The sequence below is a fragment of the Pseudophryne corroboree genome, unplaced genomic scaffold, assembly GCF_028390025.1.
Source record: "Pseudophryne corroboree isolate aPseCor3 unplaced genomic scaffold, aPseCor3.hap2 scaffold_429, whole genome shotgun sequence".
Lineage (NCBI taxonomy): Eukaryota > Metazoa > Chordata > Amphibia > Anura > Myobatrachidae > Pseudophryne > Pseudophryne corroboree.
In genome coordinates this window covers 480,240-550,210 of record NW_026970061.1, presented here as the reverse complement: position 1 = coordinate 550,210, position 69,971 = coordinate 480,240, and the positions used below count along the sequence as shown (strand labels likewise).

The following is a 69,971-nucleotide window of genomic DNA, read 5'->3' as shown; positions in this document are numbered from 1 at the left end:
GTAGGCAGATTGAAACTATCCTCTGCTATATGCATTTTTTTTGTTAATTAAAGTAATCCAAAACTGGGATTGATATTTTTGCTCTTTTATTTTTACTTAAAGTACAATAACTTTTACCATTTTAATTTGTTTTAATAGTATATTGACAGTATTGTTTTCTTTCAAAAATCCAATTAATTTTCTTTACCCGATTATTAAAATGGTAATTGACAAAAACAAACTACATTGTCACCAGAAGAGCAATACAAAATGTACAAGTGATATATTAAAATCATCTTTCCAGCTTGAATTTCAATGATGCATTGGGGCAACGATTTTGTGAGAAACATCTTCACCCTTAAATAAAGATTTTCTTAATTCCTTACCTGTGTGCTAATTAGATATCACCTTGTTTTCACATTAAACAGACTTCCACATGAGAAAACAGCAAAGATGCAGTGGCGTTAATGTTTCCTGGTGTCAACCTGTATTATTTCCATAGATATTGAAATGAGGATGCATCTTGCTGCCTTTCCAATGAAGCAAGTTTAATTTAGTAATAGGTGAAAAACCATCCCTACAAAGATGTTAATCAGATACTTGGCTTTGTGGACACTTTTCAGAGAACAAATTTGTTATCATAAAAATAAAGCCAGAAAATGAAGAGCTGTTTAATCACTCAATTGGATTTTTCTGCCAGCATTTTTCTTTTTCTCTGCAACCCACTGCTAAATTGTGCTTCCTAGCTGATTTTTTATAAAATCACTTAATCAAATCTAACTCTGATTACATCAGAGAAGGCCAGGTACCCTACACCATAAGAGGGGGTTTGCAATTTTGACTTGTCTACTTAAATATCACCAAAATCTGATCACAAGGTCAATTACGTCCCTGGGTGGGATTGAACCACCAACCTTTTGACTAATAGCTGAACACACTAACCGATTGCGCCACAGAGACACTTTGCAAAAAGTACATACTGACAAAGACTAATAAGCATTCATCTAGAACGTTTCCTAGAAAAACTTTAAAAAGTCAATAATCTGGAGAGTTTTTGTAAGATGTTTCTTCCAGCAACCAATGAAGAAACACATTGGTACTTTCGCATGATGAGTGAGTGCTTCAGGATCTCTTGCACTTACATGTGCAGCAGAGTACTGCAATGGAAGCATGCTGGGCCCATAACCCAGAGGTAGGCAGATTGAAACTATCCTTTGCTATATGCATTTTTTTTTTGTTCATTAAAGTAATCCAAAACTGGGATTGATATTTTAGCTTTTATTTTTACTTAAAGTACAATAACTTTTACCATTTTAATTTGTTTTAATAGTATATTGACAGTATTGTTTTCTTTCAAAAATCCACTTAATTTTCTTTACCCTATTATTAAAATGGTAATTGACAAAAACAAACTACATTGTCACCAGAAGAGCAATACAAAATGTACAAGTGATATATTAAAATCATCTTTCCAGCTTGAATTTCAATGATGCATTGGGGCAACGATTTTGTGAGAAACATCTTCACCCTTAAATAAAGATTTTCTTAATTCCTTACCTGTGTGCTAATTAGATATCACCTTGTTTTCACATTAAACAGACTTCCACATGAGAAAGCAGCAAGGATGCAGTGGCGTTAATGTTTCCTGGTGTCAACCTGTATTATTTCAGTAGATATTGAAATGAGGATGCATCTTGCTGCCTTTCCAATGAAGCAAGTTTAATTTAGTAATAGGTGAAAAACCATCCCTACAAATATGTTAATCAGATACTTGGCTTTGTGGACACTTTTCAGAGAACAAATTAGTTAGCATAAAAATAAAGCCAGAAAATGAAGAGCTGTTTAATCACTCAATTGGATTTTTCTGCCAGCATATTTCTTTTTCTCTGCAACCCACTGCTAAATTGTGCTTCCTAGCTGTTTTTATAAAATCACTGAATCAAATCTAACTCTGATTACATCAGAGAAGGCCAGGTACCCTACACCATAACAGGGGGTTTGAAATTTTGACTTGTCTACTTAAAGATCACCAAAATCTGATAACAAGGTCAATTAAGTCCCTGGGTGGGATTGAACCACCAACCTTTTGGTTAATAGCCTTACACACTAACTGATTGCGCCACAGCGACACTTTGCAAAAGTACATACTGACAAAGGCTAATAAGCATTCATCTAGAACGATTCCTAGAAACATTTTAAAAAGTCAATAATGTGGAGAGTTTTTGTAAGATGTTTCTTCCATCAACCAATGAAGAAACACATTGGTACTTTCCCATGATGAGTGAGTGCTTCAGGATCTCTTGCACTTACATGTGCAGCAGAGTACTGTAATGGAAGCATGCTGGGTCCATAACCCAGAGGTAGGCAGATTGAAACTATCCTCTGCTATATGCATTTTTTTTTGTTAATTAAATTAATCCAAAACTGGGATTGATATTTTTGCTCTTTTATTTTTACTTAAAGTACAATAACTTTTACCATTTTAATTTGTTTTAATAGTATATTGACAGTATTGTTTTCTTTCAAAAATCCAATTAATTTTCTTTACCCGATTATTAAAATGGTAATTGACAAAAACAAACTACATTGTCACCAGAAGAGCAATACAAAATGTACAAGTGATATATTAAAATCATCTTTCCAGCTTGAATTTCAATGATGCATTGGGGCAACGATTTTGTGAGAAACATCTTCACCCTTAAATAAAGATTTTCTTAATTCCTTACCTGTGTGCTAATTAGATATCACCTTGTTTTCACATTAAACAGACTTCCACATGAGAAAACAACAAAGATGCAGTGGCGTTAATGTTTCCTGGTGTCAACCTGTATTATTTCCGTAGATATTGAAATGAGGATGCATCTTGCTGCCTTTCCAATGAAGCAAGTTTAATTTAGTAATAGGTGAAAAAACATCCCTACAAAGATGTTAATCAGATACTTGGCTTTGTGGACACTTTTCAGAGAACAAATTTGTTATCATAAAAATAAACCCAGAAAATGAAGAGCTGTTTAATCACTCAATTGGATTTTTCTGCCAGCATTTTTCTTTTTCTCTGCAACCCACTGCTAAATTGTGCTTCCTAGCTGTTTTTTTTATAAAATCACTTAATCAAATCTAACTCTGATTACATCAGAGAAGGCCAGGTACCCTACACCATAAGAGGGGGTTTGCAATTTTGACTTGTCTACTTAAAGATCACCAAAATCTGATTACAAGGTCAATTACGTCCCTGGGTGGGATTGAACCACCAACCTTTTGATTAATAGCTGAACACACTAACCGATTGCGCCACAGAGACACTTTGCAAAAAGTACATACTGACAAAGATTAATAAGCATTCATCTAGAACGTTTCCTAGAAAAACTTTAAAAAGTCAATAATCTGGAGAGTTTTTGTAAGATGTTTCTTCCAGCAACCAATGAAGAAACACATTGGTACTTTCGCATGATGAGTGAGTGCTTCAGGATCTCTTGCACTTACATGTGCAGCAGAGTACTGCAATGGAAGCATGCTGGGCCCATAACCCAGAGGTAGGCAGATTGAAACTATCCTTTGCTATATGCATTTTTTTTTTGTTCATTAAAGTAATCCAAAACTGGGATTGATATTTTAGCTTTTATTTTTACTTAAAGTACAATAACTTTTACCATTTTAATTTGTTTTAGTGCAAATGGCATATCAGCAGTCAGCACTAACTGGTGACATGCCATTTGTACAAGTAAGCCATGTGTGACTAATATATAAACATGCTTTATTAAATAACACCTCAAACTATCATACCCAGGATTCAAACCTATAACCTGTTGAATTCTAATCAAACACCCTACCCATGGAGCTACTTGATCCTGCATCTTTTCTAACCTCCAAAAACAGATTCAGTTGCATTTTCCAGCGTGTTTTGTTTGCGCCTTTGCAAATGTCTTACATCGACAAACTTATTTAGTACTATTTTGCAAATAGGGTTACATTGTCGCAACATTGTGTTCCCTAATTGCTTGATTTTTTAAATGCAACAATTGATAAAGACACCTGATAATTGCTCTGTGGAGTCTTATTTTGTGTTTTGTGTTTAGTCTTTAGATCTGAATTTGAATGTACTTGTGAACTAACTTAATTTCCTACTTCTAAATTCATTCCTAAATTCACTACTTACATGAATCCTGTAGTTGGGCATTTTGGGACTTCGATTGTGGGCATTGTTTTGTGTCCAGACCAGCAGCAGGTGGTGTGCATTTGCTGGAAAGGCATCGAAGACCTCCGATATGCTGCATCTCCTGATGTGTGTCTCCCTCAAGTGGCTGTCAGCAAATGCCTGCTAGACACCCCATTCCAAGCTGATTGTGACATCATGGAACATGCATCATAGAACAGGCATGCTAAAACATGGGTCTTCAACCTGCGACCCTCCAGCTGCTGTGGAACTACACATCCCAGCATGCCCTGCCTCAGTTTTAGCATACCTTAATAGCAAAACTGTGGCAGGGCATGCTGGGATGTGTAGTTTCACAGCAGCTGGAGGGCCACAGGATAAAGACCCATGTGCTAGAGCCAAGCCGCAGGTACATTGAATGCTAGCAAGCTGAATATTTAAATCCTTTTTGTTCCGCAGCATTCCAATGCGGAAGATTCCATGGAACCAGAGATCCTTCCATTGAGAAGGACATGCTGCCTGGATGACTACACTGTGCAAATTAAATCACGGAGCCAGTTGGCTTGTGGGTGGCTCTGGTGACTGGGTGGTTGGGTGGGTGGTGTGTCGGAAGTGGAGCGCATGCAAATGATTGTGTATCATCCAGCTAGTGAGAGAGAAAACTCATGCAGGAGTGTTCCTGCTTGTCAGTGGGTTATGCACCTTGCCAGACGTTAAATCTACATAGAGCAGCTGGAGGGGACAAGAGCAGGTTTGCAAAATATAGATAGAAGAGCATATATGCTGGCGCATTCTCCATGATTGTGTCAGCTTATGTTTTGGTGCACTGCACTTTCCTCCACTAAGTTTTAGCCATTTTTGTTAAGCTCAAGTGTAGTTGCTTCTCGGCCTTTTGGCTGTGATCTTGTATCGTGGTTGAAGGGTCTGCTGGAGGGAGGGATTGTTTTCTTCATTGGCGAAAGACCAAAGATATTCCAGGATGGAAGGCTTGGGAACACTATCTGTTTTTCAGTTGTGGAAGAGCACAGAGGTCGGATTGGACTACATTCTATAGTAAAGGATATCTTTCTATTTATTGACCCTCCCCTTATATGTGTCTGTGTTACAATAAAGCTTCGGTTTTGTGAATCCCTCACCCTCTTACACTCCACACCCATAGCCTTATTAACTGTTGTATTATTGTATACTTTAAATGTATAGTGCAGTTCATGATTTATAGTGTAGACTGGCCTGTGCTGTAGTTCTTGAACTGTACTATACCGTCAGCATTTGTATTGTGTTTTGGCTGTGCTGCAACACTGTATTTATGTGTGCAATGTTTATGTATGTTTTTTTTTTATGTCAATAAAGACTGCTTTTTCAAGCCAATATCTGAAAACAATCAATGTTTATCTTTGATGGCAATAAAAGTGGTATGATATTTGATGCTTTTGAAATCCAATATCTGATATGTCCCCTATCTGGGAACCATATATTAAATGGCTTTTCAGAAAAGGGAGATGGGAGAAGAGCTTTCATTACTTGTAGGACCGATGCACATAAAGAAGCAAAAAAACATACATAAACATTACACACATAAGTACCGCGTTGCGGCACAGCCAAAACACAATAGAAATGCTGATGGTATAGTACAGTTCAAGAACTACAGCACAGGCCAGCCTACACTATAAATCATGAACTGCACTATACATTTAAACTGTACAATAATACAACAGTTAATAAGGCTATGGGTGTGGAGTGTAAGAGGGTGAGGGAATCACAAGCCCGAAGCTTTATTGAAAGACTGACACATATAAGGGGAGGTTTAATAAATAGAAAGACATCCTTTACTATAGAATGTAGTCCAATCCGACCTCTGTGCTCTTCCACAACTGAAAAACAGATAGTGTTCCCAAGCCTTCCATCCTGGAATATCTTTGGTCTTTCGCCAATGAAGAAAGCAATCCCTCCCTCCAGCAGACCCTTCAACCACAATACAAGATCACAGCCAAAAGGCCGAGAAGCAACTACACTTGAGCTTAACAAAAATGGCTAAAACTTAGTGGAGGAAAGTGCAGTGCACCAAAACATAAGCTGACACAATCATGGAGAATGCGCCAGCATATATGCTCTTCTATCTATATTTTGCAAACATGCTCTTGTCCCCTCCAGCTGCTCTATGTAGATTTAACGTCTGGCAAGGTGCATAACCCACTGACAAGCAGGCACACTCCTGCATGAGTTTTCACTCTCACTAGCTGGATGATACACAATCATTTGCATGTGCTCCACCTCCGACACACCACCCACCCAACCACCCAGTCACCAGAGCCACCCACAAACCAACTGGCTCCGTGATTTAATTTGCACAGTGTAGTCATCCAGGCAGCATGTCCTTCTCAATGGAAGGATCTCTGGTTCCATGGAATCTTCCGCATTGGAATGCTGCGGAACAAAAAGGATTTAAATATTCAGCTTGCTAGCATTCAATGTACCTGCGGCTTGGCTCTAGCACATGGGTCTTCATCCTGTGGCCCTCCAGCTGCTGTGAAACTACACATCCCAGCACGCCCTGCCACAGTTTTGCTATAAGGTATGCTAAAACTGAGGCAGGGCATGCTGGGATGTGTAGTTCCACAGCAGCTGGAGGGTCGCAGGTTGAAGACCCATGTTTTAGCATGCCTGTTCTATGATGCATGTTCCGTGATGTCACAATCAGCTTGGAATGGGGTGTCTAGCATGCATTTGCTGACAGCCACTTGAGGCAGACACACATCAGGAGATGCAGCATATCGGAGGTCTTCGATGCCTTTCCAGCAAATGCACACCACCAGCTGCTGGTCTGGACACAAAACAATGCCCACAATTGAAGGCTCAAAATGCCCAACTACAGGATTAATGTAAGTAGTGAATTTAGGAATGAGTTTAGAAGTAGGAAATTAAGTTAGTTCACAAGTACATTCAAATTCAGATCTAAAGACTAGGTAGGCCTCACGTCCTGGCAGCACCCAGCATTTAAAAATGCCTTGATTATAGGTAGGGAATTAAATGTAGATAAGAAGTAGACACAAAAGAAGACTCCACAGAGCAATTATCAGGTGTCTTTATCAATTTTTGCATTTAAAAAAATCAAGCAATTAGGGAACACAATGTTGCGACAATGTAACCCTATTTGCAAAATAGTACTAAATAAGTTTGTCGATGTAAGACATTTGCAAAGGCGCAAACAAAACACGCTGGAAAATGCAACTGAATCTGTTTTTGGAGGTTAGAATAGATGCAGGATCAAGTAGCTCAATGGGTAGGGTGTTTGATTAGAATTTAACAGGTTATAGGTTTGAATCCTGGGTATGATAGTTTGAGGTGTTATTTAATAAAGTATGTTTATATATTAGTCACACATGGCTTACTTGTACAAATGGCATGTCACCAGTTAGTGCTGACTGCTGATATGCCATTTACACAAACATGCCATGTGTGACTGTATATGCATTTAAGGAGGGCACCCCTGCAATACCACAAACCATTGAGTGTCAAGTATACTAGATTTATCTTCATATCTCATGTGCTTTCTCTGAGACCAATCTTGTTATGCCCCTTCCCCACAAGGCATGCGCCTTTTGTCCATATTGCAAAAATGGGGGGGAGGGCATATAATTCTCTGTCACAGGGCACCAAAAAGTCTAGTTATGGCTCTGGTATGCATTATGTAATCTGGCAGACCATCTCTCCAACACTGGCTGGTTGGAATAGAAATCCGGTTATCTATGTGAGCAAATGACCATCAACGATTTACTCTCAAACACTAAAAAATGGACAAAAATGGTCCCCTAAACAAATTGGTTAAATTTTGGGTTTAACCAATTTGTGTAATGACCATTTTTGACCACTTTTCTAGTGTTTGGGAGCAAATGGTTAATTGACATTTGCTCCTATACATTACCAGATTTTCATTCCATCCATCCAGACTGGATAGATAGCCTGACAGATAATTGTGTAGTGTACGCCCTGGATAACTGTTAGTCATGCTTTATTTTATGGCGGCACATAAATGGGTGGACAGATCCAGGGCAAGCACTGCCCACTCATGCATAGTTGTCAACTGATGTGAAGTTCCAGGGGGCAATCTCAGTTATAAAGAGAAGTATCTGGAAATTGTCCCTAGTTAAAAAAAAAAAAAAAAATTTTATCAACTCCATTTATTTAGTATGATATCCCAGGTGATAGGATGCCGGCAGTCAGAACAACATACTTTATTAAATAACACATCTCAAACTACCATACCCAGGATTCAAACCTATAACCTGTTGAATTCTAATCAAACACCCTACCTATTGAGCTATTTGATCCTGCATAAAAATTGTGAACATTATATGAAGCTATTGGTACTTTGCAAAAAAAAAGAATCAGCATTACAACGCAGCAGATCCATGCAGTTTGCAGCCACACACTACATGTATCTGCTCAGCCACAATGCTGATTATTTCTTCACAAAGTACAAGGTGAGCTCCAAACAGAATTCTCTAGCTTAGAATTATACCTTTCTTTGCCAAACCTAGAAGTCGGGCCCCCCACCCTGGGATCCCCCAGAGGGAGGCCTGCACCGTCATGCGGCAGGCTTGTCCGTTTTGGAAGCAGGCTGATGGGCAGCCCAGGATTGCTTCAGTCTGGGCTTGGCAGGTCTGGAAACATGAGCTTGCTTTGGGTATGCCTGACCTTGGGTACGCTTTACCTGGAGGATGAAAGGGCCAAGAAAAGTACTTTTAGCCTTCTGCGTGGTAGGAGTCATACTAGGTAGGCAAGCTGTTTTAGCAGTAGCCAGATCAGCTACAATCTTATTGAGGTCTTCTCCAAAAGGAGATTCAACTGAGGCAGCACAAGGGAACTCTCATCTGGGGACAACAACTGCAGGGAGAACACATATTTTCAGATGAACATGGTAGGGCAGAAGGCTGCCTAATACTGAAGCACCCCCAAACAACAAATCAAATGCAACTTACTTGACAGAGATGTGCCTGAGCAACGGCCCTCCCCAGCCCTATCCCAAATCATACTTATTTTGCATAGGAGATACCATGGTCATGAAGATTGTTCTCCCAGGGTTAGGTTCATTCATTGCATTCTGGGTATGCTGACCCCTGTGATTTCCCCAAATGTGGGAAACTCGACTGCATTATTTGTGGTAGTGGGGGACTGTGTTTGTGCTTTCCTCTGGTCAGCTCTGGTAAAAGTCAGATTTCTTTGTCTCAGATCTTCCTCTAGCCTTGTTCTTCTTTCGAGAGTTCCCTTGTGCTGCCTCAGTTGGATCTCCTTCACTTGACAGGGGGGTGCCCGAGCAGCGACCCTCCCCAGCTCTAGCCCAACTCCTACTTACCTGCCAGGTGAGATACTATGATCATGAAGTTGCTTCTCCCAGGGCAAGGCTCACCCATTGCACTCTGGGTGTGCTGCCCCTGCGATTTCCCCAAATGTGGGAAACTTGACTGCATAATTTGAGTTTTCCCTGGTCGGCTCTCATGTAATTCAGATCTCTTTGTCTCAGGTCTCTCTCCAGCCTAGTTTGCTGTCTGGTTCCACTTCTTTTTTCTTGAGCCCCTCCCTTCTATACCCTTGTGCACTATCCTGACTTCTCCTCCCGTCTGCTTACTTTGTGCCTCCCAATGCACAATGCAAACTACAGGTAGTGCTGCAGGGCCCACACCCTTTTACTTGCTTTACAGAGCAGCTCTGGAGCTGTTACAGTGCCCAGCTGCTGCAAGAAATCAGCTTGAATGCTTCAGGGGCTGGGGAATGGCCAACATGAGCCCCACACCGAAGGAGGGTGGGGGTGCTTAATGCGAACTAGGGGTCATCCAAGCACCACAAAAGGCCTCCATGCCCTGCACGCTCCTTTTCTCTTTTCATATGCAGACGAGGGTTGAAGCCAACTTTGACCCACTGCTTGGATGACATCACCATATTCAAATCCATCTGCTGCAGGCCATCCCCCAGGAATGCTTGCACTAGTTGTTGCATTTGGTTTGTTGTTTGGGGGTGCTTCAGTATTAGGCAGCCTTCTGCCACCCCATGTTCATCTGAAAATATGTGTTCTCCCTGCAGTTGTTGTCCCCAGATGAGAGTTCCCTTGTGCTGCCTCAGTTGAATCTCCTTTACTTGACAGAGATGTGCCTGAGCAACGGCCCTCCCCAGCCCTATCCCAAATCATACTTATTTTGCATAGGAGATACTATTGTCATGAAGATTGTTCTCCCAGATTTAATTAAGTGATTTTATAAAAAACAGCTAGGAAGCACAATTTAGCAGTGGGTTGCAGAGAAAAAAATAACATTTTAAACCTACCGGTAAATTTTTTCTCTCGTAGTCCGTAGAGGATGATGGGGACTCCGTAAGGACCATGGGGGATAGACGGGCTCCGCAGCAGACATGGGCACTTTAAGAAAGACTTTAGATCTGGGTGTGCACTGGCTCCTCCCTCTATGCCCCTCCTCCATACCTCAGTTAGAGAAACTGTGCCCAGAGGAGACGGACAGTACGAGGAAAGGATTTTTGTTAATCCAAGGTCAAGATTCATACCAGCCACACCAATCACACCGTATAACTTGTGATATACTACCCAGTTAACAGTATGAAAACAACATAGCATCAGTCCAAGACCGATGAAAACTAACATATAACCCTTATGTAAGCAATAACTATATACAAGTCTTGCAGAAGTAGTCCGCACTTGGGACGGGCACCCAGCATCCTCTACGGACTACGAGAAAAAGATTTACCGGTAGGTTTAAAATCTTATTTTCTCTTACGTCCTAAAAGATGCTGGGGACTCCGTAAGGACCATGGGGATTATACCAAAGCTCCCAAACGGGCTCCTGCGGATGACTCTGCAGCACCGATTGAGCAAACAGGAGGTCCTCCTCAGCCAGGGTATCAAACTTATAGAACTTTGCAAAGGTGTTTGAACCCGACCAAGTAGCAGCTCGGCACAGCTGTAGTGCCGAGACCCCCGGGCAGCTGCCCAAGAAGAGCCCACCTTCCTAGTGGAATGGGCCTTGACTGAATTAGGCAACGGCAATCCCGCCATAGAATGCGCCTGCTGAATCGTGTTACAGATCCAGAGAGCAATAGTCTGATTTGAAGCAGGGGTGCCAATCTTGTTGGCTGCATACAGGACAAACAGTGCTTCTGTTTTTCTGACTCTAGCCGTTCTGGCCACGTAAATTTTCAAAGCCCTGACCACATCAAGGGACTCGGAATCCTCCAAGTCACGCGTAGCCACAGGCACCACAATAGGTTGGTTCATATGAAAGGATGAGTCCACTTTTAGCAGGAATTGAGGACGGGTCTGCAATTCCGCTCTATCCATATGGAAAACCAGATAGGGGATTTTATGTGATAAAGCTGCTAATTCCGACACTCGCCTAGCGGAAGCCAAGGCTAATAACATGACCACCTTCCAAGTGAGATATTTAAACTCCACCATTTTAAGTGGTTCAAACCATAACCTTAACACCACGTTAAGGTCCCAAGGGACCACCGGAGGTACAAAAGGAGGCTGAATATGCAGTACTCCCTTCACAAAAGTTTGTACTTACTTCAGGAAGAGAGGCCAATTCCTTTTGAAAGAAAATGGATAAGGCCAAAATCTGAACCTTAATAGAGCCTAATTTTAGGCCCAAATTCACTCCAGTTTGTAGGAAGTGAAGGAAGTGGCCCAGGTGGAATTCTTACGTATGAGCATTCCTGGCCTCACACAAAGAAACATATTTTCGCCATATACAGTGATAATGTTTAGATGTCACGTCCTTCCTAGCCTTTATTAGCGTAGGAATGACCTCATCTGGAATACCCTTTTCCGCTAGGATCCGGCGTTCAACCGCCATGCCGTCAAACGCAGCCGCGGTAAGTCTTGGAACAGACAGGGCCCCTGTTGCAACAGGTCCTGTCTTAGAGGAAGTGGCCACGGATCTTCTGTGAGCATTTCCTGCAGATCTGGATACCAGGTCCTTCGCGGCCAATCTGGAACAATGAGAATTGTTCTTACTCCTCTTTTTCTTACTATTATCAACACCTTGGGTATGAGAGGTAGAGGAGGAAATACATAGACCGACCGGAACACCCACGGTGTCACTAGGGCGTCTACAGCTACTGCCCGAGGGTCTCTTGACCTGTTGCAATACCTCTGTAGCTTTTTGTTGAGGCGGGACGCCATCATGTCTATCTGGAACAGTCCCCACCGACTTGCAATCTGTGCGAAGACTTCCTGATGGAGTCCCCACTCTCCTGGATGTAGGTCGTGTCTGCTGAGGAAGTCTGCATCCCAGTTGTCCACTCCCGGAATGAACACTGCTGACAGTGCGCTTTGATAAAGCTAAATATTTATCTTATTTAAAACCCTTTGTGAGGTCTAAGAACACTGTACGCTATTTGCGTATGGAATACCGTAAGGGTACGCTCGTTGCGTAACAATCGCTTAGCCGTGGTCGAGACGCTCAAGCGTCACGTTCGCTCACGGCCAAGAGATCACAGGCAGGCACGCTATTGGCTGCTGACTAACGTAATGGTTCGCTATAGCGTAACGGACGCTGTATCGGGAGCGGGCTGCTCGAGCGATACAGACGCTCACGAGAATACGCTGTTGGTATCGGGCACACTTATAGGTGAGCGACTACCGTAATGCTACGCTATCAGCGTAGCGGACGCTCGAGACCACGAGGAGATCACGAGCGGCGCCGACGCTCACAATGTTAAACCTTTATGTCTAAACCACAAACAATGTAATTTGCTGTAAAACCTTAGTGTAGAGATAGGGTGTAAATGCAACACTGTATAACCTTATTAACTCAAAAGCTGTTCGAGCGTCACCGACGCTCTGAGAATACTTAACACTATAAGAAATACACAAATACCGTGCTTAGGGTCCAACGCCTAATATATATATTATGAATGTTATACTTGCAAAAGAATTAATACAATACAAGTCATACACTACAATATAACATAGACTAACTAACCAGGTAACTACACAGTAAATACAATACAAGTACGTTTAAGAGAAAATGAGAGAAAGAGAAGAGAGAGAGAGAAAGATATGGCCCATAATAACAAGAAAAGACAATATGATTACGGAGAAAACTTACGCACAAAGGAAACGATCGCATGCGCCTCTGGACATCCAGCTCCCGATTTTCAGCAATGATAACCGATGAAGAGTGAGTGCTGGATGTGATCGGCCTGTCTATTTATGCCCCACACACAATACAATTCAATGGTCCCTACAATCTCATTGTTCATTGGACACAGGAATTCGTCTTCGCATTATAACAAAAGGTCATAGGTTGATTCATACAGGTGGGCTGTGACTATTTCCAACAGCTCAGGTGGGAGGGAAACTGGGTTTCCCGCCGCATGGATAAGTAAGTGCAAATACAGTAAATGTTCATAAACTTCTTATGTCCATAACTATTCGCACGAGCGATTGATCCGCTTCAAACCAACACCGGAATATTGCTAATTAAATACTCTTCCGATGGATACTAAACACCACTGTATTACTCCTGTCTGACCCTTCGTATCAAACAATGAGGGATCTCTCTGTCCAGGAACATACTACATTAACTAAACTTTCAGAATCTATCAAAGGGACCATAATCTACAAAATGCATTATATGGTGAAAATATGTAACGAAAGAGTCGCCCGCTAGACGCACACAATCTCTACCGTAAATGTGCATACCGTGCGCCTGCGGGTGCCCGCAACAGCGAGTATGCGCACGCACGGTAGAGCGCACGCATGCGCAGCAGGGACACATATGAGGTGCAAATATGGCAGTGTGCATCGTGATATTTTTCTGACTTTGACAGTCCACCCTTTGGCAGTCAACAATAACTGCCACTTCCTAAAACATTTCAAAAAGAGAAAAATATATGTCAGGGGTTAATACATTTACATGGTTGGGTAGGGGAGGAGAGGAGAAGGTAGGAAAAGGGTATGACCTAGTGAGATAGCAGAAGCATGTGTGTATGAATCCATGTTTGGGGGGTCATGTATCATCGTGCCGTACGTGTTTTAAATCAAGCTTTGAGGTATTGCGAAGTATACATTTGAATTCCTTCTTATCCCGTGGTACGGGTCTGTGGATGGGCTGTCAAACTTTACCGAGCTTTTTTCGGATTTTGGTTGTAACAAAAATGGGGAGCACATTTTAGTTGATGATACATGAATGGGGGAATATGTGATTGCTGATATCTGTGCCTGTATTCCCTATACTATGTGTGTAATTACCTGAAGGTTGTAGAGATGAAGAAAATACATAGTTACGGTAAATGCAGTGGTATTCTATGTCAGGTTAATGAACATTCGTCGATTGAGGTCTTGTTTGGTGTCTGTTGAATGCAGTCTTCTTTGTGCTTTTGCCCATAAGGTGCGAGCAAAAAGCTTTGTCAATGTCCATAGATTTACAAAAGTGTTGGGCTAGAGTAATTTTAAAATTTCTAGGGAAACTGGGGATCTATGGCATAGTTCATCAAAAATCTGTGTATAAGGTTGTCAAAACTTCTTCTTTAATCCATCTGTTGTCTGTATATCGGCTCATCAAATTCCTCGTCCAAGTGGGTCTTTTTACCTCAGAGGAAAACGGAAAAACAGGTGAAAGAAACGGACCGTAGAAATCGCATTACAATTTCCTCACTCCTTAAACTCATCACCCTGGTACTTCGTTTGCACTTCGTTAAAGCCTGACCGCATCTAAATATCAAGCCAATCGTTATGATAACACCTAAGATACATAGGAGAAACTTCCCTACATCCATTATAACTCCTTGAGCCCATTCTCCTAAACCGGAGAACCAATTTCGCGGGTTCAACCATGACACCCAACTAGTCAGCTCATTACTCACAGCAGCAAGGGTGAGATTGTGTCTCCTGCGAAATTCCCACTTCAATTGGAGAATATCGTCCATCTTTTGGTCTATGACCTCGACCGGGTCCTCGGTACTATTCGTTATATATGTGCAGCATTTCACGCCGTACTGCGTTGCCAGTGTGACACAATATCCACCTGTTACTGCTGTGAGATAATTGAGAATCATTCTATGCTGAACTAGTTCTGTTTTATAAGCTTGAAGTTCTCTTCCAGTATACCTAAACGTGTCATCATACATTTCTGTGATATTGTCTAACAAATTTGCGAGCGCAGATATGTATTTATAATTCAACACTCCTCTGGCGGTGCGAGTGAGGTCTAACGCAAGTAGAAACTGAATCCCGGTGGATTCATGGATCATGTCAGAGGCCGGGTGCTCTGTTCTTTCTATCAGGTGCCGTTTAACTACGTGCTCGTAATGGGTGTGAGTATAAGGAGTTTGGGCAACACGGTGTATGTCTTTCATTTTGGCATGTGATACAGTCATTACCTCAGGCAATACTTTTCCAATATAACACAATCCTTCAGAGTTTGGGGCAAGCCACTTATACGCCTTCCTCCCGCATATGAAATATGCATCATCGGGGAGAACATATGGGACGGAGTAGGACATAACCATATTACACATTTTCCATGTGAAATCTCCTAACCCTAATTCTCCCATCTGTCTAGTACACGTATCAGCTTGTACGATATGTGCACAGTATCCTGGTGATACCTCTCCAACTCTCGTAATCCTACTTCCTAGGGTATACCTATACCGGAAAGATTTTCCTCTACTGGCTATGTGGCGTATAAGCTCTGTATCTGTCGGCATTCTATCTGCTCTATATGAAAAGGTCATGGTTTGGTTACTCCATGACACTTCCCAATTTCCCGGCTTTCGGGGATTGGAAATGTTAAAACATATGAGGGATCTATCCACATGATATTGGTGGAGCTTCAAACTAGGAGGACTGGAGATATTAAACCTCCTGTCCACCGGTCTCCCACCACTTAGCTCAAGTACCTCCCCTATCGTTAAAGGAAATGGTACTAGTCCTGATTTGCTATGACCTTGAGGTACTTGAGAGCATACCCAACAATCTGTTTGATTTAACACGCTACCCACTAAGGAGTGATAGTCACTCAAGGGATGCCGGTCCATGTGGATATTAAAACTGGATTGGCATTTCTTAATGCACCCATCCTCGACTACGTTGTCACAGAGCCTACAGATACAGTTTTCTTCAGCTAACAATCCTTCACAATTCCTTCTATTGTCAATGCTATCGGATCGTTTTCTGATACTCGCCTTTGCTTGTTGATTATGTTGTTCTCGGAAAACTACGCCTCCATCTCTGTCATCAGAACCCATTCCAGAACCTCTCTCGACCTCCATGGTACTCTCGCCGGAACAGACTGCTCTGGTCAACATCATGGTCAACAGGAAAATCCGGATCACAGTCTCTTGGGGCAAGTCCATCTTATAGGAGGAAACGAAGAAGAATGAGAAGGGGGGGGAAATAATTTGAGGGAGAGGGGATGGGAAGTTGGAGAAAAACAATAAAAGGGAACAGGGAATCGACAACTGCTTTTGATCTTGTGATTTTCAATGCTCAGGTGCCGCCTCAGTCCTCCTGGAACAGACACTCCAGTGATACAACGTCCTCTACCGTCTGTTCCTTATCACGGGACCTCTCTGGATCAGCAACCTTCTTACAATGGGACGAATGAACCCAAGTCTCTCTCTCGGCAACTTTCAATGCTGTAGTGCTAGTCAATAAGACTTGGTATGGTCCTTCCCATCTGTCAATAAGGCAACCTGAGCGTAGAAAATTTTGTATCATTACATACTCCCCAGGTTCAATGTCATGACAATTACTTTCTGGTAAATCAGGAATCACCAACTTCAAATTATTATTTTGATTCCTTAGCTGTTAACTCATATTAACCAGGTACTTTACAGTCACTTCATTGTTACACTTCAAATCATCCTGAGGGTTAATCATAACATGCGGTTGTCGACCAAACAAGATTTCAAAAGGGGACAGATTAAGAGGGGACCTGGGAGTGGTTCTGATGCTGTACAGTACAATGGGTAAAGCTTCTGGCCATGTCAATCCTGTTTCTGCCATAACTTTGCTCAAATTATTTTTAATAGTGCTATTCACTCTTTCCACCTTCGCACTCGCCTGTGGACGGTATGGAGTGTGCAGCTTGCTATCAATTCCCATCAACTTACACATTCCTTGAAAGACATCACCTGTAAAATGGGTACCCCTATCACTTTTGATAATTCTAGGGATACCATATCTACATACAAATTCCTGCACAATTTTCTTAGCAGTAAACATAGCGGTATTTGTGGCCGCCGGGAATGCTTCAACCCAATTTGAGAACACATCTATACAAACAAGTACATATTTCAAATTTCGACAAGGGGGTAATTGAATGAAGTCAATCTGTATTGCCTGGAAAGGACCGCCTGCAGGTGGGATATGAGATGGTTCTGTTGGTATTGCCTTTCCGATATTCTTTCTCAAACAGGTAAGGCATGACATTGCTCTCTTACTTGCATGAGATGAAAATCCTGGGGCGCACCAATATGCTCTTACCAACTTGCACATTCCTTCCTTGCCCAGATGAGTCAGCCCGTGAGCTGCCTCAGCTAAACATGGAAGATATGCTCTGGGGGCCACCGGTTTACCTTGTCCATCCGTCCAGAGTCCTGAGGACTCCTGGCCATATCCCTTCGCCTTCCAGACTGCCTTTTCCTGTGTGGAACACAAATTTTGCATTTCACACAACTTCTGTGTGTTGATGGTATTAAATACCATCAGTTGTGTGGTGTCTGTCTGTCTGGGGGTACCAGCTGCTAACTTAGCTGCTTCGTCTGCTCGGCTGTTACCAAGTGATACTGGGTCCTAGCTATATGTGTGTGCTTTACACTTGATAACAGCCACTCTGTCGGGTTCCTGTATCGCTGTTAGAAGCCTTTTGATGTGAGCTGCATGCGCTACCGGTGTACCAGCTGCCGTCATGAAATTTCTGAGGCGCCATAGGGCTCCGAAATCATGGACTACCCCGAATGCGTATCTAGAGTCGGTGTAGATATTGGCTGATTTGCCCTTAGCCAATTCACATGCTCTGGTTAGGGCGACCAGTTCAGCAACCTGGGCTGAGTGAGGTGGGCCTAGCGGTTCCGCTTCTATGGTGCCTTGGTCATCTACGACTGCGTATCCAGTACACAAGTCTCCCGAGTCTGACTGTCTGTGACAACTACCGTCCGTGTAGAAAGTTAGATCTACATTTTCCAGCGGGTTGTCACTGATGTCAGGCCTTGCGGTAAAATTTTGGGTCAAATATTCCATACAATCATGTGTGTCCTCCTGTGTGTTAAATTCTCCTTCCCCACCACTCTCATCCTCCACCCTTTGTGCCTGTCCAGGCACACCTGGGAGATATGTTGCAGGATTTAATGCACTGCATCTCCTTATGGTGATGTTTACGGGGGCCATTAGTGCCAATTCCCATCTTGTAAACCGCGCTGATGAGACGTGCCTGGTTTGGGCAGAATTTAGCAAGGCTGACACTGCATGTGGTGTATGAATTGTGAGGTTGTGACCTAGCACTACATCTTCGCTTTTCGTTACTAGCAATGCTATCGCAGCGACGCTTCGCAAGCATGTGGGGAGGGATCGCGCTACCGTGTCTAGCTGAGCGCTGTAGTATGCTACTGGCCTGCTGGCATCACCGTGCTTTTGGGTTAAGACGCCTGCCGCGCAACCAGCACTTTCTGTTCCGTACAGCTCAAAGGGTTTCCCATAGTCTGGCATACCTAATGCTGGTGCCTGCGTTAGGCACTGTTTAAGTCTCTCAAATGCCATCTCGGACTCGTCTGTATGCGAAATCCGATCAGGTTTGTTTGAGGAGACCATCTCCTGCAGAGGTAACGCTAGAATGGAAAACCCTGGGATCCAGTTACGGCAATACCCACACATTCCTAAAAATGTTCTGATCTGTTGCTGGGTTTTTGGCAGAGTCATGTCTCTAATTGCTTGAATTCTATCAGTGGTCAGGTGTCTCAGTCCTTGTGTTAGACAGTGTCCCAAATATTTTACCTTAGTTTGGCATAATTGCAACTTGTCTTTGGAAACCTTGTGTCCTGTGTCTGAAAGATGAAACAGGAGCTGTTTCGTATCCTTCAGGGATGCTTCCAATGAATCAGAACACAGTAGTAGATCATCCACGTACTGTATTAATACTGATCCACTCTCTGGTTGGAAAGACTGTAAACAATCATGCAAAGCCTGGGAAAATATACTTGGACTGTCTATGAAACCTTGTGGTAATCGAGTCCATGTGTATTGGACTCCTCTGTATGTGAATGCAAACAAATATTGGCTGTCAGGGTGCAGAGGTACCGAAAAGAAAGCGGAGCAGAGGTCAATAACAGTGAAAAATTTCGCAGTGGGAGGGATTTGCATAAGGATGACAGCTGGATTTGGCACTACGGGGAACTGACTCTCAACTATTTTGTTGATCCCCCTTAGATCCTGCACTAGCCGGTAACCCCTCCCCCCACTCTTTTTCACAGGGAAGATGGGACTATTGGCAGTGCTGGACGTTCTTACCAGAATACCCTGTTGTAGCAAGCGCTCTATTACGGGATACACTCCTAACTCCACCTCTGGCTTCAGAGGGTACTGTGGGATTTTTGGAGCTATCCTACCATCTTTTACTTGTACAACTACTGGAGCTACGTTTGCCATTAATCCAGTGTCCTGTCCATCTTTAGTCCAAAGTGACTCTGGTATCTGGGATGTCATTTCTTCTACTTTGGATGGAGTCCTATTTGTCATAATGGTATGTGACATTAATTTTGATGGGGAGTCTAACATGTCTCGCACTTCCTGAGCGTGATTCTCAGGTATGTCCAAGAATACACCTTCAGGAGTACAATAAATGACGCACCCCATTTTACACAATAAGTCTCTTCCCAGGAGATTAGTCGGTGCCGATGCAGCCAGCAAAAAGGAATGCTTGGTATGTAAAGGCCCTACTGTAATCTCGGCTGGTTTGCTAACAGGGTAGTGCTGGACTACTCCCGTTACCCCTATGGCTGGAATTGTCTTACCAGTGGTTCTCATGCCCACTGTCGAATTTATCACTGATTTGGCCGCCCCTGTGTCTACAAGAAAGTTTAATGATTTACCAGCTACATTGATTGCAATTTCAGGTTCATTCCCAAGGCTTGCAATCAATTTTACTGGCTGCAGATTACAGGTATGGCTACACCCCTATTGGGTATGGTGACCTCCCTGAATCCCGCTGGCAGCAACTACTTGTGAAGGGGTTAAATGGGAACTGCCAGGAGTTTGCCAGTCTCTGTTCGGGGGGTATCTTTTTGTTTCTCCTGCATGTGGCTCATAACTCCGTCTCTGCGGACCTTGCTCCCAATGTCGTGTGTCGTGTCGTTGTCTAGGGGGTTGGTAAGATCTTTGCGAATTTTTCGCTCTACAGTCTCGTGCTATGTGTCCCTGTTTATGACAAAAATAACATGTTACCACATTTGACTTACCCACAGGGTTTGGTGATATAAACACAGGCTGTTTTGTGGTCAGGGCCTGTATACTTACTGACATTAACTTATCACCTTGCGACTCCCTGTGTCTGGTGATATTCCGGTCGTGATCAATAGCAGCCTCTCTCAAAGTAGCCACTGACAGACCTCGCCAACATGGTTGCGTGGTCTGTACCCTTGTCTTTAATGCTTCTTTTAAACCATCCATTAGCACAGATACTGCTACTTCTTGATGGTTTGCATTGGTCCTAATGTCCTCTATGCCAGTGTACTTTGCCATTTCTAATAATGCCCGGTGAAAATAATCAGCAGCTGTTTCTGTCTCTTTTTGTTTAATGGAAAAAATTCTATTCCATTTGGCTACAGCTGGGAAATACTCCTTTAACTGTAAATTTATTCTTTTTACGTTATCTTTGTTGTACACATCTGTAAGAGGTACATCCAGATCCAATCCACAGTCAGCTAAAAATTGAGCTGAGTCGACATTGGAGGGTAAACATGCCCTCAGCAATATCTGCCAGTCTTTGTTATTGGGCTCTAAAGTGTTTCCTAGGTCTCTGATGTATTTTTGGCTAGCAACTAAGTCTTTTCTGGGGTCAGGGAATTCAGACACTATGGTCCTTAATTCCATTCTGGAAAATGGGATATACATGGCAATGTTCCTGATAGGAGTGACTCCTGATGTGTCAGTTTTCCCATTTGGAACAGCTATTACCCTAACAGGATTAAGTCTACTAACATCATTCTGTGTAGATTCTACAGCCTGTGGTGAAATGGTTTCAGCATAGTGTAAGGTGCCGTACTTACCCGTTGATACGACCTCACCTGTCCCTCCGCTAGGGGGCTTTGTTACTAATCTTATGGGTTGGGCCGTGCCTACTGTCGTTTCTGATATAGTGGCTGCTAGAGAGAGCGCCGATATTGTTGCCGATTCGTCCTCTTGATCACACTCCTGGGGAAAGTGAGTGCAAGAGATCCTGAAGCACTCACTCATCATGGGAAAGTACCAATGTGTTTCTTCATTGGTTGATGGAAGAAACATCATACAAAAACTCTCCACATTATTGACTTTTTAAAATGTTTCTAGGAATCGTTCTAGATGAATGCTTATTAGCCTTTGTCAGTATGTACTTTTGCAAAGTGTCGCGGTGGCGCAATCAGTTAGTGTGTAAGGCTATTAACCAAAAGGTTGGTGGTTCAATCCCACCCAGGGACTTAATTGACCTTGTTATCAGATTTTGGTGATCTTTAAGTAGACAAGTCAAAATTTCAAACCCCCTGTTATGGTGTAGGATACCTGGCCTTCTCTGATGTAATCAGAGTTAGATTTGATTCAGTGATTTTATAAAAACAGCTAGGAAGCACAATTTAGCAGTGGGTTGCAGAGAAAAAGAAAAATGCTGGCAGAAAAATCCAATTGAGTGATTAAACAGCTCTTCATTTTCTGGCTTTATTTTTATGCTAACTAATTTGTTCTCTGAAAAGTGTCCACAAAGCCAAGTATCTGATTAACATATTTGTAGGGATGGTTTTTCACCTATTACTAAATTAAACTTGCTTCATTGGAAAGGCAGCAAGATGCATCCTCATTTCAATATCTACTGAAATAATACAGGTTGACACCAGGAAACATTAACGCCACTGCATCCTTGCTGCTTTCTCATGTGGAAGTCTGTTTAATGTGAAAACAAGGTGATATCTAATTAGCACACAGGTAAGGAATTAAGAAAATCTTTATTTAAGGGTGAAGATGTTTCTCACAAAATCGTTGCCCCAATGCATCATTGAAATTCAAGCTGGAAAGATGATTTTAATATATCACTTGTACATTTTGTATTGCTCTTCTGGTGACAATGTAGTTTGTTTTTGTCAATTACCATTTTAATAATAGGGTAAAGAAAATTAAGTGGATTTTTGAAAGAAAACAATACTGTCAATATACTATTAAAACAAATTAAAATGGTAAAAGTTATTGTACTTTAAGTAAAAATAAAAGCTAAAATATCAATCCCAGTTTTGGATTACTTTAATGAACAAAAAAAAATGCATATAGCAAAGGATAGTTTCAATCTGCCTACCTCTGGGTTATGGGCCCAGCATGCTTCCAGTGCAGTACTCTGCTGCACATGTAAGTGCAAGAGATCCTGAAGCACTCACTCATCATGCGAAAGTACCAATGTGTTTCTTCATTGGTTGCTGGAAGAAACATCTTACAAAAACTCTCCAGATTATTGACTTTTTAAAGTTTTTCTAGGAAACGTTCTAGATGAATGCTTATTAGTCTTTGTCAGTATGTACTTTTTGCAAAGTGTCTCTGTGGCGCAATCAGTTAGTGTGTTCAGCTATTAATCAAAAGGTTGGTGGTTCAATCCCACCCAGGGACGTAATTGACCTTGTGATCAGATTTTGGTGATATTTAAGTAGACAAGTCAAAATTGCAAACCCCCTCTTATGGTGTAGGGTACCTGGCCTTCTCTGATGTAATCAGAGTTAGATTTGATTCAGTGATTTTATAAAAACAGCTAGGAAGCACAATTTAGCAGTGGGTTGCAGAGAAAAAGAAATATGCTGGCAGAAAAATCCAATTGAGTGATTAAACAGCTCTTCATTTTCTGGCTTTATTTTTATGCTAACTAATTTGTTCTCTGAAAAGTGTCCACAAAGCCAAGTATCTGATTAACATATTTGTAGTGATGGTTTTTCACCTATTACTAAATTAAACTTGCTTCATTGGAAAGGCAGCAAGATGCATCCTCATTTCAATATCTACTGAAATAATACAGGTTGACACCAGGAAACATTAACGCCACTGCATCCTTGCTGCTTTCTCATGTGGAAGTCTGTTTAATGTGAAAACAAGGTGATATCTAATTAGCACACAGGTAAGGAATTAAGAAAATCTTTATTTAAGGGTGAAGATGTTTCTCACAAAATCGTTGCCCCAATGCATCATTGAAATTCAAGCTGGAAAGATGATTTTAATATATCACTTGTACATTTTGTATTGCTCTTCTGGTGACAATGTAGTTTGTTTTTGTCAATTACCATTTTAATAATCGGGTAAAGAAAATTAATTGGATTTTTGAAAGAAAACAATACTGTCAATATACTATTAAAAAAAATTAAAATGGTAAAAGTTATTGTACTTTAAGTAAAAATAAAAGCTAAAATATCAATCCCAGTTTTGGATTACTTTAATGAACAAAAAAAAATGCATATAGCAAAGGATAGTTTCAATCTGCCTACCTCTGGGTTATGGGCCCAGCATGCTTCCAGTGCAGTACTCTGCTGCACATGTAAGTGCAAGAGATCCTGAAGCACTCACTCATCATGCGAAAGTACCAATGTGTTTCTTCATTGGTTGCTGGAAGAAACATCTTACAAAAACTCTCCAGATTATTGACTTTTTAAAGTTTTTCTAGGAAACGTTCTAGATGAATGCTTATTAGTCTTTGTCAGTATGTACTTTTTGCAAAGTGTCTCTGTGGCGCAATCGGTTAGTGTGTTCAGCTATTAATCAAAAGGTTGGTGGTTCAATCCCACCCAGGGACGTAATTGACCTTGTGATCAGATTTTGGTGATATTTAAGTAGACAAGTCAAAATTTCGAAAACCCCTGTTATGGTGTAGGGTACCTGGCCTTCTCTGATGTAATCAGAGTTAGATTTGATTCAGTGATTTTATAAAAACAGCTAGGAAGCACAATTTAGCAGTGGGTTGCAGAGAAAAAGAAATATGCTGGCAAAAAAATCCAATTGACTGATTAAACAGCTCTTCATTTTCTGGCTTTATTTTTATGCTAACAAATTTGTTCTCTGAAAAGTGTCCACAAAGCCAAGTATCTGATTAACATCTTTGTAGGGATGGTTTTTCACCTATTACTAAATTAAACTTGCTTCATTGGAAAGGCAGCAAGATGCATCCTCATTTCAATATCTACTGAAATAATACAGGTTGACACCAGGGAACATTAACGCCACTGCATCCTTGCTGCTTTCTCGTGTGGAAGTCTGTTTAATGTGAAAACAAGGTGATATCTAATTAGCACACAGGTAAGGAATTAAGAAAATCTTTATTTAAGGGTGAAGATGTTTCTCACAAAATCGTTGCCCCAATGCATCATTGAAATTCAAGCTGGAAAGATGATTTTAATATATCACTTGTACATTTTGTATTGCTCTTCTGGTGACAATGTAGTTTGCTTTTGTCAATTACCATTTTAATAATCGGGTAAAGAAAATTAATTGGATTTTTGAAAGAAAACAATACTGTCAATATACTATTAAAACAAATTAAAATGGTAAAAGTTATTGTACTTTAAGTAAAAATAAAAGAGCAAAAATATCAATCCCAGTTTTGGATTACTTTAATTAACAAAAAAAAAATGCATATAGCAGAGGATAGTTTCAATCTGCCTACCTCTGGGTTATGGACCCAGCATGCTTCCATTACAGTACTCTGCTGCACATGTAAGTGCAAGAGATCCTGAAGCACTCACTCATCATGGGAAAGTACCAATGTGTTTCTTCATTGGTTGCTGGAAGAAACATCTTACAAAAACTCTCCAGATTATTGACTTTTTAAAGTTTTTCTAGGAAACGTTCTAGATGAATGCTTATTAGTCTTTGTCAGTATATAGTTTTTGCAAAGTGTCTCTGTGGCGCAATCGGTTAGTGTGTTCAGCTATTAATCAAAAGGTTGGTGGTTCAATCCCACCCAGGGACGTAATTGACCTTGTGATCAGATTTTGGTGATATTTAAGTAGACAAGTCAAAATTGCAAACCCCCTCTTATGGTGTAGGGTACCTGGCCTTCTCTGATGTAATCAGAGTTAGATTTGATTAAGTGATTTTATAAAAAAACAGCTAGGAAGCACAATTTAGCAGTGGGTTGCAGAGAAAAAGAAAAATGCTGGCAGAAAAATCCAATTGAGTGATTAAACAGCTCTTCATTTTCTGGCTTTATTTTTATGATAACAAATTTGTTCTCTGAAAAGTGTCCACAAAGCCAAGTATCTGATTAACATCTTTGTAGGGATGGTTTTTCACCTATTACTAAATTAAACTTGCTTCATTGGAAAGGCAGCAAGATGCATCCTCATTTCAATATCTACGGAAATAATACAGGTTGACACCAGGAAACATTAACGCCACTGCATCTTTGCTGTTTTCTCATGTGGAAGTCTGTTTAATGTGAAAACAAGGTGATATCTAATTAGCACACAGGTAAGGAATTAAGAAAATCTTTATTTAAGGGTGAAGATGTTTCTCACAAAATCGTTGCCCCAATGCATCATTGAAATTCAAGCTGGAAAGATGATTTTAATATATCACTTGTACATTTTGTATTGCTCTTCTGGTGACAATGTAGTTTGTTTTTGTCAATTACCATTTTAATAATCGGGTAAAGAAAATTAAGTGGATTTTTGAAAGAAAACAATACAGTCAATTATAAGGGCACGGTCGTGCCCTTATATTAAGGCTGAATCGAACAAACGGAATTCTCCCATAGGGAACTTCTGAGATGGGGGCATGGTGTTTGAGGGGCTACACCTCAAAACTGATTGGACGTACTGAGCTGAAATTTGGTATGGACGCGTAGAATCGTCACCCGCTGCTGCAGGACAAATTTCAGGGCAAAATAATAAAAAATGAGGAATTGGGAGTAAGCTAAATTTCCAACTGTCAGTTTTTTTCTGCCACTCCCTCTGTGGCTTTTTGACAACGTTTTCCCATAGAGTGAATGAAGATTTTTTTGGGAAGGCATAAGTCAGGATAGAGGACGAATTAAGACTTGGGGTTTGTTTTACTAGATAGAGTATGCCCCAGTGTAGTGCCTTTTGGGGTTGTGGTTTTTCAGAAAGTTATAGGGTTTTTTTAATTAAGAGAAATATGCCCCATTATAGAGATAGGGCATTTCAATTTGTTGCGCCTGCGCAGTGACCGCCAGCAGGGGGTGTACAGAGAGTAGCTCTGGCAGTTGGGCACGAGGAGACAGAGCGGGAAGGAGTCACGTGGAGCTGCAGGAGGACAGCCAGCGGTTCCCGGCGTGTGAGTTCATTGAGGTCCATGAAGCGGGAGGAGATCGCCGGAGCTGCGTAGCACTGGGTGAGTTCTGTCAGGCAGCCCACCGCTGTGTACCCAGCTTCCACTTCTCCCCCGCGTGTCCGGCCACCCTCCCCTCCCGCCCGCCCGGCCACCCTCCCCTCCCGCCCGCCCGCCCGCCCGCTCGCCCGCCCGCTCGCCCGCTGTGTGCCCGGCCGCCCGCCGGACCTTCCCTGGTGGCTGCCTGCGTCTCCTCCCCGCGTCTGTAGTGCGGCTGGCAGTAGGAGGCGCCTCGGGCAGCTGTGTCCGGCCACTCCTCCCTCCTCCTCCTCCCGCTGTGTCCGGCCCTCCCTCCGTGCAGTATGCGGTATTTATCAAGGTCTCTATGGTCACCAGTCACCCCCCCCTCCCCCTCTCGCCCTCCCTGCTGTGTGTCCGTCTCCCTCCCCCCCCCCTGCTGTGTGTCCGTCGCCCCCCCCTTGCCCTCCCTGCTGTGTGTCCCCCCCCCTCCTCCCTGCAGTGTGTTCCCCCCGCGCCCTCCCTGCTGTGTGTCCGGCCACCCTCCCCTCCTCCCGCTGTGTCCGGCCACCCTCCCCTCCTCCCGCTGTGTCCGGCCACCCCCCCTCCCGCTGTGTCCGGCCACCCCCCCCTCTCGCTGTGTCCGTCCACCCCCCCTCCCGCTGTGTCCGGCCACCCCCCCCTCCCGCTGTGTCCGGCCACCCCCCCCTCCCGCTGTGTCTGGCCACCCCCCCCTCCCGCTGTGTCCGGCCACCCTCCCCTCCTCCCGCTGTGTCCGGCCACCCCCCCCTCCCGCTGTGTCCGGCCACCCCCCCCTCCCACTGTTTCCGTCCACCCCCCCTCCCGCTGTGTCCGGCCACCCCCCCTCCCGCTGTGTCCGGCCACCCCCCCCTCCCGCCGTGTCCGGCCACCCCCTCTCCTCCCGCTGTGTCCGGCCACCCCCCCTCCTCCCGCTGTGTCCGGCCACCCCCCTCCTCCCGCTGTGTCCGGCCACCCCCCCTCCTCCCGCTGTGTCCGGCCACCCCCCCTCCTCCTCTCTGCTGTGTGTCCGTTCTCCCCCCGCCCTCCCTGCTGTGTCCGTCCCCCCCCCGCCCTCCCTGCTGTCCGTCCCCCCCGCCCTCCCTGCAGCGCCTGACACACGCACACGCAGCGCCTGACACACACGCACACACGCAGCACCTGACACACACACACAGACGCAGCACCTGACACTCACACGGACCTGACACACACGCACACACTCACACGCAGCGCCTTACACACACGGACACGCAGCGCCTGACACACACAGACACGCAGCGCCTGACACACACACACTCACGCACCTGACACACACACTCACGCACCTGACACACACACACACACTCACGCACCTGACACACACACACTCACGCACCTGACACACGCACACTCACGCACCTGACACACGCACACGGCACGCAGCACCTGACACACACACACAGCACCTGACACACACACACGCAGCACCTGACACACAGACATGCAGCGCCTGACACACACACGCAGACATGCAGCACCTGACACACACACGCAGACACGCAGCACCTGACACACACACACACACGCAGCACCTGACACACACACGCAGACACGCAGCACCTGACACACACACGCAGACACGCAGCACCTGACACACACACACACACACACACACAGCACCTGACACACACACACACACACACACGCAGCACCTGACACAGACATGCAGCGCCTGACACACACGCAGACATGCAGCACCTGACACACACATGCAGCACCTGACAGACACACACACACACACACACATGCAGCACCTGACACACCCACACACACAGACATGCAGCACCTGACACACCCACACACACACGCAGCACCTGACACACATACATACATACATGTGGCATTTAACGCACACACGCACAGCACCTGACACACAATCATATACACTCAGAGCACCTAACACACACATACACTCGCAGCACCTCACACACACTCGTATACACACGCAGCACCTGCCACTCACACATATATACACATGTAGCACCTGCCACTCCCACATACATGAACAGCACCTAACACACACATATATACATGCAGCACCTGACACACACATACACGTGCAGCACCTGACAGTCACACACATACAGATGCGACACAAACACATACACGCTCAACACCTGACACCCACGTGGCAGCTGACGCATACAAATGCAGCACCTGAGATACACACATATACACGTGCAGCACCTGAGACACACACATACACGTACAGCACCTGACACACACACACATGTATGTACACGCGCGGCTCCAGGCACACACATACGTACGTACACACGCGGAATTTAACACACACACACACATACACGTGCGGCACCTGACACACATGTACGAACACGCGCGGCTCCTGACACACACACACACACGCGTGGCTCCTGACACACACACACATGTACGAACACGCGCGGCTCCTGACACACACACGTATATATGTATACGCACGGCACCTGACACCTACACGTATGTACGTATACGCACGGCTCCTGACACCCACACGCATGTACACGCGCGGCTCCTGGCACACACACACACGTACGTACACGCGCGGCACCTGACACACGCCTGTACGTACACACATGCACAGCACCTGACATACACACATGTAGGTACGCGCCACCTGACACACACACACACACGTACACGCACGACACTTGACACACACACGTACGTACACGCACGGCACTGACACGTATGTACGCGCACGGCACCTGACACTCACGTACATACTAGTGATGAGTGGGTTCGGTTCGTCGGAATCCGAACCCCCCGAACTTCACCCATTTTACACGGGTCCGAGGCAGGTTCGAACCTTCCCGCCTTGCTCGGCTAGCCCGAGCGCGCACGAACGTCATCATCCCGCTGTCGGATTCTCGCGAGATTCGGATGTCTGCATTCGTGGAAAGGGATCCCATGTGTAAACATGGGACCCCTTTCAGTCCGTCTGGTCCGGGTGTTCGGTTTGTTGTTTTGCCAAGTACGTGGATTTAGTCTGGAACCTGGATCAGGTGAGTATAATTATCTTTTATTTTCAGGTACCCGTGGATTCTACTTGGAGAAGAGGACCGACTGCTTCATGTCAACATAGGTAAGTATGGGTGTGTCGGCAGGTGGGAAATAAAGTTAAATTTTTACGGTGTCTGTGTCCTGTTTTTATTTGGGTATTTTTTCCCCAGTAGAACTACAGGTACCAGCGGGCCCGTTTTTCTCCTGCATGCTGGTACTTGTGGTTCTCCAAGTACCAGCTTGCGGGGGAGGCTTGCTGGGACTTGTAGTACTACTAGAAAAAACAATATTATTTAAATTTTCTCAAGGCTATCAGCCTCCCATCCGCAGCCCTTGGATGGGGGGGACAGCCTCGGGCTTCACCCCTGGCCCTTGGGTGGCTGGGGGGGACCCCTTGATTGAAGGGGTCCCCACTCCCCAAGGGTACCCCGGCCAGGGGTGACTAGTTGGATATTTAATGCCACGGCCGCAGGGCACTGTATAAAAGTGACCCCCGGCTGTGGCATTATCTGTCCAGCTAGTGGAGCCCGATGCTGGTGTAAAAAATACGGGGGACCCCTACTCTTTTTGTTCCCCGTATTTTTTGCACCAGCACCAGGCGCAGAGCCCGGTGCTGGTTTTAAAAATACGGGGGATCCCCTGTCCGTTTTTCCCCCAGATTTTTAGAACCAGGACCGGCTCGAAGAGCCCGAGGCTGGTTATGCTTTGGAGGGGGGACCCACGCAATTTTTTTTCGGGTTTTTCACATTCCATTTAAAAAATAAATAATATTTTAAAAAATATATAAATAATACTTGTGCCTCCAAAAAAGACAAACCAAGTACCTAATCCCTTCTAATATAAATAGATATGCTATTACCAAAAAAAAAAAACTGCAAAAAAAAAACATGTTTTTAATTTTTTTTTATTAGATTCCGCCAGCAAAGTGTGGCGGATTGAAAATGACGAATTTACTGTTTAAAAGCACTGTTGTCGAATTTACAAACTTCAATTGAATATACTTTTGTCGAATTGCCGCATTTGTACCATTGCAGAAAAGTCGAATTTGTCAAATGTCGAATTTTAAAGTCGAATTTTGAAAGCGTGTAAGAATAGGCTCCGTCCCCTTCTACCCCTGTACCTTGCTCTCTCCTGTCTGTGCTCTCTCCCGTCTGTAGGACTAGGCCCCGCCCCCTTCTTACCCTCCTGTGACTGCTCTCTCCTGACAAGTGGACCAGGCCTGCCCCCTACACGCTGCTGGTGTCTTCATTGTTACTTGGTCTGGAGCTCCGTTGGGGAGAGAACTCACGTGAGCTCATTAAGAATGAGGAACTGGGATGTTTTAATTTTATTGTGAGTAGTGTAGTGTGGTGATGTAGTATGTTGTATGGGGGGTATAGTGTAATTATGAAGTGCAGCATATGGGAGGGCTGTAGCATAGTGATGTAGTGTGGCATATGGGTGGTGGTAGCGCATAGGCGTGCGTACAGGGGGTGCCTGGTGCGCACAGGCACTCCCTAATGTCCAGCACCGCTGCACGCCACGCTTGCTGTAGCACAGTGATCGCTGAGTGTGTGATCGGTGGAGCCTAGCCTGCAGCTCATTTCCGTACCTCCCACCACCGCTGCACCCGACCCCCCTCTGCCTGCTGCTAATACTATGCTGAGTGCATTCGTCGGCGGCCTCACTGGGGGGACTGGCGTCACCTTGCAATGTGACATGGTGATGTCCGCCCATGCTCTCCTCCCGCCCACCTGTGCTTTCCTCCTGCTGCGGTCTCTCAGTCCTAGTGTGCCGCGGCCGCCACACCACTGGCAGTGTTCCTCTAGGAGGGACTGGGAGCTGCTGGCAGACACATTCTGCTGAGACTTACTTGTCAGTGCGGGTTCCGGACGGCAGGCGGCGGGTGGGAGGGCAGACGGGGAGCAGGTGTCACAAGGAGTGTGTGGGTAACTAATTCACAATACTTCCGCTCAACGTGGCACTGCTGGTCCTTCATCTCCCATGTCTCTTCACCAGGTGGCGGGCGGCCCGGAAATTAAGTGATGTGTTGTGCAGCAGTCAGTGTGAAGTGACTGTGAGTAACACTGGTGGTGCTGATGATGCTGCTGCAGAATCTGGAAGCAATTAATTCATAAATATAATGTACTCTATCAGTGTTTCTCTGACGTCCTAGTGGATGCTGGGAACTCCATAAGGACCATGGGGATTAGCGGCTCCGCTGGAGACTGGGCACAAAAGTAAAGCTTTAGGACTACCTGGTGTGCACTGGCTCCTCCCCCTATGACAATCCTCCAAGCCTCAGTTAGATTTTTGTGCCCGGCCGAGAAGGGTGCACACTAGGGGCTCTCCTGAGCTTCTTAGTGAAAGTTTAGTTTTAGGTTTTTTATTTTCAGTGAAACCTGCTGGCAACAGGCTCACTGCATCGAGGGACTAAGGGGAGAAGAAGCGAACTCACCTGCGTGCAGAGTGGATTGGGCTTCTTAGGCTACTGGACACCATTAGCTCCAGAGGGACCGAACACAGGCCCAGCCTCGGAGCTCGGTCCCAGAGCCGCGCCGCCGGCCCCCTTACAGAGCCAGAAGCAAGAAGAGGTCCGGAAAATCGGCGGCAGAAGACATCCTGTCTTCACCAAGGTAGCGCACAGCACTGCAGCTGTGCGCCATTGCTCCTCAGCACACTTCACACTTCGGTCACTGAGGGTGCAGGGCGCTAGGGGGGGGCGCCCTGAGCAGCAATAGAAACACCTTGGCTGGCGAAAATACATCACATATAGCCCCCAGGGCTATATGGATGAATTTTAACCCCTGCCAGATTCCACAGAAAAACGGGAGAAAAGGCCGCCGAGAAGGGGGCGGAGCCTATCTCCTCAGCACACTGGCGCCATTTTCTCTCACAGCTCCGTTGGAGGGAAGCTCCCTGGCTCTCCCCTGCAGTTACTACACTACAGAAAGGGGTTAAAAAAGAGAGGGGGGCACTAATTAGGCGTAGTATAACAATACAGCAGCTATAAGGGGAAAAACACTTATATAAGGTTATCCCTGTATACATATTATTAGCGCTCTGGTGTGTGCTGGCATACTCTCCCTCTGTCTCCCCAAAGGGCTAGTGGGGTCCTGTCCTCTATCAGAGCATTCCCTGTGTGTGTGCTGTGTGTCGGTACGATTGTGTCGACATGTATGAGGAGGAAAATGGTGTGGAGGCGGAGCAATTGCCTGTAATGGAGTTGTCACCCCCTAGGGAGTCAACACCTGAGTGGCTGAGCTTATGGAAGGAATTACGTGACAGTGTCAGCTCTTTACAAAAGATTGATGACATGAGACAGCCGGCTACTCAGCCTGTGCCTGTCCAGGTGTCTCAAAAGCCATCAGGGGCTCTAAAACGCCCGTTACCGCAGATGGCAGATACAGACGCCGACACGGATACTGATTCCAGTGTCGACGATTAAGAGACGAATGTGACTTCCAGTAGGGCCACACGTTACATGATTGAGGCTATGGAAAATGTTTTTACACATTTCTGATAATACCAGTACCACTAAAAAGGGTATTATGTTGGGTGAGAAAAAACTGCCTGTAGTTTTTCCTGCATCTGAGGAATTAAATGAAGTGTGTGATGATGCGTGGGTTTCCCCCGATAAAAACTGTTAATTCCTAAAAAGTTATTAGCATCATACCCCTTCCCGCCAGAGGATAGGGCACATTGGGAAACACCCCCTAGGGTGAATAAAGCGCTCACACGCTTGTCTAAACAGGTGGCACTACCGTCCCCGGATACGGCCGCCCTTAAGGAACCTGCTGACAGAAAGCAGTAAAATATCCTAAAATGTATATACACTCACACGGGTGTGATACTGCGACCAGCAATCGCCTCAGCCTGGATGTGCAGTGCTGGGGTGGCTTGGTCGGATTCCCTGACTGACAATATTGATACCCTAGATAGGGACAGTATATTACTGACTATAGAGCATTTAAAATATGCTTTCTATATATGCGTGATGCACAGAGGGATATTTGCCGACTGGCATCAAGAGTAAGTGCGCTGTCCATTTCTGCCAGAAGAGGGTTATGGACAAGACAGTGGTCAGGTGATGCTGATTCCAAAAGGCATATGGAAGTATCGCCTTATAAAAGGGAGGAGTTATTTGGGGTAGGTCTAACAGACCTGGTGGCCACGGCAACGGCTGGGAAATCCACATTTTTACCCCAGGTAGCCTCTCAACATAAGAAGACGCCGTATTATCAGGCGCAGTCCTTTGGGCCCCATAAGGGCAAGCGGGCAAAAGGCTCCTCATTTCTGCCCCGTGGCAGAGGGAGAGGAAAAAGGCTGCAGCAAACAGCCAGTTCCCAGGAACAGAAACGGTGTGGGCCCGTCTCATAAATTTCAGCGTGCAGTGGGCTCACTCACAGGTGGACCCCTGGATCCTTCAGGTGGTATCTCAGGGGTACAAATTGGAATTCGAGACGTCTCCCCTTCGCCGTTTTCCTAAAGTCTGCTTTACCGACGTCTCCCTCCGACAGGGAGGCGGTATGGGAAGCCATTCACAAGCTGTATTCCCAGCAGGTGATAATCAAGGTACCCCTCCTACAACAGGGAAAGGGGTATTATTCCACGCTGTTTGTGGTACCGAAGCCGGACGGCTCGGTGAGACCTAATTTAAATCTGAAATCCTTGAACACTTACATACAAAGGTTCAAATTCAAGATGGAGTCACTCAGAGCGGTGATGGCAAACCGGGAAGAAGGGGATTATATGGTGTCTCTGGACATCAAGGATGCTTATCTCCATGTCCCAAATTACCCTTCTCACCAAGGGTACCTCAGGTTTGTGGTACAGAACTGTCACTATCAGTTTCAGACGCTGCCGTTTGGTTTGTCCACGGCACCCCGGGTCTTTACCAAAGTAATGGCCGAAATGATGATACTCCTTCGAAGGAATGGAGTTTTAATTATCCCTTACTTGGACGATCTCCGGATAAGGGCAAGATCCAGGGAACAGTTGGTAGTCGGGGTAGCACTATCTCAGGTAGTGTTGCGGCAGCACGGTTGGATTCTTAATATTCCAAAATCGCAGCTGATCCCGACGACACGTCTTCTATTCCTAAGGATGATCCTGGACACAGTCCAGAAAATAAGAATTTACTTACCGATAATTCTATTTCTCATAGTCCGTAGTGGATGCTGGGGACTCCGAAAGGACCATGGGGAATAGCGGCTCCGCAGGAGACTGGGCACAAAGTAAAAGCTTTAGGACTAGCTGGTGTGCACTGGCTCCTCCCCCTATGACCCTCCTCCAAGCCTCAGTTAGGATACTGTGCCCGGATGAGCGTACACAATAAGGAAGGATTTTGAATCCCGGGTAAGACTCATACCAGCCACACCAATCACACCGTACAACTTGTGATCTGAACCCAGTTAACAGCATGATAACAAAGAGATAGGCATTGGAAAATTCAGGGCTATAACAAGTAGATGAAGCACTAACAGGAGGCTTTAAAATTTTCATTCTAGTGTCTTTCGTTTGGGAGAAAAATGCAAAGGTACAATACAGCTTTTCCTTGCCGATATCTCTCTTTTGCAAAGAGATAGGCATTGGAAAATTCAGGGCTATAACGTGTAGATGAAGCATTAACAGGAGGCTTTAAAATTTTCATTCTAGTGTCCTTCGTTTGGGAGAAAAATGCAAAGGTACAATACAGCTTTTCCTTGCCGATATCTCTCTTTTGCAAAGAGATAGGCATTGGAAAATTCAGGGCTATAACGTGTAGATGAAGCACTAACAGGAGGCTTTAAAATTTTTATTCTAGTGTCCTTCGTTTGGGAGAAAAATGCAAAGGTACAATACAGCTTTTCCTTGCCGATATCTCTCTTTTGCAAAGAGATAGGCATTGGAAAATTCAGGGCTATAACGTGTAGATGAAGCACTAACAGGAGGCTTTAAAATTTTCATTCTAGTGTCTTTCGTTTGGGAGAAAAATGCAAAAGTACAATGCAGCTTTTCCTTGCCAATATCTCTCTTTTGCAAAGAGATAGGCATTGGAAAATGCAGGGCTATAACGTGTAGATGAAGCACTAACAGGAGGCTTTAAAATTTTCATTCTAGTGTCTTTCGTTTGGGAGAAAAATGCAAAGGTACAATACAGCATTTCCTTGCCGATATCTCTCTTTTGCAAAGAGATAGGCATTGGAAAATTCAGGGCTATTACGTGTAGATGAAGCACTAACAGGAGGCTTTAAAATTTTCATTCTAGTGTCTTTCGTTTGGGAGAAAAATGCAAAAGTACAATGCAGCTTTTCCTTGCCGATATCTCTCTTTTGCAAAGAGATAGGCATTGGAAAATGCAGGGCTATAACGTGTAGATGAAGCACTAACAGGAGGCTTTAAAATTTTCATTCTAGTGTCTTTCGTTTGGGAGAAAAATGCAAAGGTACAATACAGCATTTCCTTGCCGATATCTCTCTTTTGCAAAGAGATAGGCATTGGAAAATTCAGGGCTATAACGTGTAGATTAAGCACTAACAGGAGGCTTTAAAATTTTCATTCTAGTGTCCTTCGTTTGGGAGAAAAATGCAAAGGTGCAATACAGCTTTTCCTTGCCGATATCTCTCTTTTGCAAAGAGATAGGCATTGGAAAATTCAGGGCTATAACGTGTAGATGAAGCACTAATAGGAGGCTTTAAAATTTTCATTCTAGTGTCCTTCGTTTGGGAGAAAAATGCAAAGGTACAATACAGCTTTTCCTTGCCGATATCTCTCTTTTGCAAAGAGATAGGCATTGGAAAATTCAGGGCTATAACGTGTAGATGAAGCACTAATAGGAGGCTTTAAAACTTTCATTCTAGTGTCCTTCGTTTGGGAGAAAAATGCAAAGGTACAATACAGCTTTTCCTTGCCGATATCTCTCTTTTGCAAAGAGATAGGAATTGGAAAATTCAGGGCTATAACATGTAGATGAAGCACTAACAGGAGGCTTTAAAATTTTCATTCTAGTGTCTTTCGTTTGGGAGAAAAATGCAAAAGTACAATGCAGCTTTTCCTTGCCGATATCTCTCTTTTGCAAAGAGATAGGCATTGGAAAATGCAGGGCTATAACGTGTAGATGAAGCACTAACAGGAGGCTTTAAAATTTTCATTCTAGTGTCTTTCGTTTGGGAGAAAAATGCAAAGGTACAATACAGCTTTTCCTTGCCGATATCTTTCTTTTGCAAAGAGATAGGCATTGGAAAATTCAGGGCTATAACGTGTAGATGAAGCATTAACAGGAGGCTTTAAAATTTTCATTCTAGTGTCCTTCGTTTGGGAGAAAAATGCAAAGGTACAATACAGCTTTTCCTTGCCGATATCTCTCTTTTGCAAAGAGATAGGCATTGGAAAATTCAGGGCTATAACGTGTAGATGAAGCACTAACAGGAGGCTTTAAAATTTTTATTCTAGTGTCCTTCGTTTGGGAGAAAAATGCAAAGGTACAATACAGCTTTTCCTTGCCGATATCTCTCTTTTGCAAAGAGATAGGCATTGGAAAATTCAGGGCTATAACGTGTAGATGAAGCACTAACAGGAGGCTTTAAAATTTTCATTCTAGTGTCTTTCGTTTGGGAGAAAAATGCAAAAGTACAATGCAGCTTTTCCTTGCCAATATCTCTCTTTTGCAAAGAGATAGGCATTGGAAAATGCAGGGCTATAACGTGTAGATGAAGCACTAACAGGAGGCTTTAAAATTTTCATTCTAGTGTCTTTCGTTTGGGAGAAAAATGCAAAGGTACAATACAGCATTTCCTTGCCGATATCTCTCTTTTGCAAAGAGATAGGCATTGGAAAATTCAGGGCTATTACGTGTAGATGAAGCACTAACAGGAGGCTTTAAAATTTTCATTCTAGTGTCTTTCGTTTGGGAGAAAAATGCAAAAGTACAATGCAGCTTTTCCTTGCCGATATCTCTCTTTTGCAAAGAGATAGGCATTGGAAAATGCAGGGCTATAACGTGTAGATGAAGCACTAACAGGAGGCTTTAAAATTTTCATTCTAGTGTCTTTCGTTTGGGAGAAAAATGCAAAGGTACAATACAGCATTTCCTTGCCGATATCTCTCTTTTGCAAAGAGATAGGCATTGGAAAATTCAGGGCTATAACGTGTAGATTAAGCACTAACAGGAGGCTTTAAAATTTTCATTCTAGTGTCCTTCGTTTGGGAGAAAAATGCAAAGGTGCAATACAGCTTTTCCTTGCCGATATCTCTCTTTTGCAAAGAGATAGGCATTGGAAAATTCAGGGCTATAACGTGTAGATGAAGCACTAATAGGAGGCTTTAAAATTTTCATTCTAGTGTCCTTCGTTTGGGAGAAAAATGCAAAGGTACAATACAGCTTTTCCTTGCCGATATCTCTCTTTTGCAAAGAGATAGGCATTGGAAAATTCAGGGCTATAACGTGTAGATGAAGCACTAATAGGAGGCTTTAAAACTTTCATTCTAGTGTCCTTCGTTTGGGAGAAAAATGCAAAGGTACAATACAGCTTTTCCTTGCCGATATCTCTCTTTTGCAAAGAGATAGGAATTGGAAAATTCAGGGCTATAACATGTAGATGAAGCACTAACAGGAGGCTTTAAAATTTTCATTCTAGTGTCTTTCGTTTGGGAGAAAAATGCAAAAGTACAATGCAGCTTTTCCTTGCCGATATCTCTCTTTTGCAAAGAGATAGGCATTGGAAAATGCAGGGCTATAACGTGTAGATGAAGCACTAACAGGAGGCTTTAAAATTTTCATTCTAGTGTCTTTCGTTTGGGAGAAAAATGCAAAGGTACAATACAGCATTTCCTTGCCGATATCTCTCTTTTGCAAAGAGATAGGCATTGGAAAATTCAGGGCTATTACGTGTACATGAAGCACTAACAGGAGGCTTTAAATTTTTCATTCTAGTGTCTTTCGTTTGGGAGAAAAATGCAAAAGTACAATGCAGCTTTTCCTTGCCGATATCTCTCTTTTGCAAAGAGATAGGCATTGGAAAATGCAGCGCTATAACGTGTAGATGAAGCACTAACAGGAGGCTTTAAAATTTTCATTCTAGTGTCTTTCGTTTGGGAGAAAAATGCAAAGGTACAATACAGCTTTTCCTTGCCGATATCTCTCTTTTGCAAAGAGATAGGCATTGGAAAATTCAGGGCTATAACGTGTAGACGAAGCACTAACAGGAGGCTTTAAAATTTTCATTCTAGTGTCTTTCGTTTGGGAGAAAAATGCAAAGGTACAATACAGCTTTTCCTTGCCGATATCTCTCTTTTGCAAAGAGCTAGGCATTGGAAAATTCAGAGCTATAACGTGTAGATGAAGCACTAACAGTAGGCTTTAAAATTTTCATTCTAGTGTCTTTCGTTTGGGAGAAAAATGCAAAGGTACAATACAGCTTTTCCTTGCCAATATCTCTCTTTTGCAAAGAGATAGGCATTGGAAAATGCAGGGCTATAACGTGTAGATGAAGCACTAACAGGAGGCTTTAAAATTTTCATTCTAGTGTCTTTCGTTTGGGAGAAAAATGCAAAGGTACAATACAGATTTTCCTTGCCGATATCTCTCTTTTGCAAAGAGCTAGGCATTGGAAAATTCAGGGCTATAACGTGTAGATGAAGCACTAACAGGAGGCTTTAAAATTTTCATTCTAGTGTCCTTCGTTTGGGAGAAAAATGCAAAGGTACAATACAGCTTTTCCTTGCCAATATCTCTCTTTTGCAAAGAGCTAGGCATTGGAAAATTCAGGGCTATACCGTGTAGTTGAAGCACTAACAGGAGGCTTTTAAATTTTCATTCTAGTGTCCTTCGTTTGGGAGAAAAATGCAAAGGTACAATACAGCTTTTCCTTGCCGATATCTCTCTTTTGCAAAGAGATAGGCATTGGAAAATTCAGGGCTATAACGTGTAGATGAAGCACTGACAGGAGGCTTTAAAATTTTCATTCTAGTGTCTTTCGTTTGGGAGAAAAATGCAAAGGTACAATACAGCTTTTCCTTGCCGATATCTCTCTTTTGCAAAGAGCTAGGCATTGGAAAATTCAGGGCTATAACGTGTAGATGAAGCACTAACAGTAGGCTTTAAAATTTTGATTCTAGTGTCTTTCGTTTGGGAGAAAAATGCAAAGGTACAATACAGCTTTTCCTTGCCAATATCTCTCTTTTGCAAAGAGCTAGGCATTGGAAAATTCAGGGCTATACCGTGTAGATGAAGCACTAACAGGAGGCTTTTAAATTTTCATTCTAGTGTCCTTCGTTTGGGAGAAAAATGCAAAGGTACAATACAGCTTTTCCTTGCCGATATCTCTCTTTTGCAAAGAGATAGGCATTGGAAAATTCAGGGCTATAACGTGTAGATGAAGCACTAACAGGAGGCTTTAAAATTTTAATTCTAGTGTCTTTCGTTTGGGAGAAAAATGCAAAGGTACAATACAGTTTTTCCTTGCCGATATCTCTCTTTGGCAAAGAGATAGGCATTGGAAAATTCAGGGCTATAACGTGTAGATGAAGCACTAACAGGAGGCTTTAAAATTTTCATTCTAGTGTCTTTCGTTTGGGAGAAAAATGCAAAAGTACAATGCAGCTTTTCCTTGCCGATATCTCTCTTTTGCAAAGAGATAGGCATTGGAAAATGCAGGGCTATAACGTGTAGATGAAGCACTAACAGGAGGCTTTAAAATTTTCATTCTAGTGTCTTTCGTTTGGGAGAAAAATGCAAAGGTACAATACAGCATTTCCTTGCCGATATCTCTCTTTTGTAAAGAGATAGGCATTGGAAAATTCAGGGCTATTACGTGTAGATGAAGCACTAACAGGAGGCTTTAAAATTTTAATTCTAGTGTCTTTCGTTTGGGAGAAAAATGCAAAGGTACAATACAGTTTTTCCTTGCCGATATCTCTCTTTGGCAAAGAGATAGGCATTGGAAAATTCAGGGCTATAACGTGTAGATGAAGCACTAACAGGAGGCTTTAAAATTTTCATTCTAGTGTCTTTCGTTTGGGAGAAAAATGCAAAGGTACAGTACAGCTTTTCCTTGCCGATATCTCTCTTTTGCAAAGAGATAGGCATTGGAAAATTCAGGGCTATAACGTGTAGATGAAGCACTAACAGGAGGCTTTAAAATTTTCATTCTAGTGTCTTTCGTTTGGGAGAAAAATGCAAAGGTACAATACAGCATTTCCTTGCCGATATCTCTCTTTTGTAAAGAGATAGGCATTGGAAAATTCAGGGCTATTACGTGTAGATGAAGCACTAACAGGAGGCTTTAAAATTTTCATTCTAGTGTCTTTCGTTTGGGAGAAAAATGCAAAAGTACAATGCAGCTTTTCCTTGCCGATATCTCTCTTTTGCAAAGAGATAGGCATTGGAAAATGCAGGGCTATAACGTGTAGATGAAGCACTAACAGGAGGCTTTAAAATTTTCATTCTAGTGTCTTTCGTTTGGGAGAAAAATGCAAAGGTATAATACAGCATTTCCTTGCCGATATCTCTCTTTTGCAAAGAGATAGGCATTGGAAAATTCAGGGCTATAACGTGTAGATGAAGCACTAACAGGAGGCTTTAAAATTTTCATTCTAGTGTCTTTCGTTTGGGAGAAAAATGCAAAGGTACAATACAGCTTTTCCTTGCCGATATCTCTCTTTTGCAAAGAGATAGGAATTGGAAAATTCAGGGCTATAACGTGTAGATGAAGCACTAACAGGAGGCTTTAAAATTTTCATTCTAGTGTCCTTCGTTTGGGAGAAAAATGCAAAGGTACAATACAGCTTTTCCTTGCCGATATCTCTCTTTTGCAAAGAGATAGGCATTGGAAAATTCAGGGCTATAACGTGTAGATGAAGCATTAACAGTAGGCTTTAAAATTTTCATTCTAGTGTCTTTCGTTTGGGAGAAAAATGCAAAGGTACAATACAGCTTTTCCTTGCCAATATCTCTCTTTTGCAAAGAGCTAGGCATTGGAAAATTCAGGGCTATAACGTGTAGATGAAGCACTAACAGGAGGCTTTAAAATTTTCATTCTAGTGTCTTTCGTTTAGGAGAAAAATGCAAAGGTACAATACAGTTTTTCCTTGCCAATATATCTCTTTTGCAAAGAGATAGGCATTGGAAAATTCAGGGCTATAACGTGCAGATGAAGCACTAACAGGAGGCTTTAAAATTTTCATTCTAGTGTCCTTCGTTTGGGAGAAAAATGCAAAGGTACAATACAGCTTTTCCTTGCCAATATCTCTCTTTTGCAAAGAGCTAGGCATTGGAAAATTCAGGGCTATACCGTGTAGATGAAGCACTAACAGGAGGCTTTTAAATTTTCATTCTAGTGTCCTTCGTTTGGGAGAAAAATGCAAAGGTACAATACAGCTTTTCCTTGCCGATATCTCTCTTTTGCAAAGAGATAGGCATTGGAAAATTCAGGGCTATAACGTGTAGATGAAGCCCTAACAGGAGGCTTTAAAATTTTCATTCTAGTGTCTTTCGTTTGGGAGAAAAATGCAAAGGTACAATACAGCTTTTCCTTGCCGATATCTCTCTTTTGCAAAGAGATAGGCATTGGAAAATTCAGGGCTATAACGTGTAGATGAAGCACTAACAGGAGGCTTTAAAATTTTCATTCTAGTGTCTTTCGTTTGGGAGAAAAATGCAAAGGTACAATACAGCTTTTCCTTGCCGATATCTCTCTTTTGCAAAGAGATAGGCATTGGAAAATTCAGGGCTATAACGTGTAGATGAAGCACTAACAGGAGGCTTTAAAATTTTCATTCTAGTGTCTTTCGTTTGGGAGAAAAATGCAAAAGTACAATGCTGCTTTTCCTTGCCGATATCTCTCTTTTGCAAAGAGATAGGCATTTGAAAATGCAGGGCTATAACGTGTAGATGAAGCACTAACAGGAGGCTTTAAAATTTTCATTCTAGTGTCTTTCGTTTGAGAGAAAAAATGCAAAGGTACAATACAGCTTTTCCTTGCCAATATCTCTCTTTTGCAAAGAGCTAGGCATTGGAAAATTCAGGGCTATACCGTGTAGATGAAGCACTAACAGGAGGCTTTTAAATTTTCATTCTAGTGTCCTTCGTTTGGGAGAAAAATGCAAAGGTACAATACAGTTTTTCCTTGCCGATATCTCTCTTTGGCAAAGAGATAGGCATTGGAAAATTAAGGGCTATAACGTGTAGATGAAGCACTAACAGGAGGCTTTAAAATTTTCATTCTAGTGTCTTTCGTTTGGGAGAAAAATGCAAAGGTACAATACAGTTTTTCCTTGCCGATATCTCTCTTTGGCAAAGAGATAGGCATTGGAAAATTCAGGGCTATAACGCGTAGATGAAGCACTAACAGGAGGCTTTAAAATTTTCATTCTAGTGTCTTTCGTTTGGGAGAAAAATGCAAAGGTACAATACAGCTTTTCCTTGCCAATATCTCTCTTTTGCAAAGAGCTAGGCATTGGAAAATGCAGGGCTATAACGTGTAGATGAAGCACTAACAGGAGGCTTTAAAATTTTCATTCTAGTGTCTTTCGTTTGGGAGAAAAATGCAAAGGTACAATACAGTTTTTCCTTGCCGATATCTCTCTTTGGCAAAGAGATAGGCATTGGAAAATTCAGGGCTATAACGCGTAGATGAAGCACTAACAGGAGGCTTTAAAATTTTCATTCTAGTGTCTTTCGTTTGGGAGAAAAATGCAAAAGTACAATGCAGCTTTTCCTTGCCGATATCTCTCTTTTGCAAAGAGATAGCAATTGGAAAATGCAGGGCTATAACGTGTAGATGAAGCACTAACAGGAGGCTTTAAAATTTTCATTCTAGTGTCTTTCGTTTGGGAGAAAAATGCAAAGGTACAATACAGATTTTCCTTGCCGATATCTCTCTTTTGCAAAGAGCTAGGCATTGGAAAATTCAGGGCTATAACGTGTAGATGAAGCACTAACAGGAGGCTTTAAAATTTTCATTCTAGTGTCCTTCGTTTGGGAGAAAAATGCAAAGGTACAATACAGCTTTTCCTTGCCAATATCTCTCTTTTGCAAAGAGCTAGGCATTGGAAAATTCAGGGCTATACCGTGTAGATGAAGCACTAATAGGAGGCTTTTAAATTTTCATTCTAGTGTCCTTCGTTTGGGAGAAAAATGCAAAGGTACAATACAGCTTTTCCTTGCCGATATCTCTCTTTTGCAAAGAGATAGGCATTGGAAAATTCAGGGCTATAACGTGTAGATGAAGCACTAACAGGAGGCTTTAAAATTTTCATTCTAGTGTCTTTCGTTTGGGAGAAAAATGCAAAGGTACAATACAGCTTTTCCTTGCCGATATCTCTCTTTTGCAAAGAGCTAGGCATTGGAAAATTCAGGGCTATAACGTGTAGATGAAGCACTAACAGTAGGCTTTAAAATTTTAATTCTAGTGTCTTTCGTTTGGGAGAAAAATGCAAAGGTACAATACAGCTTTTCCTTGCCAATATCTCTCTTTTGCAAAGAGCTAGGCATTGGAAAATTCAGGGCTATACCGTGTAGATGAAGCACTAACAGGAGGCTTTTAAATTTTCATTCTAGTGTCCTTCGTTTGGGAGAAAAATGCAAAGGTACAATACAGCTTTTCCTTGCCGATATCTTTCTTTTGCAAAGAGATAGGCATTGGAAAATTCAGGGCTATAACGTGTAGATGAAGCACTAACAGGAGGCTTTAAAATTTTAATTCTAGTGTCTTTCGTTTGGGAGAAAAATGCAAAGGTACAATACAGTTTTTCCTTGCCGATATCTCTCTTTGGCAAAGAGATAGGCATTGGAAAATTCAGGGCTATAACGTGTAGATGAAGCACTAACAGGAGGCTTTAAAATTTTCATTCTAGTGTCTTTCGTTTGGGAGAAAAATGCAAAGGTACAATACAGTTTTTCCTTGCCGATATCTCTATTTGGCAAAGAGATAGGCATTGGAAAATTCAGGGCTATAACGCGTAGATGAAGCACTAACAGGAGGCTTTAAAATTTTCATTCTAGTGTCTTTCGTTTGGGAGAAAAATGCAAAGGTACAATACAGCTTTTCCTTGCCAATATCTCTCTTTTGCAAAGAGCTAGGCATTGGAAAATGCAGGGCTATAACGTGTAGATGAAGCACTAACAGGAGGCTTTAAAATTTTCATTCTAGTGTCTTTCGTTTGGGAGAAAAATGCAAAAGTACAATGCAGCTTTTCCTTGCCGATATCTCTCTTTTGCAAAGAGATAGGCATTGGAAAATGCAGGGCTATAACGTGTAGATGAAGCACTAACAGGAGGCTTTAAAATTTTCATTCTAGTGTCTTTCGTTTGGGAGAAAAATGCAAAGGTACAATACAGCATTTCCTTGCCGATATCTCTCTTTTGCACTGCTTGGATGACATCACCGTATGCAAATCCGTCTTCTGCAGAACTTCCCCCAGGAATGCTTGCACTAGTTGTTGCATTTGGTTTGTTGTTTGGGGGTGCTTCAGTATTAGGCAGCCTTCTGCCCTCCCATGTTCATCTGAAAATATGTGTTCTCCCTGCAGTTGTTGTCCCCAGATGAGAGTTCCCTTGTGCTGCCTCAGTTGAATCTCCTTTACTTGACAGAGATGTGCATGAGCAGCGGCCCTCCCCAGCCCTATTCCAAATCATACTTATTTTGCATAGGAGATACCATGGTCATGAAGATTGTTCTCCCAGGGTGAGGTTCATTCATTGCATTTTGGGTATGCTGACCCTTGTGATTTCCCCAAATGTGGGAAACTTGACTGCATTATTTGTGGTAGTGGGGGACTGTGTTTGTGCTTTCCTCTGGTCAGCTCTGGTAAAAGTCAGATTTCTTTGTCTCAGATTTTCCTCTAGCCTTGTTCTTCTTTCGAGAGTTCCCTTGTGCTGCCTCAGTTGGATCTCCTTCACTTTACAGGGGGGTACCCGAGCAGCGACCCTCCCCAGCTCTAGCCCAACTCCTACTTACCTGCCAGGTGAGATACTATGATCATGAAGGTGCTTCTCCCAGGGCAAGGCTCACCCATTGCTCTGGGTGTGCTGCTCCTGCGATTTCCCCAAATGTGGGAAACTTGACTGCATAATTTGTGTTTCCCCTGGTCGGCTCTCGTATAATTCAGATCTCTTTGTCTCAGGTCTCTCTCCAGCCTAGTTTGCTGTCTGTTTCCACTTCTCTTTTCTTGAGCCGCTCCCTTCTATGCCCTTGCGCACTATCCTGACTTCTCCTCCTGTCTGCTTACTTTGTGCCTTCCAACGCACAATGCGAACTACAGGTAGTGCTGCAGGGCCCACACCCTTTTACTTGCCTTACAGAGCAGCTCTGGAGCTGTTACAGTGCCCAGCTGCTGCAAGAAATCAGCTTGAATGCTTCAGGGGCTGGGGCATAGCCAACATGAGCCCCACACCAAAGGAGGGTGGAGGTGTTTAATGCAAACTAGGGGTCAGCCAAGCGCCGCAAAAGGCCACCATGCCCTGCACGCCCCTTTTCTCTTTTCATATGCAGACGAGGGTTGAAGCCAACTTTGACCCACTGCTTGGATGACATCACCATATGCAAATCCATCTGCGGCAGGCCTTCCCCCAGGAATGCTTGCACTAGTTGTTGCATTTGGTTTGTTGTTTGGGGGTGCTTCAGTATTAGGCAGCCTTCTGCCCTCCCATGTTCATCTGAAAATATATGTTCTCCCTGCAGTTGTTGTCCCCAGATGAGAGTTCCCTTGTGTTGCCTCAGTTAAATCTCCTTTACTTGACAGAGATGTGCATGAGCAGCGGCCCTCCCCAGCCCTATTCCAAATCATACTTATTTTGCATAGGAGATACCATGGTCATGAAGATTTTTCTCCCAGGGTGAGGTTTATTCATTGCATTTTGGGTATGCTGACCCCTGTGATTTCCCCAAATGTGGGAAACTTGACTGCATTATTTGTGGTAGTGGGAGGCTGTGTTTGTGATTTCTTCTGGTCAGCTCTGGTAAAAGTCAGATTTCTTTGTCTCAGATTTTCCTTTAGCCTTGTTCTTCTTTCGAGAGTTCCCTTGTGCTGCCTCAGTTGGATCTCCTTCACTTTACAGGGGGGTACCCGAGCAGCGACCCTCCCCAGCTCTAGCCCAACTCCTACTTACCTGCCAGGTGAGATACTATGATCATGAAGGTGCTTCTCCCAGGGCAAGGCTCACCCATTGTACTCTGGGTGTGCTGCTCCTGCGATTTCCCCAAATGTGGGAAACTTGACTGCATAATTTGTGTTTCCCCTGGTCGGCTCTCGTATAATTCAGATCTCTTTGTCTCAGGTCTCTCTCCAGCCTAGTTTGCTGTCTGTTTCCACTTCTCTTTTCTTCAGCCGCTCCCTTCTATACCCTTGTGCACTATCCTGACTTCTCCTCCCGTCTGCTTACTTTGTGCCTTCCAATGCACAATGCAAACTACAGGTAGTGCTGCAGGGCCCACACCCTTTTACTTGCCTTACAGAGCAGCTCTGGAGCTGTTACAGCGGCCAGCTGCTGCAAGAAATCAGCTTGAATGCTTCAGGGGCTGGGGCATAGCCAACATGAGCCCCACACCGAAGGAGGGTGGAGGTGTTTAATGCAAACTAGGGGTCAGTCAAGCGCCGCAAAAGGCCACCATGCCCTGCACGCCCCTTTTCTGTTTTCATATGCAGACGAGGGTTGAAGCCACCTTTGACCAACTGCTTGGATGACATCACCACAAATCCATCTGCGGCAGGCCTTCCCCCAGGAATGCTTGCACTAGTTGTTGCATTTGGTTTGTTGTTTGGGGGTGCTTCAGTATTAGGCAGCCTTCTGCTCCACCCTCCTTTGGTGTGGGGCTCATGTTGGCCATGTCCCATCCCCTGAAGCATTCAAGCAGATTTCTTGCAGCAGCTGGGCACTGTAACAGCTCCAGAGACGCTCTGTAAGGCAAGTAAAAGGGTGTGGGCCCTGCAGCACTACCTGTAGTTTGCATTGTGCATTGGAAGGCACAAAGTAAGCAGACGGGAGGAGAAGTCAGGATAGTGCACAAGGGTATAGAAGGGAGCGGCTGAAGAAAAGAGAAGTGGAAACAGACAGCAAACTAGGCTGGAGAGAGATCTGAGACAAAGATATCTGAATTATACGAGAGCCGACCAGGGGAAACACAAATTATGCAGTCAAGTTTCCCACATTTGGGGAAATCGCAGGGGCAGCACACCCAGAGTGCAATGGGTGAGCCTTGCCCTGGGAGAAGCACCTTCATGATCATAGTATCTCACCTGGCAGGTAAGTAGGAGTTGGGCTAGAGCTGGGGAGGGTCGCTGCTCGGGCACCCCCCTGTTAAGTGAAGGAGATCCAACTGAGGCAGCACAAGGGAACTCTCGAAAGAAGAACAAGGCTAAAGGAAAATCTGAAACAAAGAAATCTGACTTTTACCAGAGCTGACCAGAAGAAATCACAAACACAGCCTCCCACTACCACAAATAATGCAGTCGAGTTTCCCACATTTGGGGAAATCACAGGGGTCAGCATACCCAAAATGCAATGAATGAACCTCACCCTGGGAGAAAAATCTTCATGACCATGGTATCTCCTATGCAAAATAAGTATGATTTGGAATAGGGCTGGGGAGGGCCGCTGCTCATGCACATCTCTGTCAAGTAAAGGAGATTCAACTGAGGCAGCACAAGGGAACTCTCATCTTGGGACAACAACTGCAGGGAGAACATATATTTTCAGATGAACATGGGAGGGCAGAAGGCTGCCTAATACTGAAGCACCCCCAAACAACAAACCAAATGCAACAACTAGTGCAAGCATTCCTGGGGGAAGGCCTGCCGCAGATGGATTTGCATATGGTGATGTCATCCAAGCAGTTGGTCAAAGTTGGCTTCAACCCTCGTCTGCATATGAAAAGAGAAAAGGGGCGTGCAGGGCATGGTGGCCTTTTGCGGCGCTTGGCTGACCCCTAGTTTGCATTAAACACCTCCACCCTCCTTTGGTGTGGGGCTCATGTTGGCTATGCCCCAGCCCCTGAAGCATTCAAGCTGAATTCTTGCAGCAGCTGGGCACTGTAACAGCTCCAGAGCTGCTCTGTAAGGCAAGTAAAAGGGTGTGGGCCCTGCAGCACTACCTGTAGTTCGCAGATGGATTTGCCGCCATAGAATGCGCCTGCTGAATCGTGTTACAGATCCAGAGAGCAATAGTCTGCTTTGAAGCAGGGGTGCCAATCTTGTTGGCTGCATACAGGACAAACAGTGCTTCTGTTTTTCTGACTCTAGCCGTTCTGGCCACGTAAATTTTCAAAGCCCTGACCACATCAAGGGACTCGGAATCCTCCAAGTCACGCGTAGCCACAGGCATCACAATAGGTTGGTTCATATGAAAGGATGATTCCACTTTTAGCAGGAATTGAGGACGGGTCTGCAATTCCGCTGCCACCGCGCTACAACCCCGGCCGACGCAATTGCCGGTCTGAGTAAGGTACCAGAATGTGTGTAAATGGACTTTAGGGTAACCTCCTGCTTGCGGTCAGCAGGGTCCCTGATGGTAGCCGTATCCTGGGATGGCAGCGCTACCTTTTTGGATAAGCGTGTCAATGCTTTATCCACCCTAGGGGAGGATTCCCACCGTATCCTGTCCATTGGCGGGAAAGGATACGCCATAAGAATCCTTTTGGGAATCTGCAGCTTTTTGTCTGGAGATTCCCAAGCTTTTTCACATAATTCGTTCAACTCATGTGAGGGGGGAAAGGTTATCTCAGGTTTCTTTCCCTTATACATGTGTACCCTCGTGTCAGGGACAGGGGACTCTGTGATGTGCAAAACATCTTTTAGTGCAATAATCATATATCGAATACATTTAGCCAATTTTGGCTGTAACTTTGCATCATCGTAGTCGACACTGGAGTCAGAATCCGTGTCGGTATCTGTGTCAACTATTTGGGATAGTGGGCGCTTTTGAGACCCCGAAGGTCCCTGCGACATAGGGACAGGCATGGGTTGACTCCCTGACTGTTCCCTAGCTTCAGCTTTGTCTAATCTCTTGTGTAATAAGTTTACATTAGCACTTAAAACATTCCACATATCCATCCAGTCAGGTGTCGGCGTTGTCGATGGAGACACCACATTAATTTGCTCCTGCTCCTCTCTAGGAGAGCCTTCTACCTCAGACATGTCGACACACGTGTACCGACACACCATACACTCAGGGAATCCTCTTATCTGAGGACAGTTCCCCAACAAGGCCCTTTGGAGAGACAGAGAGAGAGAGTATGCCAGCACACACCCCAGCGCTATATGACCCAGGAAAAAAACACAATAATTTTATGTTTACCCAGTAGCGCTGTATTTCCATATATATATGCGCCTAATTATGTGCCCCCCTCTTCTTTAAGACCCTCTTTCTACCGTGGTATAAGCAGGGGAGAGTCCGTGGAGCTTCCCCTCAGCGGTGCTGTGGAGAAAATGGCGCTGGTGAGTGCTGAGGGAGAAGCCCCACCCCCTCAGCGACGGGCTTCTGTCCCGCTCAAATATAGTAAAAAAAAGGCGGGGGCTCTTATATATATATACAGTGCCTAGCTGCATATATATTTATTTTGCCAAAGAGAGGTCTATATTGCTGCCCAGGGCGTCCCCCCTGCGCCCTTCACCCTTACACTGACTGCCGTGTGAGAGGTGTATGGGAGCAATGGAGCACAGCTTTACTGCTGTGCGTTACCTCAGTGAAGATCATGAAGTCTTCCGCCGCCTCTGAAGTCTTCTTTTCTTCTCATACTCACCCGGCTTCTATCTTCCGGCTCTGCGAGGGGGACGGCGGCGCGGCGCTGGGACGGACGGCGAGGGTGAGACCTGCGTACCGATCCCTCTGGAGCTAATGCTGTACAGTAGCCTAAGAAGCAGAGCCTATCAACTCACAGAAGTAGGTGTGCATCTCTCCCCTCCGCCCCTCGATGCAGGGAGTCTGTTGCCAGCAGGCTCCCTGAAAATAAAAAAATCTAACAAATATACTTTCTGTCAGGAAACTCAGGAGAGCTCCCTGAAAAGCACCCAGTCTCCTCTGGGCACAGTAGTAAACTGAGGTCTGGAGGAGGGGCATAGAGGGAGGAGCCAGTGCACACCCAGATCTAAAGTCTTTCTTAAAGTGCCCATGTCTCCTGCGGAGCCCGTCTATCCCCCATGGTCCTTACGGAGTCCCCAGCATCCTCTAGGACGTAAGAGAAAAATTATGCTGGCAGAAAAATCCAATTGAGTGATTAAACAGCTCCAGAGCTGCTCTGTAAGGCAAGTAAAAGGGTGTGGGCCCTGCAGCACTACCTGTAGTTTGCATTGTGCATTGGAAGCCTAGTTTGCTGTCTGTTTCCACTTCTTTTTTCTTGAGCCCCTCCCGTCTATACCCTTGTGCACTATCCTGACTTCTCTTCCCGTCTGCTTACTTTGTGCCTTCCAAAGCACAATGCAAACTACAGTTAGTGCTGCAGGGCCCACACCCTTTTACTTGCCTTACAGAGCAGCTCTTGAGCTGTTACAGTGCCCAGCTGCTGCAAGAAATCAGCGTGAATGCTTCAGGGGCTGGGGCATGGCCAACATGAGCCCCACACCGAAGGAGGGTGGGGGTGTTTAATGCGAACTAGGGGTCTCGCACAATGCGAACTACAGGTAGTGCTGCAGGGCCCACACCCTTTTACTTGCCTTACAGAGCAGCTCTGGAGCTGTTACAGTGCCCAGCTGCTGCAAGAAATGTGAACTAGGGGTCATCCAAGTGCCGCAAAAGGCCGCCATGCCCTGCACGCCCCTTTTCTCTTTTCATATGCAGACGAGGGTTGAAGCCAACTTTGACCCACTGCTTGGATGACATCGCCATATGCAAATCCATCTGCTGCAGGCCTTCCCCCAGGAATGCTTGCACTAGTTGTTGCATTTGGTTTGTTGTTTGGGGGTGCTTCAGTATTAGGCAGCCTTCTGCCCTCCCATGTTCATCTGAAAATATGTGTTCTCCCTGCAGTTGTTGTCCCCAGATGAGAGTTCCCTTGTGCTGCCTCAGTTGAATCTCCTTTACTTGACAGAGATGTGCCTGAGCAGCGGCCCTCCCCAGCCCTATCCCAAATCATACTTATTTTGCATAGGAGATACCATGGTCATGAAGACTGTTCTCCCAGGGAGCGGTTCATTCATTGCATTCTGGGTATGCTGACCCCTGTGATTTCCCCAAATGTGGGAAACTCGACTGCATTATTTAATGCGAACTAGGGGTCATCCAAGCACCGCAAAAGGCCGCCATGCCCTGCATACCCCTTTTCTCTTTTCATAAGCAGACGAGGTTTGAAGCCAACTTTGACCCACTGCTTGGATGACATCACTTGCTGCCTTTCCAATGAAGCAAGTTTAATTTAATAATAGGTGAAAAACCATCCCTACAAAGGTGTTAATCAGATACTTGGCTTTGTGGACACTTTTCAGAGCACAAATTTGTTAGCATAAAATAAAGCCAGAAAATGAAGAGCTGTTTAATCACTCAATTGGATTTTTCTGCCAGCATATTTCTTTTTCTCTGCAACCCACTGCTAAATTGTGCTTCCTAGCTGTTTTTATAAAATCACTGAATCAAATCTAACTCTGATTACATCAGAGAAGGCCAGGTACCCTACACCATAACAGGGGGTTTGAAATTTTGACTTGTCTACTTAAAGATCACCAAAATCTGATAACAAGGTCAATTAAGTCTCTGGGTGGGATTGAACCACCAACCTTTTGGTTAATAGCCTTACACACTAACTGATTGCGCCACAGCAACACTTTGCAAAAGTCCATACTGACAAAGGCTAATAAGCATTCATCTAGAACGATTCCTAGAAACATTTTAAAAAGTCAATAATGTGGAGAGTTTTTGTAAGATGTTTCTTCCATCAACCAATGAAGAAACACATTGGTACTTTCCCATGATGAGTGAGTGCTTCAGGATCTTTTGCACTTACATGTGCAGCAGAGTACTGTAATGGAAGTGCTGGGTCCATAACCCAGAGGTAGGCAGATTGAAACTATCCTCTGCTATATGCATTTTTTTTTGTTAATTAAAGTAATCCAAAACTGGGATTGATATTTTTGCTCTTTTATTTTTACTTAAAGTACAATAACTTTTACCATTTTAATTTGTTTTAATAGTATATTGACAGTATTGTTTTCTTTCAAAAATCCAATTAATTTTCTTTACCCGATTATTAAAATGGTAATTGACAAAAACAAACTACATTGTCACCAGAAGAGCAATACAAAATGTACAAGTGATATATTAAAATCATCTTTCCAGCTTGAATTTCAATGATGCATTGGGGCAACGATTTTGTGAGAAACATCTTCACCCTTAAATAAAGATTTTCTTAATTCCTTACCTGTGTGCTAATTAGATATCACCTTGTTTTCATATTAAACAGACTTCCACATGAGAAAACAGCAAAGATGCAGTGGCGTTAATGTTTCCTGGTGTCAACCTGTATTATTTCCGTAGATATTGAAATGAGGATGCATCTTGCTGCCTTTCCAATGAAGCAAGTTTAATTTAGTAATAGGTGAAAAACCATCCCTACAAAGATGTTAATCAGATACTTGGCTTTGTGGACACTTTTCTGAGAACAAATTTGTTATCATAAAAATAAAGCCAGAAAATGAAGAGATGTTTAATCACTCAATTGGATTTTTCTGCCAGCATTTTTCTTTTTCTCTGCAACCCACTGCTAAATTGTGCTTCCTACCTGTTTTTTTTATAAAATCACTTAATCAAATCTAACTCTGATTACATCAGAGAAGGCCAGGTACCCTACACCATAAGAGGGGGTTTGCAATTTTGACTTGTCTACTTAAATATCACCAAAATCTGATCACAAGGTCAATTACGTCCCTGGGTGGGATTGAACCACCAACCTTTTGATAAATAGCTGAACACACTAACCGATTGCGCCACAGAGACACTTTGCAGAAAATACATACTGACAAAGACTAATAAGCATTCATCTAGAACGTTTCCTAGAAAAACTTTAAAAAGTCAATAATCTGGAGAGTTTTTGTAAGATGTTTCTTCCAGCAACCAATGAAGAAACACATTGGTACTTTCGCATGATGAGTGAGTGCTTCAGGATCTCTTGCACTTACATGTGCAGCAGAGTACTGCAATGGAAGCATGCTGGGCCCATAACCCAGAGGTAGGCATTGAAATGAGGATGCATCTTGCTGCCTTTCCAATGAAGCAAGTTTAATTTAGTAATAGGTGAAAAACCATCCCTACAAATATGTTAATCAGATACTTGGCTTTGTGGACACTTTTCAGAGAACAAATTTGTTATCATAAAAATAAAGCCAGAAAATGAAGAGCTGTTTAATCACTCAATTGGATTTTTCTGCCAGCATTTTTCTTTTTCTCTGCAACCCACTGCTAAATTGTGCTTCCTAGCTGTTTTTTTATAAAATCACTTAATCAAATCTAACTCTGATTACATCAGAGAAGGCCAGGTACCCTACACCATAAGAGGGGGTTTGCAATTTTGACTTGTCTACTTAAATATCACCAAAATCTGATCACAAGGTCAATTACGTCCCTGGGTGGGATTGAACCACCAACCTTTTGATTAATAGCTGAACACACTAACCGATTGCGCCACAGAGACACTTTGCAAAAAGTACATACTGACAAAGACTAATAAGCATTCATCTAGAACGTTTCCTAGAAAAACTTTAAAAAGTCAATAATCTGGAGAGTTTTTGTAAGATGTTTCTTCCAGCAACCAATGAAGAAACACATTGGTACTTTCGCATGATGAGTGAGTGCTTCAGGATCTCTTGCACTTACATGTGTAGCAGAGTACTGCACTGGAAGCATGCTGGGCCCATAACCCAGAGGTAGGCAGATTGAAACTATCCTTTGCTATATGCATTTTTTTTTGTTCATTAAAGTAATCCAAAACTGGGATTGATATTTTAGCTTTTATTTTTACTTAAAGTACAATAACTTTTACCATTTTAATTTGTTTTAATAGTATATTGACAGTATTGTTTTCTTTCAAAAATCCAATTAATTTTCTTTACCCGATTATTAAAATGGTAATTGACAAAAACAAACTACATTGTCACCAGAAGAGCAATACAAAATGTACAAGTGATATATTAAAATCATCTTTCCAGCTTGAATTTCAATGATGCATTGGGGCAACGATTTTGTGAGAAACATCTTCACCCTTAAATAAAGATTTTCTTAATTCCTTACCTGTGTGCTAATTAGATATCACCTTGTTTTCACATTAAACAGACTTCCATATGAGAAAACAGCAAAGATGCAGTGGCTTGGATTTTTGAAAGAAAACAATACTGTCAATATACTATTAAAACAAATTAAAATGGTAAAAGTTATTGTACTTTAAGTAAAAATAAAAGCTAAAATATCAATCCCAGTTATGAATTACTTTAATGTACAAAAAAATAATGCATATAGCAAAGGATAGTTTCAATAAGATGCATCCTCATTTCAATATCTACGGAAATAATACAGGTTGACACCAGGAAACATTAACGCCACTGCATCTTTGCTGTTTTCTCATGTGGAAGTCTGTTTAATGTGAAAACAAGGTGATATCTAATTAGCACACAGGTAAGGAATTAAGAAAATCTTTATTTAAGGGTGAAGATGTTTCTCACAAAATCGTTGCCCCAATGCATCATTGAAATTCAAGCTGGAAAGATGATTTTAATATATCACTTGTACATTTTGTATTGCTCTTCTGGTGACAATGTAGTTTGTTTTTGTCAATTACCATTTTAATAATCGGGTAAAGAAAATTAATTGGATTTTTGAAAGAAAACAATACTGTCAATATACTATTAAAACAAATTAAAATGGTAAAAGTTATTGTACTTTAAGTAAAAATAAAAGAGCAAAAATATCAATCCCAGTTTTGGATTACTTTAATTAACAAAAAAAATGCATATAGCAGAGGATAGTTTCAATCTGCCTACCTCTGGGTTATGGACCCAGCATGCTTCCATTACAGTACTCTGCTGCACATGTAAGTGCAAGAGATCCTGAAGCACTCACTCATCATGGGAAAGTACCAATGTGTTTCTTCATTGGTTGATGGAAGAAACATCTTACAAAAACTCTCCACATTATTGACTTTTTAAAATGTTTCTAGGAATCGTTCTAGATGAATGCTTATTAGCCTTTGTCAGTATATAGTTTTGCAAAGTGTCGCTGTGGCGCAATCAGTTAGTGTGTAAGGCTATTAACCAAAAGGTTGGTGGTTCAATCCCACCCAGGGGCTTAATTGACCTTGTTATCAGATTTTGGTGATCTTTAAGTAGACAAGTCAAAATTTCAAACCCCCTGTTATGGTGTAGGGTACCTGGCCTTCTCTGATGTAATCAGAGTTAGATTTGATTCAGTGATTTTATAAAAACAGCTAGGAAGCACAATTTAGCAGTGGGTTGCAGAGAAAAAGAAATATGCTGGCAGAAAAATCCAATTGAGTGATTAAACAGCTCTTCATTTTCTGGCTTTATTTTTATGCTAACTAATTTGTTCTCTGAAAAGTGTCCACAAAGCCAAGTATCTGATTAACATATTTGTAGTGATGGTTTTTCACCTATTACTAAATTAAACTTGCTTCATTGGAAAGGCAGCAAGATGCATCCTCATTTCAATATCTACTGAAATAATACAGGTTGACACCAGGAAACATTAACGCCACTGCATCCTTGCTGCTTTCTCATGTGGAAGTCTGTTTAATGTGAAAACAAGGTGATATCTAATTAGCACACAGGTAAGGAATTAAGAAAATCTTTATTTAAGGGTGAAGATGTTTCTCACAAAATCGTTGCCCCAATGCATCATTGAAATTCAAGCTGGAAAGATGATTTTAATATATCACTTGTACATTTTGTATTGCTCTTCTGGTGACAATGTAGTTTGTTTTTGTCAATTACCATTTTAATACTCGGGTAAAGAAAATTAATTGGATTTTTGAAAGAAAACAATACTGTCAATATACTATTAAAACAAATTAAAATGGTAAAAGTTATTGTACTTTAAGTAAAAATAAAAGCTAAAATATCAATCCCAGTTTTGGATTACTTTAATGAACAAAAAAAAATGCATATAGCAAAGGATAGTTTCAATCTGCCTACCTCTGGGTTATGGGCCCAGCATGCTTCCAGTGCAGTACTCTGCTGCACATGTAAGTGCAAGAGATCCTGAAGCACTCACTCATCATGCGAAAGTACCAATGTGTTTCTTCATTGGTTGCTGGAAGAAACATCTTACAAAAACTCTCCAGATTATTGACTTTTTAAAGTTTTTCTAGGAAACGTTCTAGATGAATGCTTATTAGTCTTTGTCAGTATGTACTTTTTGCAAAGTGTCTCTGTGGCGCAATCGGTTAGTGTGTTCAGCTATTAATCAAAAGGTTGGTGGTTCAATCCCACCCAGGGATGTAATTGACCTTGTGATCAGATTTTGGTGATATTTAAGTAGACAAGTCAAAATTTCGAAAACCCCTGTTATGGTGTAGGGTACCTGGCCTTCTCTGATGTAATCAGAGTTAGATTTGATTCAGTGATTTTATAAAAACAGCTAGGAAGCACAATTTAGCAGTGGGTTGCAGAGAAAAAGAAATATGCTGGCAAAAAAATCCAATTGACTGATTAAACAGCTCTTCATTTTCTGGCTTTATTTTTATGCTAACAAATTTGTTCTCTGAAAAGTGTCCACAAAGCCAAGTATCTGATTAACATCTTTGTAGGGATGGTTTTTCACCTATTACTAAATTAAACTTGCTTCATTGGAAAGGCAGCAAGATGCATCCTCATTTCAATATCTACTGAAATAATACAGGTTGACACCAGGAAACATTAACGCCACTGCATCCTTGCTGCTTTCTCATGTGGAAGTCTGTTTAATGTGAAAACAAGGTGATATCTAATTAGCACACAGGTAAGGAATTAAGAAAATCTTTATTTAAGGGTGAAGATGTTTCTCACAAAATCGTTGCCCCAATGCATCATTGAAATTCAAGCTGGAAAGATGATTTTAATATATCACTTGTACATTTTGTATTGCTCTTCTGGTGACAATGTAGTTTGCTTTTGTCAATTACCATTTTAATAATCGGGTAAAGAAAATTAATTGGATTTTTGAAAGAAAACAATACTGTCAATATACTATTAAAACAAATTAAAATGGTAAAAGTTATTGTACTTTAAGTAAAAATAAAAGAACAAAAATATCAATCCCAGTTTTGGATTACTTTAATTAACAAAAAAAAAAATGCATATAGCAGAGGATAGTTTCAATCTGCCTACCTCTGGGTTATGGACCCAGCATGCTTCCATTACAGTACTCTGCTGCACATGTAAGTGCAAGAGATCCTGAAGCACTCACTCATCATGGGAAAGTACCAATGTGTTTCTTCATTGGTTGCTGGAAGAAACATCTTACAAAAACTCTCCAGATTATTGACTTTTTAAAGTTTTTCTAGGAAACGTTCTAGATGAATGCTTATTAGTCTTTGTCAGTATGGACTTTTTGCAAAGTGTCTCTGTGGCGCAATCGGTTAGTGTGTTCAGCTATTAGTCAAAAGGTTGGTGGTTCAATCCCACCCAGGGACCTAATTGACCTTGTGATCAGATTTTGGTGATATTTAAGTAGACAAGTCAAAATTGCAAACCCCCTCTTATGGTGTAGGGTACCTGGCCTTCTCTGATGTAATCAGAGTTAAATTTGATTAAGTGATTTTATAAAAAATCAGCTAGGAAGCACAATTTAGCAGTGGGTTGCAGAGAAAAAGAAAAATGCTGGCAGAAAAATCCAATTGAGTGATTAAACAGCTCTTCATTTTCTGGCTTTATTTTTATGATAACAAATTTGTTCTCTGAAAAGTGTCCACAAAGCCAAGTATCTGATTAACATCTTTGTAGGGATGGTTTTTCACCTATTACTAAATTAAACTTGCTTCATTGGAAAGGCAGCAAGATGCATCCTCATTTCAATATCTACGGAAATAATACAGGTTGACACCAGGAAACATTAACGCCACTGCATCTTTGCTGTTTTCTCATGTGGAAGTCTGTTTAATGTGAAAACAAGGTGATATCTAATTAGCACACAGGTAAGGAATTAAGAAAATCTTTATTTAAGGGTGAAGATGTTTCTCACAAAATCGTTGCCCCAATGCATCATTGAAATTCAAGCTGGAAAGATGATTTTAATATATCACTTGTACATTTTGTATTGCTCTTCTGGTGACAATGTAGTTTGTTTTTGTCAATTACCATTTTAATAATCGGGTAAAGAAAATTAATTGGATTTTTGAAAGAAAACAATACTGTCAATATACTATTAAAACAAATTAAAATGGTAAAAGTGATTGTACTTTAAGTAAAAATAAAAGAGCAAAAATATCAATCCCAGTTTTGGATTACTTTAATTAACAAAAAAAATGCATATAGCAGAGGATAGTTTCAATCTGCCTACCTCTGGGTTATGGACCCAGCATGCTTCCATTACAGTACTCTGCTGCACATGTAAGTGCAAGAGATCCTGAAGCACTCACTCATCATGGGAAAGTACCAATGTGTTTCTTCATTGGTTGATGGAAGAAACATCTTACAAAAACTCTCCACATTATTGACTTTTTAAAATGTTTCTAGGAATCGTTCTAGATGAATGCTTATTAGCCTTTGTCAGTATATAGCTTTGCAAAGTGTCGCTGTGGCGCAATCAGTTAGTGTGTAAGGCTATTAACCAAAAGGTTGGTGGTTCAATCCCACCCAGGGACTTAATTGACCTTGTTATCAGATTTTGGTGATCTTTAAGTAGACAAGTCAAAATTTCAAACCCCCTGTTATGGTGTAGGGTACCTGGCCTTCTCTGATGTAATCAGAGTTAGATTTGATTCAGTGATTTTATAAAAACAGCTAGGAAGCACAATTTAGCAGTGGGTTGCAGAGAAAAAGAAATATGCTGGCAGAAAAATCCAATTGAGTGATTAAACAGCTCTTCATTTTCTGGCTTTATTTTTATGCTAACTAATTTGTTCTCTGAAAAGTGTCCACAAAGCCAAGTATCTGATTAACATATTTGTAGTGATGGTTTTTCACCTATTACTAAATTAAACTTGCTTCATTGGAAAGGCAGCAAGATGCATCCTCATTTCAATATCTACTGAAATAATACAGGTTGACACCAGGAAACATTAACGCCACTGCTACCTTGCTGCTTTCTCATGTGGAAGTCTGTTTAATGTGAAAACAAGGTGATATCTAATTAGCACACAGGTAAGGAATTAAGAAAATCTTTATTTAAGGGTGAAGATGTTTCTCACAAAATCGTTGCCCCAATGCATCATTGAAATTCAAGCTGGAAAGATGATTTTAATATATCACTTGTACATTTTGTATTGCTCTTCTGGTGACAATGTAGTTTGTTTTTGTCAATTACCATTTTAATACTCGGGTAAAGAAAATTAATTGGATTTTTGAAAGAAAACAATACTGTCAATATACTATTAAAACAAATTAAAATGGTAAAAGTTATTGTACTTTAAGTAAAAATAAAAGCTAAAATATCAATCCCAGTTTTGGATTACTTTAATGAACAAAAAAAAAATGCATATAGCAAAGGATAGTTTCAATCTGCCTACCTCTGGGTTATGGGCCCAGCATGCTTCCAGTGCAGTACTCTGCTGCACATGTAAGTGCAAGAGATCCTGAAGCACTCACTCATCATGCGAAAGTACCAATGTGTTTCTTCATTGGTTGCTGGAAGAAACATCTTACAAAAACTCTCCAGATTATTGACTTTTTAAAGTTTTTCTAGGAAACGTTCTAGATGAATGCTTATTAGTCTTTGTCAGTATGTACTTTTTGCAAAGTGTCTCTGTGGCGCAATCGGTTAGTGTGTTCAGCTATTAATCAAAAGGTTGGTGGTTCAATCCCACCCAGGGATGTAATTGACCTTGTGATCAGATTTTGGTGATATTTAAGTAGACAAGTCAAAATTTCGAAAACCCCTGTTATGGTGTAGGGTACCTGGCCTTCTCTGATGTAATCAGAGTTAGATTTGATTCAGTGATTTTATAAAAACAGCTAGGAAGCACAATTTAGCAGTGGGTTGCAGAGAAAAAGAAATATGCTGGCAAAAAAATCCAATTGACTGATTAAACAGCTCTTCATTTTCTGGCTTTATTTTTATGCTAACAAATTTGTTCTCTGAAAAGTGTCCACAAAGCCAAGTATCTGATTAACATCTTTGTAGGGATGGTTTTTCACCTATTACTAAATTAAACTTGCTTCATTGGAAAGGCAGCAAGATGCATCCTCATTTCAATATCTACTGAAATAATACAGGTTGACACCAGGAAACATTAACGCCACTGCATCCTTGCTGCTTTCTCATGTGGAAGTCTGTTTAATGTGAAAACAAGGTGATATCTAATTAGCACACAGGTAAGGAATTAAGAAAATCTTTATTTAAGGGTGAAGATGTTTCTCACAAAATCGTTGCCCCAATGCATCATTGAAATTCAAGCTGGAAAGATGATTTTAATATATCACTTGTACATTTTGTATTGCTCTTCTGGTGACAATGTAGTTTGCTTTTGTCAATTACCATTTTAATAATCGGGTAAAGAAAATTAATTGGATTTTTGAAAGAAAACAATACTGTCAATATACTATTAAAACAAATTAAAATGGTAAAAGTTATTGTACTTTAAGTAAAAATAAAAGAGCAAAAATATCAATCCCAGTTTTGGATTACTTTAATTAACAAAAAAAAAATGCATATAGCAGAGGATAGTTTCAATCTGCCTACCTCTGGGTTATGGACCCAGCATGCTTCCATTACAGTACTCTGCTGCACATGTAAGTGCAAGAGATCCTGAAGCACTCACTCATCATGGGAAAGTACCAATGTGTTTCTTCATTGGTTGATGGAAGAAACATCATACAAAAACTCTCCACATTATTGACTTTTTAAAATGTTTCTAGGAATCGTTCTAGATGAATGCTTATTAGCCTTTGTCAGTATGTACTTTTGCAAAGTGTCGCGGTGGCGCAATCAGTTAGTGTGTAAGGCTATTAACCAAAAGGTTGGTGGTTCAATCCCACCCAGGGACTTAATTGACCTTGTTATCAGATTTTGGTGATCTTTAAGTAGACAAGTCAAAATTTCAAACCCCCTGTTATGGTGTAGGGTACCTGGCCTTCTCTGATGTAATCAGAGTTAGATTTGATTCAGTGATTTTATAAAAACAGCTAGGAAGCACAATTTAGCAGTGGGTTGCAGAGAAAAAGAAAAATGCTGGCAGAAAAATCCAATTGAGTGATTAAACAGCTCTTCATTTTCTGGCTTTATTTTTATGCTAACTAATTTGTTCTCTGAAAAGTGTCCACAAAGCCAAGTATCTGATTAACATATTTGTAGGGATGGTTTTTCACCTATTACTAAATTAAACTTGCTTCATTGGAAAGGCAGCAAGATGCATCCTCATTTCAATATCTACTGAAATAATACAGGTTGACACCAGGAAACATTAACGCCACTGCATCCTTGCTGCTTTCTCATGTGGAAGTCTGTTTAATGTGAAAACAAGGTGATATCTAATTAGCACACAGGTAAGGAATTAAGAAAATCTTTATTTAAGGGTGAAGATGTTTCTCACAAAATCGTTGCCCTAATGCATCATTGAAATTCAAGCTGGAAAGATGATTTTAATATATCACTTGTACATTTTGTATTGCTCTTCTGGTGACAATGTAGTTTGTTTTTGTCAATTACCATTTTAATAATCGGGTAAAGAAAATTAATTGGATTTTTGAAAGAAAACAATACTGTCAATATACTATTAAAACAAATTAAAATGGTAAAAGTTATTGTACTTTAAGTAAAAATAAAAGCTAAAATATCAATCCCAGTTTTGGATTACTTTAATGAACAAAAAAAAATGCATATAGCAAAGGATAGTTTCAATCTGCCTACCTCTGGGTTATGGACCCAGCATGCTTCCATTGCAGTACTCTGCTGCACATGTAAGTGCAAGAGATCCTGAAGCACTCACTCATCATGCGAAAGTACCAATGTGTTTCTTCATTGGTTGCTGGAAGAAACATCTTACAAACACTCTCCAGATTATTGACTTTTTAAAGTTTTTCTAGGAAACGTTCTAGATGAATGCTTATTAGTCTTTGTCAGTATATACTTTTTGCAAAGTGTCTCTGTGGCGCAATCGGTTAGTGTGTTCAGCTATTAATCAAAAGGTTGGTGGTTCAATCCCACCCAGGGACGTAATTGACCTTGTGATCAGATTTTGGTGATATTTAAGTAGACAAGTCAAAATTGCAAACCCCATCTTATGGTGTAGGGTACCTGGCCTTCTCTGATGTAATCAGAGTTAGATTTGATTCAGTGATTTTATAAAAACAGCTAGGAAGCACAATTTAGCAGTGGGTTGCAGAGAAAAAGAAATATGCTGGCAGAAAAATCCAATTGAATGATTAAACAGCTCTTCATTTTCTGGCTTTATTTTTATGCTAACTAATTTGTTCTCTGAAAAGTGTCCACAAAGCCAAGTATCTGATTAACATATTTGTAGTGATGGTTTTTCACCTATTACTAAATTAAACTTGCTTCATTGGAAAGGCAGCAAGATGCATCCTCATTTCAATATCTACTGAAATAATACAGGTTGACACCAGGAAACATTAACGCCACTGCATCCTTGCTGCTTTCTCATGTGGAAGTCTGTTTAATGTGAAAACAAGGTGATATCTAATTAGCACACAGGTAAGGAATTAAGAAAATCTTTATTTAAGGGTGAAGATGTTTCTCACAAAATCGTTGCCCCAATGCATCATTGAAATTCAAGCTGGAAAGATGATTTTAATATATCACTTGTACATTTTGTATTGCTCTTCTGGTGACAATGTAGTTTGTTTTTGTCAATTACCATTTTAATAATCGGGTAAAGAAAATTAATTGGATTTTTGGAAGAAAACAATACTGTCAATATACTATTAGAAAAAATTAAAATGGTAAAAGTTATTGTACTTTAAGTAAAAATAAAAGCTAAAATATCAATCCCAGTTTTGGATTACTTTAATGAACAAAAAAAAAATGCATATAGCAAAGGATAGTTTCAATCTGCCTACCTCTGGGTTATGGGCCCAGCATGCTTCCAGTGCAGTACTCTGCTGCACATGTAAGTGCAAGAGATCCTGAAGCACTCACTCATCATGCGAAAGTACCAATGTGTTTCTTCATTGGTTGCTGGAAGAAACATCTTACAAAAACTCTCCAGATTATTGACTTTTTAAAGTTTTTCTAGGAAACGTTCTAGATGAATGCTTATTAGTCTTTGTCAGTATGTACTTTTTGCAAAGTGTCTCTGTGGCGCAATCGGTTAGTGTGTTCAGCTATTAATCAAAAGGTTGGTGGTTCAATCCCACCCAGGGACGTAATTGACCTTGTGATCAGATTTTGGTGATATTTAAGTAGACAAGTCAAAATTTCGAAAACCCCTGTTATGGTGTAGGGTACCTGGCCTTCTCTGATGTAATCAGAGTTAGATTTGATTCAGTGATTTTATAAAAACAGCTAGGAAGCACAATTTAGCAGTGGGTTGCAGAGAAAAAGAAATATGCTGGCAAAAAAATCCAATTGACTGATTAAACAGCTCTTCATTTTCTGGCTTTATTTTTATGCTAACAAATTTGTTCTCTGAAAAGTGTCCACAAAGCCAAGTATCTGATTAACATCTTTGTAGGGATGGTTTTTCACCTATTACTAAATTAAACTTGCTTCATTGGAAAGGCAGCAAGATGCATCCTCATTTCAATATCTACTGAAATAATACAGGTTGACACCAGGAAACATTAACGCCACTGCATCCTTGCTGCTTTCTCATGTGGAAGTCTGTTTAATGTGAAAACAAGGTGATATCTAATTAGCACACAGGTAAGGAATTAAGAAAATCTTTATTTAAGGGTGAAGATGTTTCTCACAAAATCGTTGCCCCAATGCATCATTGAAATTCAAGCTGGAAAGATGATTTTAATATATCACTTGTACATTTTGTATTGCTCTTCTGGTGACAATGTAGTTTGCTTTTGTCAATTACCATTTTAATAATCGGGTAAAGAAAATTAATTGGATTTTTGAAAGAAAACAATACTGTCAATATACTATTAAAACAAATTAAAATGGTAAAAGTTATTGTACTTTAAGTAAAAATAAAAGAGCAAAAATATCAATCCCAGTTTTGGATTACTTTAATTAACAAAAAAAAAATGCATATAGCAGAGGATAGTTTCAATCTGCCTACCTCTGGGTTATGGACCCAGCATGCTTCCATTACAGTACTCTGCTGCACATGTAAGTGCAAGAGATCCTGAAGCACTCACTCATCATGGGAAAGTACCAATGTGTTTCTTCATTGGTTGCTGGAAGAAACATCTTACAAAAACTCTCCAGATTATTGACTTTTTAAAGTTTTTCTAGGAAACGTTCTAGATGAATGCTTATTAGTCTTTGTCAGTATGGACTTTTTGCAAAGTGTCTCTGTGGCGCAATCGGTTAGTGTGTTCAGCTATTAGTCAAAAGGTTGGTGGTTCAATCCCACCCAGGGACGTAATTGACCTTGTGATCAGATTTTGGTGATATTTAAGTAGACAAGTCAAAATTGCAAACCCCCTCTTATGGTGTAGGGTACCTGGCCTTCTCTGATGTAATCAGAGTTAGATTTGATTAAGTGATTTTATAAAAAATCAGATAGGAAGCACAATTTAGCAGTGGGTTGCAGAGAAAAAGAAAAATGCTGGCAGAAAAATCCAATTGAGTGATTAAACAGCTCTTCATTTTCTGGCTTTATTTTTATGATAACAAATTTGTTCTCTGAAAAGTGTCCACAAAGCCAAGTATCTGATTAACATCTTTGTAGGGATGGTTTTTCACCTATTACTAAATTAAACTTGCTTCATTGGAAAGGCAGCAAGATGCATCCTCATTTCAATATCTACGGAAATAATACAGGTTGACACCAGGAAACATTAACGCCACTGCATCTTTGCTGTTTTCTCATGTGGAAGTCTGTTTAATGTGAAAACAAGGTGATATCTAATTAGCACACAGGTAAGGAATTAAGAAAATCTTTATTTAAGGGTGAAGATGTTTCTCACAAAATCGTTGCCCCAATGCATCATTGAAATTCAAGCTGGAAAGATGATTTTAATATATCACTTGTACATTTTGTATTGCTCTTCTGGTGACAATGTAGTTTGTTTTTGTCAATTACCATTTTAATAATCGGGTAAAGAAAATTAATTGGATTTTTGAAAGAAAACAATACTGTCAATATACTATTAAAACAAATTAAAATGGTAAAAGTTATTGTACTTTAAGTAAAAATAAAAGCTAAAATATCAATCCCAGTTTTGGATTACTTTAATGAACAAAAAAAAAATGCATATAGCAAAGGATAGTTTCAATCTGCCTACCTCTGGGTTATGGGCCCAGCATGCTTCCAGTGCAGTACTCTGCTGCACATGTAAGTGCAAGAGATCCTGAAGCACTCACTCATCATGCGAAAGTACCAATGTGTTTCTTCATTGGTTGCTGGAAGAAACATCTTACAAAAACTCTCCAGATTATTGACTTTTTAAAGTTTTTCTAGGAAACGTTCTAGATGAATGCTTATTAGTCTTTGTCAGTATGTACTTTTTGCAAAGTGTCTCTGTGGCGCAATCGGTTAGTGTGTTCAGCTATTAATCAAAAGGTTGGTGGTTCAATCCCACCCAGGGATGTAATTGACCTTGTGATCAGATTTTGGTGATATTTAAGTAGACAAGTCAAAATTTCGAAAACCCCTGTTATGGTGTAGGGTACCTGGCCTTCTCTGATGTAATCAGAGTTAGATTTGATTCAGTGATTTTATAAAAACAGCTAGGAAGCACAATTTAGCAGTGGGTTGCAGAGAAAAAGAAATATGCTGGCAAAAAAATCCAATTGACTGATTAAACAGCTCTTCATTTTCTGGCTTTATTTTTATGCTAACAAATTTGTTCTCTGAAAAGTGTCCACAAAGCCAAGTATCTGATTAACATCTTTGTAGGGATGGTTTTTCACCTATTACTAAATTAAACTTGCTTCATTGGAAAGGCAGCAAGATGCATCCTCATTTCAATATCTACTGAAATAATACAGGTTGACACCAGGAAACATTAACGCCACTGCATCCTTGCTGCTTTCTCATGTGGAAGTCTGTTTAATGTGAAAACAAGGTGATATCTAATTAGCACACAGGTAAGGAATTAAGAAAATCTTTATTTAAGGGTGAAGATGTTTCTCACAAAATCGTTGCCCCAATGCATCATTGAAATTCAAGCTGGAAAGATGATTTTAATATATCACTTGTACATTTTGTATTGCTCTTCTGGTGACAATGTAGTTTGCTTTTGTCAATTACCATTTTAATAATCGGGTAAAGAAAATTAATTGGATTTTTGAAAGAAAACAATACTGTCAATATACTATTAAAACAAATTAAAATGGTAAAAGTTATTGTACTTTAAGTAAAAATAAAAGAGCAAAAATATCAATCCCAGTTTTGGATTACTTTAATTAACAAAAAAAAAATGCATATAGCAGAGGATAGTTTCAATCTGCCTACCTCTGGGTTATGGACCCAGCATGCTTCCATTACAGTACTCTGCTGCACATGTAAGTGCAAGAGATCCTGAAGCACTCACTCATCATGGGAAAGTACCAATGTGTTTCTTCATTGGTTGATGGAAGAAACATCATACAAAAACTCTCCACATTATTGACTTTTTAAAATGTTTCTAGGAATCGTTCTAGATGAATGCTTATTAGCCTTTGTCAGTATGTACTTTTGCAAAGTGTCGCGGTGGCGCAATCAGTTAGTGTGTAAGGCTATTAACCAAAAGGTTGGTGGTTCAATCCCACCCAGGGACTTAATTGACCTTGTTATCAGATTTTGGTGATCTTTAAGTAGACAAGTCAAAATTTCAAACCCCCTGTTATGGTGTAGGGTACCTGGCCTTCTCTGATGTAATCAGAGTTAGATTTGATTCAGTGATTTTATAAAAACAGCTAGGAAGCACAATTTAGCAGTGGGTTGCAGAGAAAAAGAAAAATGCTGGCAGAAAAATCCAATTGAGTGATTAAACAGCTCTTCATTTTCTGGCTTTATTTTTATGCTAACTAATTTGTTCTCTGAAAAGTGTCCACAAAGCCAAGTATCTGATTAACATATTTGTAGGGATGGTTTTTCACCTATTACTAAATTAAACTTGCTTCATTGGAAAGGCAGCAAGATGCATCCTCATTTCAATATCTACTGAAATAATACAGGTTGACACCAGGAAACATTAACGCCACTGCATCCTTGCTGCTTTCTCATGTGGAAGTCTGTTTAATGTGAAAACAAGGTGATATCTAATTAGCACACAGGTAAGGAATTAAGAAAATCTTTATTTAAGGGTGAAGATGTTTCTCACAAAATCGTTGCCCTAATGCATCATTGAAATTCAAGCTGGAAAGATGATTTTAATATATCACTTGTACATTTTGTATTGCTCTTCTGGTGACAATGTAGTTTGTTTTTGTCAATTACCATTTTAATAATCGGGTAAAGAAAATTAATTGGATTTTTGAAAGAAAACAATACTGTCAATATACTATTAAAACAAATTAAAATGGTAAAAGTTATTGTACTTTAAGTAAAAATAAAAGCTAAAATATCAATCCCAGTTTTGGATTACTTTAATGAACAAAAAAAAATGCATATAGCAAAGGATAGTTTCAATCTGCCTACCTCTGGGTTATGGACCCAGCATGCTTCCATTGCAGTACTCTGCTGCACATGTAAGTGCAAGAGATCCTGAAGCACTCACTCATCATGCGAAAGTACCAATGTGTTTCTTCATTGGTTGCTGGAAGAAACATCTTACAAACACTCTCCAGATTATTGACTTTTTAAAGTTTTTCTAGGAAACGTTCTAGATGAATGCTTATTAGTCTTTGTCAGTATATACTTTTTGCAAAGTGTCTCTGTGGCGCAATCGGTTAGTGTGTTCAGCTATTAATCAAAAGGTTGGTGGTTCAATCCCACCCAGGGACGTAATTGACCTTGTGATCAGATTTTGGTGATATTTAAGTAGACAAGTCAAAATTGCAAACCCCATCTTATGGTGTAGGGTACCTGGCCTTCTCTGATGTAATCAGAGTTAGATTTGATTCAGTGATTTTATAAAAACAGCTAGGAAGCACAATTTAGCAGTGGGTTGCAGAGAAAAAGAAATATGCTGGCAGAAAAATCCAATTGAATGATTAAACAGCTCTTCATTTTCTGGCTTTATTTTTATGCTAACTAATTTGTTCTCTGAAAAGTGTCCACAAAGCCAAGTATCTGATTAACATATTTGTAGTGATGGTTTTTCACCTATTACTAAATTAAACTTGCTTCATTGGAAAGGCAGCAAGATGCATCCTCATTTCAATATCTACTGAAATAATACAGGTTGACACCAGGAAACATTAACGCCACTGCATCCTTGCTGCTTTCTCATGTGGAAGTCTGTTTAATGTGAAAACAAGGTGATATCTAATTAGCACACAGGTAAGGAATTAAGAAAATCTTTATTTAAGGGTGAAGATGTTTCTCACAAAATCGTTGCCCCAATGCATCATTGAAATTCAAGCTGGAAAGATGATTTTAATATATCACTTGTACATTTTGTATTGCTCTTCTGGTGACAATGTAGTTTGTTTTTGTCAATTACCATTTTAATAATCGGGTAAAGAAAATTAATTGGATTTTTGGAAGAAAACAATACTGTCAATATACTATTAGAAAAAATTAAAATGGTAAAAGTTATTGTACTTTAAGTAAAAATAAAAGCTAAAATATCAATCCCAGTTTTGGATTACTTTAATGAACAAAAAAAAAATGCATATAGCAAAGGATAGTTTCAATCTGCCTACCTCTGGGTTATGGGCCCAGCATGCTTCCAGTGCAGTACTCTGCTGCACATGTAAGTGCAAGAGATCCTGAAGCACTCACTCATCATGCGAAAGTACCAATGTGTTTCTTCATTGGTTGCTGGAAGAAACATCTTACAAAAACTCTCCAGATTATTGACTTTTTAAAGTTTTTCTAGGAAACGTTCTAGATGAATGCTTATTAGTCTTTGTCAGTATGTACTTTTTGCAAAGTGTCTCTGTGGCGCAATCGGTTAGTGTGTTCAGCTATTAATCAAAAGGTTGGTGGTTCAATCCCA

General features: G+C 41.6%; 8 non-coding genes and 1 pseudogene across 8 annotated transcripts; 7 read left to right on the top strand and 2 right to left on the bottom strand.

Annotated features, from left to right (window-relative positions):
• The first annotated feature begins 9,161 nt into the window (after positions 1-9,161).
• On the top strand, positions 9,162-9,325 carry LOC135026008 (U1 spliceosomal RNA). Its single transcript, XR_010222678.1, has one exon. It is a non-coding gene; the product is annotated as a U1 spliceosomal RNA (small nuclear RNA).
• A 152-nt stretch (positions 9,326-9,477) lies between these two features.
• Positions 9,478-9,640, top strand: LOC135025943 (U1 spliceosomal RNA). The gene has a single exon (XR_010222626.1). It is a non-coding gene; the product is annotated as a U1 spliceosomal RNA (small nuclear RNA).
• A 35,676-nt stretch (positions 9,641-45,316) lies between these two features.
• LOC135026023 (U1 spliceosomal RNA) lies at positions 45,317-45,480 on the top strand. The gene has a single exon (XR_010222692.1). It is a non-coding gene; the product is annotated as a U1 spliceosomal RNA (small nuclear RNA).
• Positions 45,481-45,632: 152 nt separating this feature from the next.
• Positions 45,633-45,793, top strand: LOC135025960 (U1 spliceosomal RNA). The gene has a single exon (XR_010222639.1). It is a non-coding gene; the product is annotated as a U1 spliceosomal RNA (small nuclear RNA).
• Positions 45,794-46,467: 674 nt separating this feature from the next.
• On the top strand, positions 46,468-46,631 carry LOC135026036 (U1 spliceosomal RNA). The gene has a single exon (XR_010222705.1). It is a non-coding gene; the product is annotated as a U1 spliceosomal RNA (small nuclear RNA).
• Positions 46,632-46,783: 152 nt separating this feature from the next.
• LOC135025930 (U1 spliceosomal RNA) lies at positions 46,784-46,946 on the top strand. Its single transcript, XR_010222613.1, has one exon. It is a non-coding gene; the product is annotated as a U1 spliceosomal RNA (small nuclear RNA).
• An 824-nt stretch (positions 46,947-47,770) lies between these two features.
• Positions 47,771-47,933, bottom strand: LOC135025917 (U1 spliceosomal RNA). The gene has a single exon (XR_010222600.1). It is a non-coding gene; the product is annotated as a U1 spliceosomal RNA (small nuclear RNA).
• Positions 47,934-48,085: 152 nt separating this feature from the next.
• Positions 48,086-48,249, bottom strand: LOC135026039 (U1 spliceosomal RNA). The gene has a single exon (XR_010222708.1). It is a non-coding gene; the product is annotated as a U1 spliceosomal RNA (small nuclear RNA).
• A 3,497-nt stretch (positions 48,250-51,746) lies between these two features.
• LOC135025973 (U1 spliceosomal RNA) lies at positions 51,747-51,925 on the top strand (annotated as a pseudogene).
• Positions 51,926-69,971: the final 18,046 nt, after the last annotated feature.